At 35.0% G+C, this 72,089-nt stretch overlaps 1 protein-coding gene across 1 annotated transcript; it reads left to right on the top strand.

Annotated features, from left to right (window-relative positions):
* The first annotated feature begins 17,794 nt into the window (after nucleotides 1-17,794).
* Nucleotides 17,795-31,963, top strand: LOC141552749 (putative E3 ubiquitin-protein ligase TRIML1). Its single transcript, XM_074284756.1, has 2 exons — nucleotides 17,795-19,038; nucleotides 31,421-31,963. The coding sequence occupies exon 1, from the start codon at nucleotides 17,883-17,885 to the stop codon at nucleotides 18,945-18,947; it is 1,065 nt and encodes a 354-aa protein (XP_074140857.1). The 5' UTR covers nucleotides 17,795-17,882; the 3' UTR covers nucleotides 18,948-19,038; nucleotides 31,421-31,963.
* The last annotated feature ends 40,126 nt before the right edge of the window (nucleotides 31,964-72,089 follow it).

The raw sequence follows: 72,089 nt of genomic DNA, 5'->3' as shown, positions 1-72,089 counted from the left end.
GGAGAGATAATCTGAGAATTATTGGACTTCCTGAGAAATACGATTGAAAAAAAGAGTCTGAACACTATTTTCCAGGAGATATCTAAGAGAACTGCCCACATGTTATAGAAACAGAAGGTAAAATAAACATTGAAAAAATTCATCGATCACCTACTGAAAGGGACCCTAAAAAATCAAAACTTCAAGAAATATAGTGGCCAAATTCCAGAACTATCAGACAAAAGAAAAAATACTGCAAGCTGCTAGAAAAAAAATCAATTCAAATATAGAGGAGCCAAAATTAAGGATTATTCAGGATCTAACAGCATCCACATTAAAGGATCGAAGGTCCTAGAATATGATATTCCAAAAGGCTAAGGAACTTGGTATACAGTCAAAAATAACTTACCCAGCCAAAATGATCATCTTTTTCCAGGGAAGAAGATGGACATTCAACATAATAAGTGAATTTCATATATTTCTGATGAAAAAAACCAGAACTAAACAAAAAGTTTGATCTACAAATATAGAACTCAAGAGAAACCTAAAAAGGTAAAAAGAAATCTTGGGAACTATATTTCTGCTATAAAAATATATAAATAACACATGTATATTTTGTTTTAGAAACTAGAGATGGAAAGGAAATTGTACCCAGAAAAGGATAAAGTGGGGGTACTGCATCTCACAAAGAGACAAAGGAAACCTATTATATCTGAGAGAAAGAATGATGGGGGATGAACATAGTGTGTATCTAACTACCATCAGAATTGGCATAAAGAGAAAAATATTAAACATATTTGATTTATGGTGAATCTTCTCCCATCTCATTGAAAAGTGGGAGGGGAACAGTGAAAAGGGAGAGTACGCTAAGTGGAAGGGAATACAGAAATTGTGAGGAAAAGGGATAAGAAAGGGGAAGGAACTCTAAGTTGGGGGGAGGGATACTAAAAAGGGAGGGTTTTAAAAAGCAATGGTTCTCACAAGTTTAATACTGGGGAGGGGGATAAGGGGAAAGGAAAGGAGAAAAGCACAAGCAGGGGTTAACAAGAGGGCAAGTAATACAGAATTGGTCATTTTAACCATAAATGGGGTAAACTCCCCCATAAAGAGGAAGCAATTAGAAGACTGGATTAAAAGCCAGATTTCTACAATATGTTGTTTACAGGAAACACACTTGAAACAGGGTGATACATACAGAGTAAAGGTAAAAGGTTGGAGCAGAAACCACTATGCTTCAGGTAAAGGCAAAAAAGTAAGGGTCCTGATCTCAGATCAAGCAAAAGCAAAAATTGATCTAATTAAAAGAGATAAGGAAGAGCACTATATCTTGCTAAAGGGTAGCATAGATAATGAACCAATATCAATATTAAACATATAAGCACCAAGTGGTGTAGCATCTAAATTCTTAAAAGAGAAATAGAGCTGCAAGAAGAAATAGACAGCAAAACCATTGTAGTGGGAGATCTCAACCTACACTCTCAGAATTAGATAAATCAAACTGCAAAATAAACAAGAAAGAAGTCAAAGAGGTAAACAGAACACTAGAAAAGTTAGATATAATAGATCTTTGGAGAAAAGTAAATAGAGACAGAAAGGAGTACACTTTCTTCTCAGCAGTTCATGGAAGCTATCAAAAAATTGACCATATATTAGGACATAAAAGCTTCAAATTCAAATGCAGTAAGGCAGAAATAGTAAATGAATCCTTTTCATACCATGATGCAATGAACATTACATTCAATAAAAAGCCAGGGAAAATAGATCAAAAAATAATTGGAAACTAAATAATCTTATACTAAAGAATGATTGGGTGAAACAGCAAATCATAGACATAATTAATAACTTCACCTAAGAAAATGACAATAATGAGATATCATAACAAAATGTGTGGGATGCAGCCAAAGTGGTAATAAGGGAAAATTTTATATTTCTACAGGCCTACTTGCATAAAATAGATAAAGAGAAGGACAATGAATTGGGCTTGCAACTAAAAATGCTAGAAAAGGAACAAATTTAAAACCCCCAGTCAAATACTAAACTTGAAATTCTAAAAATAAAAGGAGAGATTAATAAACTTGAAATTTGAAAAACTATTTAATTAATTAATAAAGCTGAGAGTTGGTTGTATGAAAAAACCAACAAAATAGATAAGCCCTTAGTAAATCAGATTATAAAAAGGAAAAAGGAAAATCAAATTGTTAGTTTTAAAAAAGAAAAGGGAGAACTCACCACTAATGAGAGGAAATTAGAGCAATAATAAGGAATTACTTTTCCCAGCTTTATGCCAATAAATTCAATAACTTAAATGAAATGAAAGAATACCTTCAAAAATATAGCTTGACCAGATTAACAGAAGAAGAAGTAAATTGGTTAAACAGTCCCATCTTAGAAAAAGAAATAGAACATGCTATTAATCAACTCCCTAAAAAAAAAATCCCCAGGATCAGATGGATTTACATGTGAATTTTACCAAATATTTATAGAACAATTAACTCCAAAGCTATATAAACTATTTGAAAAAAATAGGGATTGAAGGAGTCCTACCAAATTCCTTTTATGACACAGGCATGGTACTGATACCTAAACCAGGTAGATTGAAAACAGAGAAAGAAAATTATAGACCAATGTCCCTAATGAATATTGATGCTAAAATCTTAAATAAGATATTAGCAAAAAGACTACAGAAAATCATCCCAGTATAATACACCATGACCAAGTAGGATTTATACTAGGAATGCAAGGCTGCTTCAATATTAGGAAAACTATTAGTATAACTGACCATATCAATAACCAAATTAACAAAAACCATATGGTCCTCTCAATAGATGCAAAAATAGCATTTGATAAAATTCAATATCCATTCCTATTAAAAAAAACACTTGAGAGTATAGGAATAAATGGACTTTGCCTTAAAATAGGAACATATATTTAAAACCATCAGTAAGCATCATATGTAATGGGGATAAATTGGAATTTTTCCCAATAAGATCAAAAACATTGCCCACTATCACCATTCCCTCTCTCGTTCTGTCTCTTTGTTTCTCTCTCCCTCTCTCTGTCTCTCTCTTTTTTTCTCTTTCTCTGAATAGAAATGGATGGTGTATTTTGCGGGGCAAGTAGTTAGACTGCAGGGATACCCTGGTTAATGGGTTAGAAAGTAGAAAGAAATCTCTTCTCCCTCACTTGTTGCTCTCTTGTAGAGATGCTGAGGTTCTGCTCTACAAATTTGATTTTTTCTAGGTCTATCTTTCAGGACTTTCCAGGCTGTTTTTTTTTTTTTAAAAAGACACCAGGAACATGACTAATTTTTAGGTCCCTCTAATTCAATTTCTGAAAACTCCACATTTTGCAAAAGGCTAAAAGAAAAAAAAAAAAAACAGCTCTTCTATGTGCTTAATATTCATACCTGTTGATTCTGTTGTCTGTCTCCTACTTTCTATGGTTATGACTTTCTATGGCCTGAAGAAAATCATTCCTTCCCTCTAAGAGGGTTATTTCCTTTAGGGAGATCAGGAAAGTCCTCATGTAAAAGACACTTGAACTGAATTTTAGTGTAACATGAAAATTCTAAGAGTCAGAGGTAAGGAAGGAGAACATTCCAGTCATGAAATATTATATATGCAAGGACTAATAAAAAAGGCCAAGATGGCTGGATTATAAAGAACATAAAGAAGAGTGATATGTGGACAGATAGATTGGAACCAGGTTGTGGCAAGCTTTAAGTGACAAAATTTATATAATCCCTCCAGAGATATTATGATATAATGAAAAGGGTTTTAGATTTGTAACATGAGGTCACAATTTCAAATCCTGTCTTTAGTATTGATTATCTGTAGACCATTTGGTTAGCTATTTAACCTTTTGTGATCTTTTCTTTTATCTATCAAATGAGACTGTTGGATTAGATAGCCTCTAAGGAACTATAAGTTCTCAATGTATAGTCTTAATGTACAATGGATAGATTATTAGCCTGAAATTAGGAAGACAGACCCAACTTCAAATTTAATCTTAGACATTTAGTAGCTCTATAAATCTGCGCAAACCCTTTCACTCTGTTTGCCTCAGTTTCCTCATATGTAAAATGAGTTGGAGAAGAAAATGGCAAACTAGTCCAGTATCTTTGCCAAGTTAACCTCAAATGGGATCACAGAGTCACACACAACTGAAACAATTGAACAGCAACAACAACAAAAAATCACTTAAGCCTGTTTGCCTGTTTCCTCAATTGTAAAGTGAGGATAACAATAGTACCTCCTTCCCAAGGTTGTTGTGAGGATCAGATGAAAAAAAAAAAAAAATCATTGTAGAGTGCTTACTTATCATAATGTATGGCAAATTGTAAGCACTATAAAAAAAATGCTAGTTATTAGTAATGTGTAATTGGTAATTGCACTTTGGGAAGAACTTTGGTAGTGGTGTGGAAGATGATTTGAAGTTGGGAGAGATCTGAAGTAGGAAAAAGAATCTAGAGAAAATCTTAATGATAATCCAAGAAGGACATGATGAATGCTTAAACAAGGATGATGATTATGGGGGGGGGGGGGGGGAAGAAGCTTTTAGAGTAAAAGAACATTAGAATAAACCGAGTCAGTTTCATTGAGGAAAGATACAAAGTGTACAGATGGACACAAGGAAGTTTGCAGGGATCCTAGATGGAGTGAGATGCCCTGTCAGAGACCTACAGGATATTCTATCCTTCACCCAAGAAATCTGTGGTGGCAGTCAATATAGGATTCTTCTTTAGGTCTATCCAGACAGCATTGGGAGAAAAAGTTAGGAGTCTTCTGAACCCGAGTACTAGAGCTAGCTCATACTGGTTACAAGGAGGAAAGGTGACGAATTAATATTCATTTCTTGCTGATAGGAAAAGGATCTTTGGGCCAACTCTGTTGTTCTTAGTAGTGGCTCAGTCTCCCTGTCAAGAATTTTTGAGCTGAAGCAAGGCTTCTATAGTTAGAAAGGAGGGGAGATTACTCTTGAAGTTATTTCAAAAGAAAAGGGATGAAATATTTTAACTTTTATCACCTTACACTTCACAAAAGAGCTTGTCAATATTCATCTTATGCTTTTATAGTGCATATAGCTTCATAGTAATTTGGATATATATATCATATCCTTATGCTATAAGCTTCAAAGGGATTCAGTCCATGCCTTACCTAAATTTCTCATGTTATTATGAATTTTTCAATGATTAGTAGACAATGGATATTTTATAAGTGTTTCCTATTGTAGGATTGAATACAGGTCTCTTATTCCTCATTTTTTTCCACATGATCTTATGTACTTAGCACAGGCACCTTTATACAAACAACCAGAATACCTGGTTCCTTTCCCAGTCTTCTACTAAAATCTGGAGGATTTGTGAACCACAATTTCATTTGGAATCAACACTGTGATATGGTTACAACAACAAGAACAACAACAAATTAATGTGACCTTAACCTATATTGAGAGGCATAGTATACAAACAGAAGTAAAAGTTCTGCTACATCATGCTCTGGTCTGACCATTTTTGTACCACATTAAGTGAAGACACTTTTAATTCAAGTCAATGCTCACAAGGAGAGAACGACTAAAATGCTGAAAGCCTTTTGGATCATGTCTGTAGATACAGATGGGTGGATCTTTATAACTAAATTATGTATTTATCAATAATTCTGAACTTAAATGCCCCCACCAAAAAAAAGCATTTTCATACACACAACAGAAGATAAAAATTAGATTCCACATGAAATCACAAATACTCATTACTTTTCATTTGACTTTTTTATAAAAAGTATGTATTATACACCAAAAAATAAGATATATGTTACTTTCAAAACTGATCCTCTTGTTTGGTCTTCCTTTTAAATTTCTCTTCCTTTCTAGGCATTTTCTTAAAAAAAAAAAAAAAAAAAAAAAAAAAAAGGGAAGAAAACCTGATTAATCTTTTTCATTAGTATTGCTATACACCTCCACCCCAATTAAAAACTTTGAAAAAAATAAGTGTTGTAATTATTAAGCATAGCTAAATAAAATGAATAAGTATAGTCCAAAATATATGTTTCTTTCTGTACCTTGAGTCCATCAATACTATCAGAAGAGGACACTTAAGTTGGTGATTGCATTGATCAGATTTACTTTTAAGGCTGTTTGTCAAATACAATTCAATAAATATTGTGTGCCAGGCAAAGTGCTACATAGTGGATATATAGTTGATAAAAAGAAAGACTGTTCCTGACCTTAAGAAGCTTACAATCTAAAGATGGGAGACAACATACATAAAAAGGCAAGGAATCAGTGTTTGGAGGGATGATATGGGACATCGGGGATATCTGGTTCCATGGAACTGAAATCAGACATGGCAGCAGATGGCAAAATGTAGGGAGCTGAGTTCAATTTCTGATCTCTATAAGGGAAGGTATTGGAAGAATTTTGGTACTCCATATTCCCTCTATTCAGAGGAGAGAGGGGTATGAGAAAGGTGGTGTCAATCAAAGCTTAAGTTATCAGCACAGTGGTCAGTTTAATAATCAAAAGCTTACATTCTCCAATTGATAAATGGTCAAAGGATATGAACAGACAGACAAAGAAATTGAAACTATTTGTAGCCATATGAAAAGATGCTCCAAGTCATTATTAATCAGAGAAATGCAAATTAAGACAACTCTGAGATATCACTACATGCCTGTCAGATTGGCTAGAATGACAGGGAAAGATAATGCTCAATGTTGAAGGGGACATGGGAAAACAGGGACACTGATACATTGTTGGTGGAATTGTGAATGCATCCAGACATTCTGGAGAGCGATTTGGAACTATGCTCAAAAAGTTATCAAACTGTGCATACCCTTTGATCCACCAATGTTACTACTGGGCTTATATTCCAAAGAGATTTTAAAGAAGGGAAAGGGACCTGTATATGCAAGAATGTTTGTGGCAGCCCTCTTTGTAGTGGCCAGAAACTGGATACTGAGTGGATGCCCATCAATTGGAGAATGGCTGAATAAATTGTGGTATGAATATTATGGAATATTATTGTTCTGTAAGAAATGACCTACAGGATGATTTCACAAAGGAGATCATTATATACTTCAACAATACTATATAATGATCAATTCTGATGGGCATGATCATCTTCACAATGAGATGAACCAAATCAGTTCCAATATAACAGTAAGGAATTGAACCAGCTGCACCCAGTGAAGGAACTCGGGAAGGTTACTATGAACCCCTACATAGAATTCTCAATCCCTCTCTTTTTGTTTGCCTGCATTTTTGATTTCCTTCACAAGCTAATTGTACACTATTTCAAAGTCTGATTCTTTTTGTATAGCAAAATAACTGTTTGGACATGTATACATATATTGTATTTAATTTATATTTTAACATATTTAACATGTATTGGTCAACCTACCATCTGGGGGAGGGGGTGGGGAGAAGGAGGGGAAAAATTGGAATAAAAGTTTGGCAACTGTTAATACTGTAAAATTACCCATGCATATATCTAGTAAATAAAAAGCTATAAAAAAAATCAAAAGCTTACCCTGGGAAGGACATTTTGTTCCCTAGAGTTGAAACCAGTCAGGGCAGCAGATGCAAAATAATTTTTCTTTATAATGTTGTTCTCAATAAAATTATTCTGGCTAGGTGAAAAAATGGATAATAATTCTGGACTTGAAATATGAAAGACCTGAGTACCAACTTGATCTCAGATACTTACTGGTAGTTTGAGCTAGGAAAAAACTCTCTTAGATTTGATTAAATCTCTCTTAACTTCTCATAGCTTCAGTTTTCTATGAAGATCAAATGACATGTAAGACATTTTGAAAAACAAAGCTTGTTTAAATGCTATTATCAATATTATGATATTATTATATACCACTTCACATTATACAGGATTATCTGAAATTATCTTTTGTAATTTTTAATGATACAATAATATTATTTATATTCATACATTGAAATTTGTTCAGTCATCTCCTAATAATCTAAGAGGCAATCTAAATTAAATCCTAGTTCTTGTGTCTCCCTCTCCTTCACCCCATTCTTTTCAATAAACTTTTCAGGACTGGGAAGTTTTATGGTTATTCCTCCCTAGTATTATCTTCTCCTTTCTAGTATTCTAGTATCCTCACTAGTATTATCTTCTCTCTTTTCTATCTTCTCTCACTAGTATTATCTTCCACCTTCCATCGCTTCTTGTTTTCCTGTTGAATTTGATTCACCAATCTGTTAGTTGTTTATGCCCAACCTTTCTTTCATGAGATTCATCTTATGCTCTCTATCCTTTCCCACCATGTTATATATTCTTCTAATAATGCATCCAAATTATTTGAAGTCATAGTCCAAATCCTTCCTTATTTCTACTATAATACATATTCTTTTTGTATTCCCTCCTTTTCTACTCTTCAAAACCTTAAAAGATAACCAATCTATCCTTAGGACTTCCATTTGGTTAGTCCCTCAATACTTTTTGAAACTTTTAAAGGACAAATTTACAAGTTTACAAATTTCTTCTCCTCATCAAAAATGTTAGCACTGAATCATTGTATGACTCCTTCCTACTATTTCTTTTGAACTTTTTCTTGCTTCTTCTGTTTGTAATTCAAAGTTTCTCCTTAGCTGTGGTCTTTATTGTGAAATGCTTGAAAGTCTCTAACAGATTATTTTTTTATTATATCATTTTTTTCCTTATAGAATATTCTATTCTAAGGTCTCTTCTCACTTATAGTAGAAACTTCCAGGTTTCATGTAATCCTGACTGAGGTAGCTTGGTATGTGAATGCTTTTATACTGCAAGTATATATACTTGCAGCAATTTTTCTTTTTCCTGAGAACTTTGGATTTTGGCTATGATGCTATCAGATAAATAATCTTGTAATCTATACATGTCCCTAGCCCATCCACTGAGAATCTGAAAAGTCATCTTTTGTTGGTAGTTTTTCCACAGGCCTCTTTCTCAATTTCCTTTGGATTTTTATTTGTCCTCGTATACAGCTCTGATGTGGAAGAATTCGCACTGATTATGGTTTTTCATTAGTTTCTTGATCATTATTTGATCTGGCAAGGACATTTTTCATGTAGCATTTATATGGTATATAAGATTTCCAAGATGTTTTACAAATATCATCTAATTTCATCCTTACAACAATCCTGTGAGTTAATAATTTTTATCTGAATGAATTTGAATAAATTACTTAAATTCCAAATTTCTTTTTCTTTGATCTGAGGAAATTAGACTAAGTGGCCTCTAAGATGTCTTTCAACTTTAAATCAAATTTGAAACTTTAAATATTTAATCTTTTTGTATCCCTAGTACTTACCATAATGCCTATCATATAACAGGCAATTAATAAATATTTATAGATTGAATGATTGATAAATCTAAAATCCTATACAGTAGAGATCAGCAAAAAACTGGATATATAACTAACTAATTAATTAAAGATCAGGCCAGATATTACTTATCCATTTGAAATCTTGGAGGCTCCATTGGATCCTCCATATTTCCACCATATGAATGATTCTTTCCTTGGCCTTAGAATTGAAAGCCATTCCTTGCTGAGATGGTAAATATGTAATATACTGAGCTGGAGCAATTTATCTAAAACTCAAACTAGCATAGCTTCAGCAACCTTCTAAAACTCAGATTTCTCTAGGACCACCTGTGTTCTTTCTCTTTAACGGCTCTTTTTAATGATTCCTTCAGCCTCTGAGCTTTAGGTGTATTGCCATCTGGATCAGTAGTCCTCCCACAAAATGAAAACCTAACTGTGCTATGATAAAGCAGGAAAGTTATCAATCCTTCTTTCCACTTCAACTTACTGGCTAAATAAATGTTGTTTAAAATGATCCCTGTTCCCTCTGCCTTAAATATCATCCTTTTCCACTACTAAATTCATTTTGTTGTCCAGTCATGTCTGAACTTTTGAGATCCTGCATGGGATTTTCCTGTGAAAGATATTGGAATATTGGAAAGGAATTGGAATTGGAATTGTTATTTCATTTTCCAGAGGTTAAGTGATTTAAAGTCCAAGACCACTTACCTAGTGAGTATCTGAGGTTGAATTTGAACTCAGGTTTTCTTGACTAAAGGCCCAGAACTATGCACTGAGCCACCTAGCTGCCTTAGCTAAATTCCTATGCATCCTTTAAAACTCCACAAAAATGGCATTTTAGTCAAGAAGTCTTCTCTGATTCTATTTCTGGAAGCAAAGACCATTCTGATGTAGCATTTTGTTTTGTGCCTCTTTAGTGTACTTGTCATACAATATTATATATTATAGCTAGTTGGGTTAGTATCTTAATTCCTAAACAAAACTGTAAGTTGCATAATAAAAGGGGTGGAATCTTTTGAAATTTGGTATCCCCACCAGTATTTAGCACCAATATTTCTGAATACAATAGACACATAGAAACATTTAATGAATTTTCATCATTTAGTTGGATTTTTTGCTTTGACTATTTTATTATTAAAAATAAAAAATCTTAAAAGACGGACCCATCAACCTATCAAACTGTTTCAGCTTTTTGTAATTGCTACATATTATTTTGGGTACCCCCAAGTTCTCTCCTGAGTTACTGCTTTCTGGCTAATTTATCCCTTCTATATAGAAAAATAAATTTAGGGATGGGAGTAGAAAGGATTGGAATCTTAGAAACCACTGGTTCTAAAGCTCATTTTACAAATGAGGAAAGTGAAATCTAGAGAGAGATAAATATTGTACCTAAGATCATGTAAGTAGTAGATGGCAAAAACAGGATTTGAACCTGTATCCCTTTGATTCTAAAGTTAAATTTCTTTCCAATGAATGATATTACCTGCCTTGATCTAATTTGTCTGTTTCTATCTTCACTTCAATGGCATTCTATTCACTCTGTTTTTGCTCTTATATTTTGAGTTAGAAGATTCCTTAAAGAAAGGGGTTCTTAATATGGTGTCCATGAACTTTAATTTTTTTTTATTTCAATAATTATATTTCATATAAATCTAGCTAGTTTATCTTATGTCTAAAAATACACATACATTATTCTGACAAAAGGTCCATAGGTTGCACTAACCTGTAAAAGAAGTCCATTATACACATTCCATCTCTGGGAGTTTTCTTTGGTTGTCCTCTATGCTTAAAATAATTCCCCTCCTCATTTATGCCCACTGGCTTTCTTAAAGTTCCTAAAGTCCCCTCTTCTACAAGAAATCCTCTTAATTCTAGTGCCATCCTTCCATTAGTTATTTCCTATTAATTTTGTATGAAGCTTGTTTGCATATATTTGTTAGCTTGTTGTCTCCTACATTAGATTGTGTGCTCCTCAAAAGCAAAGATTTTCTTTTCCTTGTCTTTTTATGCCCAATGCTTGGCACAGTGCCTGACACATAGCAGACTTAAATAAATGCTTATTGACTGTCACTCCCACAATATCACCTAATCAGTGAGTGATACTCCCATATCAGTTAACCAGTTGATTTCTAATTAAAATCATTAACAATCAATTAGGTTAACTTTAGCCAAGAGATTTCCTGAGAAAAATACAAACGTGCCATACTGAATCAAGAGCATTAGGTTGGTTTTAGCAAAGATATATTTCCTGAGAAAAATACAAACATGTCATATTGAATCAAGTGCATACTCTTCTTTCACTGCCTAGTCCCTAGGGAGAGTGGAATCAAACTTACAAAAGGAACTACAAATATTTCTCCCACTCAATTTTACTTTCACAGGTAGCACAAACAACAGACTAGTTGCTCCCTTTCTCTCAGAACGTGGTATTTTTGACTGCCAGTTTGATCCCTTGCAAATTTAGTTCAAGCCAGTTGCCCCTCAGGACAGGCTTTTTACTGGATTTAGTGACTGGACTTCTGGTGATTCATCTGACTTTTGAAAGCTCAAAAAGTTGAAAACGGAGCTGTTCCATCCCCAATGCTCATTCACTTAAGAGCAGGAAAGAAGAAAAATAATAGCAACAGAAAAAACAATAGTACCAAGAACTCAGGGCTACATGTTAGCTAAGATAGTGAAATAAGCCACTAGTGCTATTTTTCTCCCCATACAAAGTTTTGCCACTAAGAAAAGATAAGAGAGAAAGAGACAGGCTGACAGAGAAAACGGTAGAATTCCTGCAATGGAGCTTTTTTCATGTTCTGCAGTCAACTGAAAGGATTTTCTTCACTAAGCAATTAGTAGATAGGAATGTCACAGAACATCTGTATATTCTTTGAATTAGAAACAAGTTCCCTTCATTATACATCATCACAGTTTTGAAAGCAAGTTTACTGTGTATTAAAATGGGTTGGCACCATGAAAAGAAATTCAGGGACTGAACTCTTGTGAGCCAGCCTTCCATTATATTTTAACTCAGTTTTTCTTCTCCTTTTAAAAATTTAACAACATGGTTGTATTTTGTGTCCAAATTAAAATATGTAGTCATTGACTGGTTATGTTGTTTTACTGGAGTAAAGATTATAATATCTGTAGGCACTTTTCTGGGCACTCATGACATGAATATTCTGTCTGAAATGGTAGTTGGATGAGAAGTGACATTGGTAATATATGTCCTAGTAGTAAGGATGCCTACTGCAATAGGACACAAGTTTTCTATACATATCTACAATATCCATATTATGGAACTCAGAACTTTTTTATAATATATTCCATGCTTTGAAAACTAAAAGAATGTATTATATAGTTAAAATACAAAAATCATTTTTTAAAAGTTATATCAGTATATGCCCGAGCACAAAACCTGATTGCCCTTTTATGCATGGGAGATGACCAAAGTTGTCATTTTTGTCTTTGTCAATTGTATCTGACTCTTTGTGACCCAAATTGCGGGGTGTGTGTGTGTGTGTGTGTGTGTGTGTGTGTGTGTGTGTGTTTACAAAGATATTGAAGTGGTTTGCCATTTCCTTCTTCACCTCATTTTATAGATGAGGAAACTGGCAAATAGAGTTGACCGACTTCCCTAGGTTCATAGAGTAAATCAAGTGTCTAAAGATAAATATGAATTCAGGAAGATGGGTCTTCCTGACTCCAGGCCACACTTTCAGGAATGGAAAGTGAACTCTTTCCACTACACCATCTAGCTGTCTTGAGACAATTTATGCAGAGCAACAAAAACAGAAAATGGTCTATTTGAATGGAACCTAGTATGGGAAATTAAGCAAAATCAATAGGAAATAATCTATGTGATTCAGACCAGTTCCAATGATCTTGTGATGAAGAGAGCTAACTACACCCAGAGAGAGAATGGTAGGAACTGAGTGTGGTTCACAACATAGCATTTTCATTCTTTTTGTTTGCTTGCATTTTATTTTCTTTCTCATTTTTGTTGTTTGATTTGATTTTTCTTGTGCAGCAAGATAATTTTATAAATATATATGCATATATTGGATTTAACATATATTTCTACCATGTTTAACATATATTGGACTACTTGCTATCTAGGGGAGGGGCAGAGGGGGAAAATTGGAACACAAGGTTCTATAAGGGTTAATGTCAAAGAATTATCCATGTATATGTTTTTAAAAATCAAAAGCTTTAATAAAAAAGAAAGAAACATAGTCTATAGCTAAAAGGCCTGGAGAGACTCACATTAACTATGAAGTTACCAGATCCAAGAGAATGTTGTACACAGTAACAAGAAGATTATATGATAATTAACTGTACTGGACTTGACTCTTTTCAATAATAAGATGATTCAAGGTGATTCCAATGGACTCATGATGGAAATTGTCATCCACATCCAGAGAGAGAGCTTTGAAGACTGAATGTGAATCAAAGCATAATATTTTCACTATTTTTGTGTGTGCTTTTTGCTTGGTTTCTTTTTTCTTTTTTGTGTTTTTTTTTCCTTTGGATCTGAAGGTTTTTTGCTTAGTGAGACAAATATGGAAATATGGTAGGGAGAACTGCATTTGTTTAACCTATACCAGATTGCTTGCTGTCTTGGGGAGAAGAAAGGAGGGGGGCAGAAACAAAGCTGCTTGCATGTTTTCGCCCATTAGAAGATGAGCTCCTTCAGGACAGCAGCCATGTTTTTTCCTTTCTTTGTATCCTTAACATGTAGCATAGAAACTGACACATAGTAAGGCTTTAAAAATGCTTGTTGTCTAACTACTCTAAAATATTTTCAATTTATTTTGAAAGATAATTTGGAAATATGGATAGGAAATATCCATTTGATTCTCTATCAAAAAGACAAAAATGTCTACTCCTACTGATGACACATTTAAACCCCAGCATGGATTTATTATAAAAAATTATAAAAAAAATAAGAGCAAAATTAAACACACACACACACACACACACATACACAAAGCCTCAATACTCTAGCTCCCGGGATAAGCTACATGGCATATTGGTTAAAGCACTGGGACTAGGAAATACTCATCTTCCTGAGTTCAAATCTGGTTTCAGATATTTACTGTGTGGCCCTCAGAAAATCCTTTAACCCTTTTTGCCTCAGTTGCTTCATCTATAAAATGATCTGGAAAAGGAAACAGCAAATGATTCCAATATCTTTGCCAAGAAAACCTCAAATGTCATCATGAAGAGTCAGACGCAAGTGAAAAACAACTGAACAAAAACTGGCTCATAGACTTACTGGTCACCAATGTAGAGTTGCTTTATGAACAGGAGGCATAAGACTGTGAATTCAAGGGGAAAACTGCTGATCTTAGACATTGGCAGAGATGATATGAGAATCACTGCCAATAAATTTAGTGTCCTTGGATAAGTTGGAAATTGATGTCAGATTACTTCAAGGTTATGATAAGTATGTCTTCCTGTGACACCGGCAGGGAATGGTTGTTTGAATGGACCAGTCTCCCATGTTTCAAGCCTTTTTCAAACCTTTCTAATGCCTTTCAGTTTTATTTTAAATAAGTTGTTCATGTGAAAGAACTTTTTCAATGTCAATACATAAAAATCATGCTAAGGGATATAATGTCTTAATTATTCCTTGAATGATAACTTTGTACATGTAAAAAAGCATTGATTTACTCATGTAATTATAATTATATGATTGAGGAATTTAAATTTATAACACATGGTAAGCAATGTCAAAAATTTTAGTACAGGAAATTAAAGCATTCTGTAGTCATTTTGGGGTTAACTCATTATCCAAGTTAAAGACCAAAAAAACTATCTATATGTATTCTTTATTATCACAAAAATGTGCATATTTTGGCCTCACCTTTTAGAGGTTTATATTTTTGAAGTAAAGTTTAGTATAATTAAATTTTAAAATATATTTAGCTAAGTATTTGATGAATAAAACAAGGTTCTTTAAAACTGATGTTTACCTTTAAAATCCCTTAGTTGCCCACTCTGATGAAATGAGCTGTGCATGCACATGCCTCAGCTTTGGAAGGCATTCTTTCCTCACCTCTGTCTTGTAAACTCCCAACTGCTTTCCAAAGTTTATTTCTACCTCCCACAAATATTTTTTGATATCCCACCACTTTTTTCCTTCATTTGAAAATTTTGATTTATTTGATCATTTTATTTGATTATATTTGTTACATATATTTTGTCATATTGTATTTATCTTTGTACACTTTATATCCTCCTTTCCCCCCCAAAAATAGAATATAAATACCTCGAGAAAAGGCATTATTTCATTTTTGTGTCTCTGTCTTCATTACCTTCATCATTCATCATGAATTTAACAAAAGTTGTTGAATTTAATTAAATCTGGACTAAGTCCTTCATTTTATAGATGAGGAATGAAGAACTTATTTTGCCTAGGATCCCAAAAGTAGAGTTTCTTCTTTTAAAAAGTCATCATTATCATTATCTTCTTTTTTCCCCAATTGCCTGCCCATGATAATTGAAATTCTACAATTTCAAATACATTCCTTTTGATCTTTGAAATTTTTCAATTTTCAAGTGTCCTATATTCATAGGAGTAGAAATATCAATTGTACAGGAATGAATTTAGGTATCTGAGGAAGAAGGTCTTAAAAACAAAAGAAATGAGTAATTACTTCCTTTAAATCTAAATAAAGGCCAAAGATCTTTTCTCTTTAGAATGTTGCTGTATAACTGAGGGAGGTCAAGGAAAAGTTGGTGGACAAATTTCTGCTTGTAGCTCTGGCTCTAATCTCCTAGTGTAGGAAAGCATTTATGGCATCCTGAGGAATATTTCACTTTTATCACAAGGTGAGCAATGTATTTTCCCCCTCCTCTTCTCCCATGCTTGGCCAAGGAGAAGAATATTTATCACAGGGCAGCAATAAAAAAAGGCACCTCAGTCAGCAACGTTTCACTAAGCAGAAGGAGATGAGGCATGAGAAAAACCAGCAAGCAGGGAGACCAGTTAGGAGGTTGTTGCAGAAATCTAGGCAAGAGATGATGAGAGGCTGAACTAAAGTGGTGGTTGTATAAGTAGAAAGAAAGGACAGGGTACAAGAGCTACTATGAAAGTAGAAATGGCAAAATTTGGCAACTAATTGGATATGTATGGTGAAGGGGTAGTAAAGAATTGAGAATGATCTCCCTCAATTGGGGAGACTAGAAGGATGACTACCAAGATATTGGGAAGTTGAAAGATAGAAGAAAGGTTTTGGGGGAAAGCTAATGAGTACAGTTTGGGGCATGTTGAATTTAACATATCTCTAGGACATTCAGTTCAAAATGTCTTATGCCTAAAGCATGTATTGTATTTTTTGCTTTCTTGTCATTTGTCTTTCTCATCAAAAGGGAGTTCAGGATGAACAGGTATATGAGATGCTGAATGCCATAAATTGGTTGTCTTTTTACAAAACAAATGATTGAATTAAAAGCTAAAGTATCCCTTCCCATGATGTTTATATACCTTAAATGAATCTGTATGATTTTTAATAATGTTGGTTTTATATCAGAAACATGTCTCTATTTCAAAATTAGTAGCTACTTCAACCTTTTACTCAGCTCCAACCTAATCTAAATCATATAACATCATAGGGAAATATTACTATAATGTGTTCTTGGTATATTGGTGCTAAGTAATATTCAATATAGTTCTATTTTTGTGCTAAATTGGGAATAAATTAAACTTTGCTGAGACTACCAAAGTTATATTTTTCCTGAAATTCCTATTATACTCTCTCTCTTTCTTTCTTTCTTTCTTTCTTTCTTTCTTTCTTTCTTTCTTTCTTTCTTTCTTTCTTTCTTCCTTTCTTTCTTTATTTGTAATTGGTGGGAAGGGAATAGTACATAAAAACTATGTTGTATTTTTAATTTGCTTGATTATCTAGTAAATGTCATGTAATTTTTTTGTTAAAGAAAAGCGAAAAAGAGTAGCTTAATTTATTAGCTTGAAATGAATATTAAATCACTATTTTTTAGGTTTAGTATCCTTAGTTGTCACAGAAATATTTCTTCATATTGGCACTATTATTATTTAGTTGGTAGCCAATAAATATTAAGCATCATATGTCAGGCATTATGTAAACATTAGAAATACAAACATGAGGGAAAATAGTTTCTGCCCTCTAAGAGCTTACAGTCTAATGGGGAAGAAGGGGAAAGGAGAGAACACACAAAAAAAAAACTAAAAAAAGTTTTTAGAAATCCCAAATAATTGTTGCCATGGAATTCACACATAGATTTGAACACCACTGTGAATACTGTGGTCTTGCATTAGATTTAAATACAAATGTGAGAATTCACTGAAATAAATAAAAATACAAATAAATACCAATGTGAGAGATCACTGAAAGGAGATGAAGCACTATCAGGCCATTGGAGCATTTTGTTTCTCTTGTGAGCTCACACCTATCTGTCAGTGTAGGGGGAGGGGCCAGATAAGGGAAGTCCTATAAAAGGCCCCAGCAACCTAATCCTGTAGTCTTCTGCTGCCAGAGCTCAGAGGAGAGAAAGCTATAGTTACAGTTCCTGAGTCAAATTTCCTTGAAACAGAGGAATAAAAGGCCTAGGAACATGGCTTCCATGGAGTTTTCTGAAAACTTCAGCATGGATCTCACTTGTTCCATCTGCTTAAACTATTTTACTGACCCAGTGATTGTTGATTGTGGTCACACCTTCTGCAGAAAGTGTCTTTTCAGGTGGTTTGGGGAATCCAATACACCAGAAGTATGTCCAGAATGCAAGACAGTCATCTCAGTTGGAGACATTTTGTGCAATAAGAATCTACAGAATCTAGCTATCACTAGCAAGCTGCTTAGATTTCATCTACCACAGAACATCAGGGATCTGACCATCTGTGATACACATGAAAAAGAAGAGACCCTGTTCTGTGAAGATGACCAAAGGTTCTTGTGTTGGACTTGTTTTTTAACTACAGATCACAAAGAGCACAAAATCCTTTCTTTGGAAGATGCTGATGACCAGTGTGTGGAAAAGCTCCGAGCTATATGGAATATTTTAAGGAAAAGGAAGGAAAAATTTCAAAGTGATTTGAAATATGAGAAATTGAAAGAGCTACACTACAAGGCCGAGGGCCAGACTTTGGAAGAATCTGTTACATTTGAATATGAGAAAATGCACCAGTTGTTATTAGAGGAAGAACAGCTACATCTGCAAAGACTGGACAAGGAAACAAGCAACAACTTGACAAAGTTTCAGGAGAGTAAGGCCACACTTTCCCAACAGATCCACAATTGTCAAATGATGATCTTGGAAATGGAAGAGAATTTTGAGAGGCTGCCCAACCTCAAGCAGAAACCCCAGAGAACATGTAATACTTTAAGGACAAAAAAGGAACAACTTAAAATTGAATTGGAATGTGAGAAAGAGAAAGAAGCGCAATGTATTTTGGACTATGAGTCCATGAAACAGTTGGTTGTGTCTGAATATGAGAACAAGCACCAGTTCTTCTTGGAGAAAGAACAGCTACATCTGCAAATACTGGCCCAGGAATCAAGAGAAAATTTGGCAAAATTTGAGGAGAGCCAGTCCAGATTGTCCCAAAAGATCCAGAATCTACAAGTGCTGATGTCAGAAGTAGAGGACAATTTTGAGATACCTCTTATTGAATTTCTCTAAGAATTGGAAAATATACTGCAAAGGAATGAGGAACAACTCCTTCAAGATCCAACCTTGGAATGACAGAATGGTGATGACTTTCTAGAGGGAGGTAACTATAGATTCCAATATTCATCTTATCAGTGTTAATTTAGAGTAAGCAGTGGCAGTGGAGGTGGTGGGTGGTGTAGTATGACTAAAATCAAATGGGTTCATTACGAGTCAAACACAAATGAACCAACTCAACAAAGTAGAATATTAATTTCTGTAGTAACTTCATTACCACATTACTGGATTGTTGTAAAAATCCATTAAGATAATGTATCTAGAGTCCTTTGTAAATAATACTTACCATTTATATAGGCTTTAAGATTTGCAAAGTATACTTTTTCATTGAATCTTTACTGTACCCTGTGAAATAGGTATTCAGAATCTCAAATTGACAGTTTCTAAACCTTTCTGTAAATTCCATATGTCCTGCTAATTAATTGCCAGTTACATTGCTGCTGAGAGCCCTGTGTTCATAAGGAATTAGGGCTGGGCTTAAGCCTAATTGTGAAGGTAAAGTTTGCCATTGAAGTAATTTTCTCCTTTGCATTTTCCCCACTTTTCATAGTAGCACAGTCTCAGTATATAATCTGTCCACTCTATGAGTAAACTAGGTCCAACAGCCTTTACTATTTCTCTTGGCAAGGTGACAGATTCATAAAGCCGCATAACTAAAAACCTATGTGTCTTTTTTTTTTTTTCTTCATGGAATCTCTGAGGGAACCCTCAGGCCATGAAGTCACAGACCACAGAACCAAGCCAGAGGCCACAGATCAGAGCTAGGCCATGAAGAGGAGTAATATGTATTTTTATAACCTATTTTCATTTGACACAAAAAGGAATTAATATAAGTATAGGTTCCTAAAACTATGATGCCCTTAAGAAGGAATCCAAGGAGGATTTTTATCTCTTTGCCTAGAGAATGTCACCCAAAATCACATAAGTACATAACTAGGACCATTTCATCTAATTTTTGTAGATCAGCTAACAAGTTGTTCTTTGGCCAGCAGATTAGTACTGGATGGACCTTCTGTCTGAATAGGACATGAACAATCTAGCACTGCAAGAAGTTGTCATGAATTCTCCTAGCTCACTATTTTATTTTTAATCCAGAAAAGATTTTCTTATGTCTAATCCAGACTTCCCATTAACACACAATCTTTTTGTAATTCTGTGACATGTTTAACTCATATTTCTATGACAGCAGCTTAAGACCATTATCTTTTGTTGTACCCCAAGTGGAGTAGAATAGAAATCCATCAAAAATGTTTAACAACTAACAAATGCCACTAGGAGTGGGAGTTAAAAGGTTAGACAGGCAAGGACTCTGAGAAATCTAAGATTATTTGCCTTCAAGGAAATGACAACCTATTTTGAGAATACAATCCCTTGAACATTTGAGTTCCAGCATCACATCCAACATTTGTCAATAATGAACCAAAAAACCTTGTACAAACTATTTCACCTCCTTCATCTATGGTTTCTCATTAGACCAAGACTGGAGGTATAGCAAAGAAATCCTAAATCCTCAATTTAAAGCGGGCTCTCTGGACAGTGATCTCTTAATTTTCCATCACTTTACATTCCTTGGAAGAGACTTCATCATGACTTCATGCTGAATCTTTCTCTTCCTCCTTCATTCTCTCCTTTTTCTAGCTCACTGTTATTTGTTGTCTTATGCCATTAGAATATAAACTCCTTGAGATTGTCTTTCTTTTTAAAATATTTGCATCCACAGCACTTAATACAGTGCTATTTATTAAGCATCCTTTGATGCTTATAATCAAGGTAAGAGTCACAGCTCACAGATTGTTAGAATCTGAAAGAACTTCAAATGTGGTTAAAGAATATTCTTTTCAAGATCTTCATAAGTGGTTATAGTATTGTTCCATAATTCCCTTTTATTGTCCTGCCTCAGTTTCCCTAAATTGTTCTGCCTGTTGCCCTAAATTTTTCTGCCTCAGTTTCTTGAATTATTCTGCCTCAATCCCCTGGTTGCAACCACTCCTTTCTGCTCATTAAAACTGAGATAATTAGGGCTGTAGAAATCTGACATTCCAGATCAGACTCCAGATGTCCTATCTCCAGATACCTAATTGGCATTGTCTATATCTCTAAGTTACAGACTTCCTGGCTCTAGTTGGATACCTCCTAAGTTCCCCCAGTTAGTAAGAATTTATGGTCCTACCCCCAACTTGTCAGAACCAGATGGATGGTCCCTGTTTGGAGAGTCCCTCTCATCAGAGTTTGGACCCCCCACACACACCTTTATCTATCCAACCTTAGTCATATATCATTGAGAACTCACATTTGCTGCTGGATGCTTTGAGACATCAGTCCTGGGGGCAACATGCCCACAGCATAATCTCTCCCTCTCAAATATTAAATATCAAATATTAAAAACTCTCTGATCTCTATCTTGCCTCAGTTTCTCTGGCATTACAATATAACCCCTATTTAATATCTCCAGGGTTAACTGATAAGATAGCATCTTCTACAATTTTATTTTTTAAAATGTTTTCTTTACACCAAATGAAATCTGCCTCTAAATTTTCTATTAGTCTTCGAGATCAAGTATAACAATTTCAAAACCTTTTCTACATGACAGACCTTCAGATATTTTCCAATAGCTATCAAATTCCCAACATAGCTTCTCTTCCCTAGTCTATATAATGCCATTCCCTTCACTCAAACAATCAACCATTCTATGTCATTGTTTTCAGTGTTCTTATCACCATAGATATTTATTACATGCAAGGGCTAGAATTTTACTTCAGATCATTCTGACTTTCAAAATAGATGTTTTTTTTCCTATCTACTATGCCCTGTAACCTATATTCATATATAATGAAATACAAGTTTTAATGGGAGACAATGTGAAGTTGGGTTCAAAATATCAACTGCGCAATTATAGGATAGATGAAATGTCTACATAACAGTTCGTGTGAAAAGATCTGGGGATCTTCGTCAATAATAAGACTACTATGAATCAACTGTCTTAACATGTCAACCAAAAACCTATAACAACTCATCTCCTTTCTCCATGACTTTGTGACTTTGTACTGGCTGTATTTGGAAAGCATTTCATTCTTACATCTGCCTTTGAAAAATCTCTAAGTTTCCTATGAAGCTCAGATCAAGTACTCTCTTCTCCACAAACCTTTCAGGTCCCTTCTGCTGTTACTGGTGTTTTCCTTCTAAGATTGCATTCTATCTTCTTTCTGTATAGTTTGTTTGTATATAGTTGTTGCTACTTTGTTCTCATGAAAATGGGAGCTCCTTAAGAACATGGTTCATTTTAGAGTTTCTTTTTATCCCTAAACCTTAGCACAGTTCTTGGAAAAAGTAAGCACTTAATAAATGCTTATTGACTAGTTAACAAACTGTTTCTCTTCTGCATAATGGTATAATGGAAAGGATCCAGAAGACCTGGGTTTAAATCCTGGCTCTCATACTTACTAACTGCGAGGCCTGAGGAAAGCTTCATTACTTATTTAAAGTCTCACTATCTCTGTGTCTTTCTATAAAGTGATCTGGTAGAACTAGATGATCCATAAAAATATGGACTGACATACTATGAGAACATGATAGGGGAACAGGAGCACCATGTGTGAAGAGTTGGAAAAGAATTTAGAGGAAGTCTTATTTTGTATTTTATAGAAGAGGAAACTGAGTCGCAGAAGCAGTAAATCAATTGTCCAAGGTTATATGTGTAAGAAGAAAAGTCATAGTGATGCGGGTTGTGTTCCCTTTAAAACTAGTCCTTTCAGATTGATTTATTCCTTTCTGATTTCCAACCCTTCATAGCTGAAGAAGCTAGGATTTTTGATTCATAAATTCTAGTCAAAAGTATCTTTTTGAATTCCAAAAGGAGATATCCAGGCTCTCTCAACCCACACTTGATCGGAGAACTTGGGCTGTCCCAGCCCCCATGCTAATGATTTGCTCAGGTTTCCCAACCCCCACCTAACAAATTCTAGCCCTTGCTGAAACCCAGAAAGGAACCAATATGGGACTCCACCCAAAGGCCCCTTTAGCTAAATCTCTCATTACTCCAGCCAAGCTGGAGTCCTCTCTTTGCAGAGGTTCCAAACATACTAGCACCATGCCTAACATCCCAAGAAGACTCTGCCCACTGGAATCCTATTTCCAGTGCCCTTTTTACCTCTACCTTCACCTTTTCTAACTAGACTTTAACTTTATTTCCAAATCCCATAATAAACCTCTTTTTATCAATCTAGGTTTTCAGGTCTGTAAATTTCTTTACAGGGGACTCTGCACCGCCATTAGAACTCATTTAAGTCTGTATCCTTGCACCAAATCCAAAGGGGTTGCAGCGGAGCTCCATTTGACTTCCTGTACCCCAAACCTGCCACTAGACCTCAATTATCCCTAGTGTCATTTAGTTACCCCTTATAGATCTCATCAATAGCTTCAAATTTAAATCTTCTGAAGACAAATCCAGTATTCTTCCCCTAGACCATGTTGCCTCCTATTGGAGGAAGATAAAAAAGGTATTCATTGCTCTGGATAGGCCCCAAGTCAAGTGTTCAGCCCCTTAGATTTTGATGACTTATGTATTTCAGGGACTTACTGCATTTTAGAACTGGAGTAACTTTTAGTTTTTAACATAATAATAGTATGAGGTTGCTTTGGGTCTTCACTCTAGGTGCTAACCACAGAGGTTCCTAGGTGAATGTGGAAGAATTATATTCATTCTTCCAGCAGACCAGATGGGTTTGTTGGCATTCATCAAGGGTCACTGCATTTGGAAGACACTGGGAGCGGAGGGTGCTTGCTGGAGGCGTAATCATACCAAGTAGAACAGATTGCTCATGTTTCTCTCTCATCTTGATGTGAATGATTTGGACTCTGAAAAGCAAACATGCCGCAATAGAATTTGTGGGGTTTTGGTTCTCATTTTTAAAACAACTCCCTCTCCCCACCCCCACAACTAAAGCAAAGATTCTGCCTATGTAGAAATTCTCAACAATGTCTCATAGTTGGCACTGAGCATTTTAACTTCATGGCTTTGATTGGGATGGATGACAAGAAATTCTTATAATGATTTCCTAAATGCCAAAGATGAAATTGGTTTTGTAAAATGCTAGAGCAGATGGAGAAACCATTAAATAAATTTCCAAAACAGCCTTTTTTTCAAAGCAGTTTCATTTCATGCCCTGGGAACATGAAATCAACCAGCCTTTATAAGGACCACCCTATGGCTCTGATTCCACTGGCAAGAAGAAATTGAGAATTAAAATCAAGAAATGGAGATTTGAGATCATCTGAGGATAATCTGATCAATCTGGAAAGGCAATCTGGACAATGCAATTACAAACCCTTTCAAAAGCAGTCTATACATCATTAAGGGCATCCTTGATGAAAATATGAAAAGGGAATAGGCAATCAGGCTTTTGGAGATGATTGTTTCTGGCAGAACATATCTATAAAGTAACACAATTAACTGAAAAGTACAGAGAATATAACACCATATTCTGTCTAATATCTACTAAAAGCATTTATTCAGTAAGAACAGAAAACTACCTCAAAATGTCTCCCACACACATATTAAAACAACATAATACTTCATGACATGTGTCTGGGGGTTAACTATTCAACAATCCAGGAAGTACTAATATCAAGTGAGATATAATACAAAAGATTTCTTTATCCATGAGATTTGCCAGTCTCATGAAAGACACCTTGGCATAAAATGACCTAAGATTAAGATACCAAGGCCCACAGCAAGACAAAAGGTCTTGTAGAAAAGATCATTCCCATCATCCTTATCAGAAAACTAAGATTATATACGCATGTATGCACACACACATACACACATACACAAAACTAAGTGGATTTATACATACATATATATATGTGAAATATATATTTTATATATACATATATGTACTTATATAGATCTATATTACCCAGCTATGTGTGTACTATCTATAAATAGCTGTGTGTACTATTTTTGTCCACTGATTCTAGTACTTTGCTTAGGCATTTCAGGTGAATAATGAGCTAAGATCAAAATTGAATAAAGTTTATCACATTTTGGAAGCTATAATACATTTAATGATTCCAAATACAAAAGTTCACCTTTTTATCATGAACATTCTTCTAGAAAAGCAAAATGTCTATGAAACAATAGAATCTATGATTTTTGGAATAATCAAAATGACAAATAACATGGAATCATGACCTCCCAAAAGACAATTATATGTGGACTCTGTATCTACTTCCATCACTCCAGGAACTCTATATACTCATTGGGAAGTTACAAGATAACTCAGTTATGTCAGGCCTATATCTACAGTGGCCATAGCTTTATTGTCACATTTGTCCACCCTAACCCCCTAAGTAAGTTGATAGCTTATCTTATCTCAGTCTTCTTTGATTATAACAAACCCCTACCTTATTATACATTCTTCATCCCATTCTGAACTCTTGGATATTGTTATTTAAAATCTATTTTCTTTTCCTCACTTCTTGCTCCCTTATTCCCATCCACCTCAACCTAACTTCACCCCACTGTCACATTCCAGAGCTATTTATTTTTTCCTCACTGTGCTCTTTGGAATACCTGCTTTTCAGGTAATCAGTCTGCTTCCATCTTAAACCTTTTCCTTTGTCACTCTTTCTTTACTCACTGAGATCTTTTTCCAGGAGTATGCTGATAAATGTTTAACTACCAACTTTGGTGGAAATAGATGTAGAACACATTTTTAAGTTTAACTTATCTTCACTAGCTATGACTATGTCTTCTTTATTTCCATCTAAACTTTAGAAGACTATAATTAGTTCTTCCATTTCCTTTTCTCTCACTCTCTTCTTAACTCTGTATCATTAACATTTTTTCCACTGCTTTCTCAAGTCTACATAATATCAAAACAATAAAATCAAGCTCTAGTTCGTTGTATTTCCTTATTTCAAAAAAAGTAAAAAAGGAAGAGATACAAAGAGAAGTTCCATTCAAAATGACTGTCAATAGCATAAAATATCTACCAAAGGAAAGTCAGGAATTATATGAGCAAAACTACAAAACACTTTCCACACAAATAGTCAGATTTAAATAACTGGAAAAATATTAAGTGCTCTTAGATAGGCCAAGAGAATATAATAAAGATGACAATACTCCCTAAACTAATCTATTTATTTAGTGATTTACCAATCAGACTCCCAAGAAACTATTTTAATGACCTAAAAAAATAACAAAATTCATATGGAAGAACAAAAGGTCAAGAATTTCAAGGGAATTAATGAAAAAAAAAAATCAAATGAAAGTAGTCTAGCTGTACTTGATGTAAAACTATATTATAAAGTAGCAGTCACCAAAACCATTTGATATTGGCTAAGAAATAGATTAGTTGATCAGTGGAATAGGTTAGGTTCATAGGACAAAATAGTTAATAACTATAGCAATATAGTATTTGACAAACCCAAAGATCCCAACTTTTGGGATAAGAATTCACTATTTGACAAAAACTGCTGGGAAAAACAGAAATTAGTATGACAGACATTAGGCATGGACAACCCACATTTAACACTGTACACCAAGATAAGATCAAAATGGGTCCATGATTTAGGCATAAAGAACGAGATTATAAATTAGAGGGACATAGGATAGTTTACCTCTCAGAAAAAGTAAAGATTTTCACTGAAAATTTAAAAATCAGCTCTAAAGACTAGTCTGAACTGGTTCAGCTACCCTTTCCAGCACTGATTTCACTTACTCATTGCTTAAGGTAAAGGAGTTGGAATAATTCTTATTCTCTATAACCACTTCAAGCTCTTGTTTACCACCATTACTCAGCAACATTTCCATTTTTGAGGATAACTCAATCCATATTTATCATTCAATAAAGTTTCTAGTAGCTATTACTAAATTCTAAGACATACTATCCTTTTTTTCTCAAGGAATTCAATTTCCAGCTCACCATCTTTCTTTCCTCTACTAAAACCTCCTAACCTTTAGTTCCTCAAATTACTTATTTCCCATTTCCTATGACTGACTCCTCTACCCTCACTTGATCAATGTATCTTCATTAGCCATCACCCTCTTTCTCTTCTTTCTTTCCATCTAAACTTGAGAAAACCATCTATAACTAGTTCCTCCATTTCCTTTTCTCTCACTGTCTTCTTAACTCTATATAGTCTGATTTTCAACTTCATCATTGAACCAAAACTCTTTTCCAAAGTTATAATTATCTCCTAATTTTCAAATATAAATATGAACTTTTCTTTTTTTTTTTTTTTGAAGGTGAGAAGCTTTATTAGCTTTTAATCTACTTTTTTGGTTTTTAGAATAGTAACACATTTCATACATAGTTGTTTCTTCCTTTCCACAGAAGAAAAACTTATTAATACAGAACTGTATATCTTACTTATAACAGAATGTTTTTATTTTTATTTTATTTTTTTATTATAGCTTTTTATTTACAAGATATATGCATGGGTAATTTTACAACACTGACAATTGCCAAGCCTTTTGTTCCATTTTCTCCCTTCCTTCCCCCCACCCCCCTCCCCCAGATGGCAGGTTGACCAATACATGTTACATATGTTAAAGTATAAATTAAATACAATATATGTATACATGTCCAAACAGTTATTTTGCTGTACAAAAAGAATTGGACTTTGAAATAGTGTACCATTAGCCTGTGAAGGAAATCAAAAATGCAGGTGGACAAAAATAGAGGGATTGGGAATTCTATGTAGTGGTTCATAGTCATCTCCCAGAGTTCTTTTGCTGGGCATAACTGATTCAGTTCATTACTGCTCTATTGGAACTGATTTGGTTCATCTCATTGTTGAAGAGGGCCATGTCCATCAGAATTGATCGCCATGTCCATCAGAATTGATCATCATATAGTACTGTTGTTGAAGGTGTATAATAATCTCCTGGTCCCACTCATTTCACTCAGCATCAGTTCATGTAAGTCTCTCCAGGCCTTTGTGAAATCATCCTGTTGGTCATCCTGTTGGTCATTTCTTACAGATTCCATAATATCTATATATCACAATTTATTCAGCCATTCTCCAATTGATGGGCATCCACTCAGTATCCAGTTTCTGGCCACTACAAAGAGGGCTGCCACAAACATTCTTGCACATACAGGTCCCTTTCCCTTCTTTAAGATCTCTTTGGGATATAAACCCAGTAGTCACATTGCTGGATCAAAGGGTATGCACAGTCTGATAACTTTTTGAGCATAGTTCCAAATTGCTCTCTAGAATGGCTGGATGTATTCACAATCCCACCAACAATGTATCAGTGTCCCTGTTTTCCCACATCCCCTCCAACATTGCACATTTATCTTTCCCTGTCATTCTAGCCAATCTGACAGGTGTGTAGTGATATCTCAGAGTTGTCTTAATTTGTATTTCTCTGATTAATAATGATTTGGAGAATCTTTTCATATGGATAGAAATAGTTTCAATTTCTTCATCTGAGAATTGTCTGTTCATATCCTTTGACCATTTATCAATTGGAGAATGGCTTGATTTCTCATAAATTATAGTCAATTCTCTACATATTTGGAAATGAAGCCTTTATCGGAACCTTTGATTGTAAAAATGTTTTCCCAATTTGTTTCCCTTCTAATCTCATCTACATTAGTTTTATTTGTACAAAAACTTTTAAATTTGACATAATCAAAGTTTTCTATTTTATGATCAATAATGATCTCTGGTTCTTCTTTGAATATAAATTCATTCTTCTTCCACAGGTCTGAGAGGTAAACTATCTTATGTTCCTCTAATTTATTTATAATCTCATTCTCTATGCCTAGATCATGAACTCATTTTGACCTGATTTTGGTGTGTGGTGTTAAGTGTGGGTCAATGCTTAGTTTCTGCCATCAAATATAATGAATTTTTCCTATCCTCATCTAAGGCTCACAATCTCAAGATTAATTTTGACTCCTCACTCTCTTAGACACTAAGTTCTGTAGCTTAAACATTCATAACACCTTTTAAAAATGTCTCCTCTCCTCTCATACTGGCACAACCTTAATATAGGCCCTTACCTTACTCTTAAATTATTGTATTAACTCTTGTTGCCTTCCCTTCCACAAGTTTCTCCCCACTCTGATCCATTCTCTACTCAATTGCCAAATTGTTGTTCTTAAAGTTTCCTAACTTCCTATTCATGTTACCTCTATTTGATAAACTGTACTATCTCCTGATTACCTCTACAATCAAATATATAATCCTTTATTTGACTTTTAAAATTCCTCATAACAACTTGGTCTCTTCGTATAATTTCAGTCTATTTATACCTTAAATTCACTCCATGTATTCTGTAATACAGTGACACTGGCCTTTTTGCTATTCCTCATATACAACACTCCATCTCCTGACAGTATGTATTTTCATCTTTATCCCCAAAGTCTGGAACTTTCTCATTTATCTCCTGGCTTCCTTCAAATCCTACTTGAATTTCATCTTCAACAAGAAGCTTTTCCAAATTTCCTTAGTGCCCTTAATGCTATCTTATAGTTACAAAAGTTGTTTGCATGTGGTCCCTGAGCCCACTGAATAATAAAGGATTTGAGCTAAGTCATGAAGTGATGAAGGAGACCAAAGAAATTTAAGAGTCAGAAGTGAAGTAAGAAAACATTCCAGGTATAAAGATCAATCAGTACAAAGATATAACATCAAGAGGAGGAGGCAACAGTCCAGGTGAGAAGTGATGAAGACCTGGTCTCTGGTGATAGCAGCATGTGAACAGGAGAGACAATGTATACAGTGGTTTCCAGAAGTCTTAGGATAGTTTTAAGCTATTGAAGGTTAAAAGTATTTCAAAAGTAGAAAAGATAGAAATAGCAAGAGATTATATGTGGAGGGTAATATCAAAGTAAAGAGTCAAAGATAAAACCTAGATTGTGAGATTGGGTAACTAGAAGAATGATGGTATCCTTGACAATCATAGGAAAGTTTGGAAGAGAGAGGCATTGGGGGAAAAATAATATTTGGTTCAATGTTGAACACATTAGGTTGAGATGTTTATGGGACATCCAATATGACATGTCTAATGGACAGTTGGAGATGTGAGGCTAGATTAGAGTGATTAGAATTAGATAAATCAATCTGGAAGTTATCAGCATAGTAATGATAAACGAGTCTAAAAGCATTCATAAAGTTACTAAGTGAGATGGTAGAGAAGGAAAAGAAGAGGTATAGGAACAGAAATTTCAGAATATCTATGATTAGTAGATATGATGAAGAACCAGCAAAGAAGACTGAGGAAGAACAGTAGGACATCTAGGATTGCATCCTCAGAAAAGAAAAGGTTAAAAGAGTAGAGGTGTCAAAGGCTGCTGAAAGTGAGGAAGGATGAGAACTGAGAAAAGGCCATTGGATTTGACGATCAAGAGACCATTGGTATCTTCTGAATGGCACTGATGAAAAGAGAGCTAAGAAGAGAATGAGAGGAGAACAAGATAGCAGACATGGATAAGCAAATTTCTCTGAAAAAGATCATGTAGTTTTAGTATATGGTACAAACTCAGTAAAATAGCAGTCAGAAAAAAAATTGTAATCTCAAACTAAATTTGAACTGAAATAGTATCTAGAACTAGGGGCAATGATAATTTCACTATACTTTACCCTGGTCAGATATATTTGGAATACTATGTTCAAATTTAGGTATTATAGATAAGGAAGAAGATTGACAATGGAGTAGAGAACAGTAAGCCAGGAGAGTAAGAGGTGTTAAGACCACATTAGACAAAAATTGACTGAAGGAACTAGAAATCCTTACCTTGGAGAAGAGATGGCTTAAAAAGGCATTAAATCCAAGTATTTTAAAGACGGTTGCATCCAAGCATTAGAATTGTTTTGCTTGAATTCCAATAGACTTGTGATGGAAAAGCCATCTCCATTTAAAGAAAGAACTATAGAGACTGAATATGGATCAAAGCATAATATTTTCACTTTTTGTTGTGGTGGTGATTATTTGTTTGCTTGGTTTTTTTTCTTATGTCTTTTTTTCTCTTTTGATCTGATTTTTCTTGCAGAAGGACAAATAGGGAAATATGTTTAAAAGAATTGTATGTGCTTAACATATATTGAATTGCTTGCAGTCTAGAGAGGAGGAATGGAAGGAAAACAATTTGGGACACAAGGTTTTACAAAGATAAAAACCATTTTTGTATTTGGAAAGACAGACTATTTTTTTAAAGAAAAAGAATTGCTTTGCTTGACAGAGAAATGATTAATGATATCAGAAGCAATAGTGAGGTCAAAAAAAAGGATTTAGACTGAGAAAAAGCTACTAGACTTGGCACCCCAGAGGGCAACAATAGAGCAAAGGATGGGCAGTTGGCAAGAAGAATCATATTTTAACCTCTCTAAGGGAAAACTTCCTAATCATTAGAAATGTTCAAAGATTGAATGGGTTGCTTAAGAAGATAATGCTTTCTTTTCCCTTTTTCAAGGAAAAACTGGATGACCACCTGCTATGGATATTGTCAAGAGGATTCTTTCTCAAGTCTAGACTGGACCAGAGTTTTCTTCTAATGCCAAGATTTAATGATTTCAGCTATCAGTAACAGCAAGTATACAAATAGGATATTATTGGTCATCAAAAAGATATTTAGGTAGCAAAAATGAAAGTCAGATGGTTCTAGTGTTATTACATTGTGCCTCAAAAATCTTAAAAGATCAAGAGGAAGGTACTATTGCCATTTTGGATAGACACTTTATTGAAAGTTTATGGGACAAAAAAAATGACTAGAAATCAATATTGGCACAGCAGGATTATTGTTAGCATCAATGGGAGAAATCATCCCACTAAGTGACATCAGGAATCCATTCATGTTAGAAGGAAAAAATCTAGGAAAAGCCTCATTTGAAAGCTTCATCATCACATAAAACATTGGCTAACATTTTTTTCTAATACCTCATATTCTCCCTGATCTTATCTTTTTCATCTTCTCCCAGTGTTCTTCCTTTGTTTTTACAATGGAGACTTATTTTCTTCTCCCTCCTCATTTTTGCATGCTGATGCATAAATTCTATTTAGACTGATTATTCTATTCTTCCCTTATTAATAAGTCCAAATAAATGAAGATAAGTAAAAATATAATATTCAGTTGTTGTTCTGTTCACTTTGCCACAGCTGGGTTTTGTTTTTAGGTGGTATAGTTCTGGTTTGTGAACAATGATAATCAATGGAAAACCAACTAGACCTGGAAGGTAAGGATTCAAGGCCAAAGCTGGGGAAAAAAATGTCAGAATCAATATGGTGTCAGGCAAAGAGCACTGGGCTAGAAATCAGAAGGCCTTGGGTCATTGTCACAGCTCTGCCACTCAATAGTTAGTGACCTTGGGTTCTTCCTTTTGAGAATTCAATTTCTTTCCCCCCCCCAAAAAAAAAAAAAAAAAAAAAAAAAAAAAAAAAAAAGAATGAGTGAGACTGGCTGATTTCCAAATGCTTTAAAACTCAAGGATCTGTGCCACTGAATGAGAAAGTTTGAATTGACCTTAAAGGTCTTCTAGACAATCAAATATGCACCTGAACATGAACTCTCTCGGTGAAATCCCCTGAAAGTGTCTATTGAACATCCATTTGAAGACTTCTAGTCATGAAAAGTGCACTACCCCTTTATGATGGCTACTTCTAAATAGCTTTAATTATTAGGAAAATTTTCTTATAATTAATCAAAATCTGTCTCTACAGCTTCCAACCATCCTTTTTTTTTTTTTTTTTTTTTTAATTTTGTCCTTTGGGGCCAAGCAGAATAAATTTATTGCTTCTTCCATATGACAGCCTTTTGGATTTTTTTTCAAATCCAACAAATTAACAATTAACTAGTTACTGCACGATTGATATATTAGAAAATTATGCAAACAAAGAGATATCTGAAGTCCAAGGAGACAAAATATTTCCCACTAGAGACCAGGGAAGATTTCTTAGAGGTGATATTTGAATTGGGCTTTAAATAATGGGTAACTATTCAAAAAGCAAAGAAGATAGGAAGAAATTTAATATCTATGGTATACCATGGCCATGGAGAGAGCAAAGCAATCAAACTAGCACTGGATTTTGAAGGATGTCATGAGAAGGAATTGAAATTTGACTCAAGATACAATGGGGACTCATTGTAGACTTTGAGCTTTCTTAAAAATGTGAAGATTATGGCTATTTCCCACACAGTGCCAAATCTTTTTCTAGGTTAAATATTAGATTAATATTTAATAAATATTAAATGTTTTCTAAGATAAATATTCCATCATATTCTATGATCTTCATGCTCAACTTTTATTTCCCAAATAAAATATTTATCTGATCTACAAGGCAGACAGGTGGTATAGTATATAGAATGTTGGGCATGGAGTCAGGAAGTTAACTTCCCATCCCAACTAACTGGATTATTTTAGTATATCACTTAAATCTCTTCCAACCTCAGTTTCCTTATTTTAAAATGGAAATAATAGCACCACCTCACAGGCCACCTTAAGGGAGAGTGCGTTTTCTAGGCTATATTTAATATTTACTTTCAGAGGATTTCACTAAGAAATCAAATGAGATAATATACAAAATGCTTTGATTATTATTTTATTATTATTACCAATAACAGTAAGTCCTTATGGTGTTTTTTCTCTTTTCTTTCAGGCTAATTGGGTGATAATATTTTCCTTCACATTGCTCATCTTTAAATTAACTTTATTCTCTAAACTTGGCACTGGCCTACTGGCAACTGAATTTACTTGAATTTTTAATGTTCTCTTTCCTTCTGCACTCTGATCACTGGGATACCAAAAGTTAAAATAACATAAGCAACTTTGATCCCCCTTTAACCTCAAATTCATCTTGCATAGTTGAACTAGAATTCTGGACGTTTTTAGCCCTAAGATTGGGTCTGTAATGCCTCCATCAAAACTAAACAATTCCCATTTTCCATTAAACTACATTTAAGTCTAAAAGGGATTATAGAAACTAACCCTCTCATTTTACAAAAGAGGAATTTGGAATCCAAAGGAAGATGTTATTTGCACCAGGTTACTCAGGAAATCTGTAATAAAACCAGGATGAGTACTTAGATCTGAGATGCCCATGCTAGATCTCTTAGTCTTGCAACCATAGATAGTACTGATCCAAAGTTCTGAAATTCTGGAGGTGGTTGGTGGGAGAGGGGAGAAAGGGAAGGGAGGACTGGGAAAAAGGTGGCGGTAAGGAGGGGGAAGGAGAAGGGAAGGTGGTGAGAAAAGGGGAGGGGTGGGGAAGGGGTAGAGAATTATTAGTCAGCATTTTAGAATTTAGCTCAATGAACTTAAGAGTTTGGATAAAGATTCTCAATATCAGGAAAATTATTTTACTTCTAAGTATGATAGGTTTCTATTCCCCCAAAGCCATAAGTCAATGCCTAGTAGTAAGTCAGATATTAACTCTTTCAGGCTCCTAAGGTGGCATTAAGTAAATTATTGCTCCATTGCCCCAGGATACTATTAGAGTTAATGAAAGGAAAACCCCAGTGGAATCCTCAGAGTATTTCCATCATTTGATCTAAATTATAAAGAAAAAAAGCTTCTCACTAAACTTCCATAAGTTTCAATATCATCATGGAGAATCTAATATAAAAAAAGGAGGCAAGACATGATGTGGAAAGAATGATTGTGTCATCTTCAATTTAGGAATCATTAGCTTCTATTGAGGCTTAGCTCATGTATTACTTCCTAAGAAGTCTTTCTTGCTTACCCTACTCTTCAGCGCTATCTCCCTCCATTCTCAAATTATCATGTAGACATTCATCTCTTAGTATGAGATATTTCTCCTTCCTCGTCTCACATAAAATATAACTTCTTTAAGGATAGCAATTTTTTTTATTTGTTTTGTGCTCAGTGCTGATATATAGCAGGAACTTAAATACTTATCAAGTGAATGAATGAAAATGAAGTAAGTTAAGATATTTTGGGAGTTCTGAATCCCCTTTTGGGGAGCTCCCAAATCCTGGAAAAAGCATACCTTTCCCAGACAAGCCCTTCCCAAGTTAAGGGATTTCATTCAATCAGAGATTTTGGTCAAATCACCCTCAATTGAAACTGAGATCTTTTTGGGATGGCATGGATCCCCTTCAGGGAGTTCCCAGATTCTGGGAAAAGCCTTCAAACTCCCAGTTAAATGAATTTATTCAATTAGAGATCTAAGCCCTGGGCACTGACAACATTGAAGGAATCTCATTCAATTTTGAATGCAATCCCAAGCCTCAGACAGCTAATAAAAGACAACTCTGAACTCCAAATCTTTGTAGAAGTCTGAAACCGGGTTATGCTTGCTAAGGAAGCTCTTTTCTTGGCAAAGGTGCCTGCCAAGACTTTTACCCACTGTGAAGATATTCTCTTCTCAGTATTAACCTTTGTTATCTTCCTGACAAGACCTTTTGCCATTAAGGAGTTTGTCTTCCTAGCAAAGCTGACTTCTCATTGCCAAACTCCTAATGAGGAGTTTTGCCAGCTAAGAAAACTTCCTTCTTAGTGAACAATAAAATTTCACTTTCTGCCACTCAGATTTTCTGGTTTTCGAATCTTTCGAATTGGACCTGTGCTGACCAGAGGGGATTCTCCACCCCAATTCTCAAACCTCTTCACTACCACTAGCCTCATCATTTGCACCTCATCAAAAGCATGCATTTTTCTTTGGTGGAATTATATGTGTTCATATTCTCCTGAACTAGGTTGATTTAGAAAGACAAGAGTTCCTATTTTACATATGTATATATCTGACCAAAAAAAATTTGATACATTGTAGAGACCAAAGGAGCTCAAAAACTGCCTTCCATCTAGGGCAAGAGTTTTTCACAGTTTTTTGTTTGTTTTGTTTTACTCATATCCTCCCCCTTTGACAGTTTTGTGAAGCCTATGCATCTCTTCTCAGAATACTATTTAAATGCATAAATATAATCTTATAATGACAAAGGAAACTAATTATTAAAAACAAAGATTTGCTTTTTTTCCCCTCTTAAGTTCACAGGACAGATTCTTTTGAAATATACTTTGTCCTAACTGTTGCCTTTTACTTCAAGACTCAAGTCAAGTATCAACTTCTCCATGAAACTTTTCCCAGGAGCTTTAGTACCTTCCTTTCCCCAACTCTCCCCCTTTGTACTTTTCCCTTCCCCCTTCTTGTATAGTCTCAGAAACAGAGAGAGAATTCAAAAGGACTGACAGACATTTTTGAACTTCTGATAACCATTAATGGATTCTATCACTTTGTTAAGCAATCATTTTTGTTCATTACTTTTCATAAATTTAAACTTGTACTGTATATATATATGTGTGTGTGTGTGTGTGTGTGCGCACGCGCATATATATAGTATATATAAGGATGGAGAAAGAAAAAGAGATAAGCAAAGATTGAGGGAGCCAGAAAGAGACAGAGGGAGGAGAGATGGAGCAATTGAGAGTCAGAGACAGAGACATGAAGAGGCAGAGAGAGAAAGAAGAGAGAAAGATACAGAAAACTAGCAAGAGAGAGAGAGAAAACATAGAGATTTTTTTTTGAACATAGAGATTTAGAGAAACGGAGAAGAAAAAGAAAAAAGATTGAGAGAGAATAGAGAGACAGAGAGACAGAGAATGAGACAGAAAGAAAGAGAAGAGATAGATTGTGAGACAGACATAGAGACAGTGAGAAATAGTTGGAGAGGGAAAGGGAGAAAGCGAGAGGGAGAGAGAGCAGAACATGTTTGTTTATTAGAGACTTATGGGAGCCACTTGTTAGTAGTTGCTGGGAATCTAATTCTGACCAGCAGAATAGATCCCTTCATGTGAGAGGATGATGATGATACAAGGAGACTGAGAGGCAGTTGCATTGTCTGACTTCTCTCCTGTGTCCTCCTGCCTCCCATTTATTTCATTCCCAATTCACAAGCAACATCTGCATTAGTAAAGGCTGATTTGCAATTCCTTCAAGTGTGTTATGATCTCAGCTGTGGGGGCTTTTAGAGAACTGACCTGCCCCTTAATGATGCAATCCCCTTTAATCCTTTACCAGCTTTACGGGTTCACACTTAGGCGTGGTCCTTAACAAGAGACAATGTTACATCATTATGGATAGAGTACTGGAGACGAGAAGACCTTAGTTCAAATTCTACCTCAGATACTTACTAATATGTAGCCAACAGCAGGTCATTAATTTCCCTGAATCTCAGTTTCCTCAATTGCAAAATACAGATAATTATACCTATAGTGTGCTTGCTTTACAAAATTTTTGTTATAGTTGCTATTGTTTTGAGGTGATAAATGTAAAGTTCTTTGCATACTTTAAAGAGTAAAAGCTAAGTATAATTACTCTTTCACTGAACCACTATTTATGAAGCTGCTGATATCTAAAAGAATATTGTTCTGTGTTTTGGAGTAGATACAAATGTAAATTAGTCATGATCTTTGCCTTCTTAATAGCTTGTAATATAGCAGCCTATTGGCATGCATAAAAACCATCTAATATTTTATAATTACACAATAACATAAAACAGAATAAAAAGGAATTTGGATGCTTAGACAGAGCCTGCCATATAGAAGGTACTTAATACGTGCTTAATGACTGACTGATAAAAGACATATAAAGTACACAAGGTAAGTATTGTACAAGGAAAGGATTCTTAAGGACTACACTCATATTTCTTGAGAATCCTAAGAAAACAAGTGTTCTGCTAGCATGAAGACGTAGCGTAGAGATTTAATATCTACTTTCCAATTTGATGATCCAATGCCTGTAGAGCCCCATAGACTCTTTGTAAATATAGGTAATGCTCTTTTATATAAATGAGAATGAAGCCTTCTATTTCATCAGTAATGTGAATTCCTAGAAGAGGAAATTCTCTTTACATATGGAAGTCAACATCTTCCCCTCTTTTTTCCCTGACTTTCTTCAAAACTCAGATTGGATCTTACCTTTTACAAGAGGTATTTTCTGATTCCTGACTGCCTTTCTCCCCCAGCAGAGATTACTTACATTAATAATAATTATTATTACTATTATTATATAACTAGGATTACTTTATAATATTCAGTGTAAATACAAAGTAATCTCTGATAATATACATATATGTATCTCTATATAGGTTTTTTTTCTATATTGTCTTCTCTATTAGAATGCAAGCTCCTTCAGGGCAGAGAATACTTTTTGCCTTTTTTTTCCCAATAATCTCTGCAATTAGCGCAGTGCTCAAGATATAGTAAGGCCTTAATAAATACAATTGACTGACTGAAGGCCTTAGGAAGTTGCTTAACTCACTGAGAAGTTAAATGGTTAAGTGAGTTATTCAAAATGAAACAGCCAGTGTGTATCAAGTAATATCAATAGATATTGGCTCCAAGTCTAGTTGTATGTATTTCATGTTTTCTCCTGGATACAGCACTAGGTCAGGAAGACCTGAGTTCAAATTAGACCTTTGATACTATCTGGGTGACTTTGGGCAAGTCACTTGATTCTGTTTTCCTCAGTTTTCTCATTTATAAAATGAAGCAGAAAAGGAAATGACAAATCACTCTAGTATCTTTGCCAAGAAAATCCCAAGTGGGGTCACAAAAAGTTGAATATGACTGAATTGAACCACATCAAAAACATAAATTTTATTTTTTTAGTTAATTAAAGCTTTTTATTTTCAAAACATATGCATGGATAATTTTTCAACATTAATCCTTGTAAAATCTTGTGTTACAATTACTTTCCCCAACCCTCTCCCCTAGATGGCAAATAATTCACTATAAGTTAAACATGGTAAAAAAAAAAAAAAAAATATATATATATATATATATATATATATATATATATATGTATGTTAAATCCAGCATATGCATACATATTTATATAATTATTTTGCTGCACAAGAAAAATCAAATCAAAAAGGGAAAAAAATGAGAAAGAAAATAAAATGTAAACAACAAAAACAGTGAAAATGCTATGTTGTGATCCACATGCAGTTCCCACAGTCCTCTCTCGGGGAGGAACTAGCTTGGATCATCTCATTGTTGGAAAGAGCCATGTCCATCAGAATTGATCTAATCACATTATATTGTTGCAGTATACAATGATCTCCTGGTTCTGCTCATTTCACTCAGCATCAGTTCATGTAAGTCTCTCCAGGCCTCTCTGAAATCATCCTGCTGATCATTTCTTATAGAACATTAATAATAGCCCATAACATTCATAATTAATTCAGCCATTCTCCCACTGATGAGCATCCACTCAGTTTCCAGTTTCTTGCCACTACAAAAAAAGGCTGCCACTAAATATAAAAGTAGTGACAACTCAATCTTTCCCATTTCCAATTGTTTTGGAGGGTCCCTTAGGCTAGAGACTGCATCTTCTATTTTAGTCTTTACCCATTCCCCAAGATCCATTTCACATCTCACCACTTCCATGAAGCTTTGCCCAATTCCCTCAGCTAGAAATGATCTTTCCCTCTCTGTTTATTCTTGAATTATGTACTGACAAATACCGTCTGTATGGGTTTGTTTGTCTTTTTACCATTTGCAGTTTTGCTGTTTTCCACATGGTGAGAACAGATGAAGTCCTCACTGCTAATCAGAAAAAAAAAAAAAAAAAAAAAAAAAGGGCTTTGTTGTATCTTCAACTTGGAGTTATGGTGACAATCAAAATGGAGCCGAACTGTGTCTCAGGGAACAGCCAAGTCTGAATTCTCACTAAAGGAGACTGTATGTGGGATATTCATTTAAGTCTGTGATTTCAGTCTAATTGGTCTCAATAATAATGCTCATAGCAATTAATGATTATGGGTTTGGCTCTCAATAGCATGTTGATCAAAGTAAATGGAACAGATTGGCTTCCTCTGCTGTGCTCTACATTTATCCCCACTTCCATTCCTCCCACTCCCCATCCCACCCCCAGTTCTCCACTCCAATTTCCAATCCTCCTTGTTAGGGAACACTGTCTACAAAGAGAAATTATTTTGCTTCAGAAAAGTATTTTCAGCAAAAAAAAAAAAAAAAAAAAAAAAAAAAAAAAAAAAAAATTTGAACTTAAAAAAACATTTCTAATTGGAAAGAAATTTAATTTCTTAAGGCAAAATAGTATTTTTAAAAAGCATAAGCATGTGAAAGTATAGATTTTAAGTAGTGATTTCAACAGACAGGTTCTGTTTTTTGCTTTGTTTGGATTTGATCTTTCCAACCCTGTATAGCTCAACACTTCATATTTATCAATCAATTCCCAAACATTTATTGAGTGCCCAAGTACTAGACACTGGAAGATACAAAAGTAGACAAGAAAGAATCTTTGCCTACAGAAACTCTCTTTCATCCAAAAGAGGACTATATCTCTTTGAAGGGAAAATTAAGATTCATCTTCCTAGGTTCAAATCTGGCCTGAGATACACTTAATTAGTTGCGTGATCCTGAGCAGGTTACTTAATACTACTTACCTCAGTTTCCTCATGTATAAGTAAAGAAAGAAATGGCAAACCATTCCAGTATCTTGGCAAAGAAAACCCCAAAAGGATTCACAAAGAGTTGGACACAACTGAAAAACAACTAAAAAGCAAAAAATTATATAAGATAAAATTTATATAAAGCCTATTATGTGTTAGATCTAGTACTAAGAAAGCTCTTTACAATGACAATCTCATTTGATCTTCAAAATAACTGGGGATAGAGGTGATATTATTATCCCCATTTTACAGATAAAGAAACTGAGATTAGAGGTTAAGTGTTTTCCCAGAATCACACAGCTAAGAGGAGGAGGAAAGGTGGTATGGTGGATAGAGTGCTGGATCTGAAATCAGAAACTCATCTCATTGAGTTTAATTCTGGCTTCACTGAATTTATTATGAGACAGCTAGGTGGCATAGTAGATTGAGTGCTCGATCTGGAATCAGAAAGACTTATGTGTACTAGCTTAATCACTTTACCCTGATAATGAGATGGAGAAGGAAACAGCAAACAACTTCAATATCTTTAAAAAGAATGCCCAAATGAAGTTAAGAAGAATTGGACAAGAATTGGAAAATAGTAGTTGTGATAATAATAATAATAACAAAAACAACAACATATAGAGCTTATTATGTGGCAAGCATTTAAATTATGATCTCTTTTCATTCTCATGATAATCCTATGAAACAGATATTATTTTCCCCTTTTTAGAGATGAGAAACTGAGGCAAGAAGAGGTTAAGTGACTTATCCAAGATCACATAGCTAATAAGCATCTGAAGTCAAATTCAAGTCTTCTGATTCCAAAACAAGCATTCTTTATCTATTGTGCCACCTAGCTGCCTTATAATAAGTTCAATAATTTCAAGATGATTTGGCTAGAATAGAGAATAATCATCTTGGCCACAGCCACCAAAACTCTCTTTATCTAAGATAGGTAGAGCTTTTCCCAATTGAAGAACTACCTCCAAATGCTAGTGCCTTCATTTGGAAGGTTACTTTTCATTTCTTTTGCATTTTTGTATATATTTATATGTAATATTTTTTGTATATAATTTTGTATATTTTGTATATATTTGTATAATGTTCTATATAATTATACGTAATATGTATGATCTGTCTCCTATCACATAGCCATGCATTCTAGGGGTACTCTAAAGGGTTTGAGTCAATGGCTCAAATCCTCACCATTTGTGACACCTTCAGTCACACTGTTTGCTGCCAGTGACTAATACATCCTAATCCCCCTTAAATTCCTACCATCAATTACCTGTTTCAAAGAGAGATAGTTAACTTAAAGATGTAGCAAGAAAAAAAGATAAAAATACCCCTTCCTATACAACACATGTTCCCTATGAGGGGCCAATAATTCCCTCTTCCTTCCCAGATTCAGCAGAAAGTGGGCTGACTTAGCACAATTTCTAAATAATACTGAATCCACCAAATTCACATCCAGAAGCAGCATGACTATCAGATAAGTCTTTGACTCAGCTATAATTGGGCAGGTTCCTGTAGGTTACTCCTTGTTCTTTAAAATATCAACTCTGAACTGATTACAAAATCCAGATGCTGAAGTGTCTAGATATCCAGAGATTCAAACTCTTTCAAAACTCATAGATCAATCTCCAATCTCTCTATCTAAAATGGAAAAAATAAGCACAGAGAACAAAAGCAAAACAAAACAAATCTCAGGCCACTATCCCTTCATTACAAAAGTCAATCCCTGCCCCTAAGTGTTATGGACCAGAACTCTGAAGTTGAAACAAAGGAGTCTTACAAGGTACTAAGTCAGTGGAATTGATAGAAACAATAGTTATCTAATTAATATCTAATATCTAAGCATGGTGCTTAACAGTTCTCTAGTTCAGTACATATACTTAGTACTTAATATAGTTCTACAAGATTCACACCTATGATAAGAGACAAACTCAGCCAGAATCAGAACTAGGGAGGACAGAAAAGTGGTGGCAGGCTCTCCTCCATGGCTTCTTCACTGAAACCAAGACTTGGAAGGCCTCCAGAAAACTAGCTGAGCCCCAAGTGAAGGAGATAGGACTTTAAAGGAGACAATAAAGGTTTTGGACTTTAACCCTGGATACACTTGTGGTGATTACTGAACTGAAACAAAGGCTGCCTCCAGAGACACCAAGAAAACCTCAACAGAGAATATTATATTTAGAGAGAATATTATACCTAGGGTGTAACATGCACTCCTTGCAGTTACTATTACCAGTCTGTCCTAGGCCCAACAGAGTACCTTTGACCACTGACCTTTGCAGTGTCAACTCTACCCAGCTCGCCTCCTCTGAGGCCTTCAAAGGTCTCTGGCCACGATCTCTTGAATCTATAGCTTAATAACCAGTAGCGCACTCAAGAACAGCCACGTGTAATCTTAAAAGCCTTTATTATACATACTCACATAATGCCCTGACTGATGCCCTGACTTGTTGGTTCCTGAGTAAACACCTGGTTAGAAGACCCACATGTTCACTACCAAAATCCTTACCTCTTTTGGCTACCCATCTTGGCTTGGCCACCCAGGCTAGGGAGCCAGGGTAAAGAGCACCAGGTTAAAGAGAGCAACTGCTGCCTGCAGTGAGCTTATAAAGGGCTTGTGAGGTCACACAGACAGCCAATCAGCGAGAGAGTCACCCATTACAAAGATATCTCAGTATGGCCAAGATCCCACCTACAAGGCAGTCCTAATATCCACAGAGATTTCTTCCGGGCCTCAATCTCCCATTGCACCATTGTCCGCCCATGTTTTGCGGGAACCGCATCCTTACACTAAGGAGATTACATTTTTGGGGGAGAAGATAAACTTCTTCCTTGATTATTTTTGATGTCACTTGAGAGTTTCAGTTTTCTAATTTGTTTCGTTTCTCCAATTTAATTTTCTTAACTTTGGAAACCCAAAATGCCCATCAATTTCTCATATTTTTCTTCCCTTTTTCTTTTTAATAATTTGGTTACTACATCCTTTTCTAACCTGTCGTATTTGGCTAATTTTTAATATCTCATTTCATAAAAGTATATTAACCCCTGCCCAGATCTCCTTACCCAGAATGGATAATTCCTGAATTCTTTGCTAATTCTTCTGATAAAGCTGTACTAGGAGTGAAACTTTCAATTGTAATATATGTTCCTCCTCTTCCTGCCAATAATCTTTCTAGAGTCATTCTATTTTCCCATGTCATTCTGATAGTATCTAACTGTTCTGTTATGCCCTTCACTGCTTCTCTAGTGTAACTTATCCAATAATATTTACTCAACAGAATAAGAATGCTCCAAATCCAGAACTGCATTTCTAACCTTGAATTCATCACTTACTATCCTTGATTTAATTCTTCCTGATTTAGTCTTTCTTACTCATGAAATGCCAAGGTAAAAGGAATAGCCAATTGGATCCACACACTTCCTGGGCAGAGCAAGTTTGAGAGTATTGTCTCCACAACACCTCCCCAAGGTTTGCTTAGGATATGCTCATTCCCTGAGAAATTGCCAAAGCTACCCTCAATACATGTCACTACAATCCCCTGATTTTAGAATTTTCCATCCTGCCATGAGAGGAAAGCTGATTAATTTCCAGAGCTAAGGGGCTAGTGTAGTATGCTTTATTCCCTCATAAATGGGAAAGGTAAAATAAAGCACAATTCTCCTCAGGAATTTTGGGAACAGGAGGAATTCACTCTCATGTTTTTCCATACCCAAAAGAAATGGCACTATCTGGGCATGGGGCAACCTGTTAGCACAGACCATAGAAATTCCTTTTTGTTCATACGTTTTGCAGAGTATTTTGCCAATTCTATCCAGGAATTGGTGTCTATTATTTGCCTTAAATCCTTAACTTGATTCCAAATCTTCCTAAGAGTTCCATACCTATTACATGTATAACCAGTTTACTCTTTGATATGCATTTTCTAAATGTCTTACTGTTGCAGCAAACTAAACATTCCAAATTGGATTGGCAGTTCCATAATTTTTTTTCTCTATTTGAATACAAATAATTATCACACCTACTTATATATGACTAGTCAAGCCTCTATAATTCTATAATTTGACAAGCATCAAAGTGAATTGTTTGTGGGATATCTTTCCCAGTAATATTAACCCAAATCTTAACCTGATGTTTCCATCCTAAGTCCCAAATACTTTTATAGCAGGGGGAGGGGGGAGTAGCATTAATAACCTCCCCACTTCACAGAATTGGTGGAATCCTTATAGAGAACCTATTCAGAGACTGGGTAATTTGGGGTCCATTCACCAGTTCCAGTTCCTTCCCTGCCAAATGGGGCCCAAAGTCCTTTGGGTTGTGAGGCGATGATCTCATCTTCTGAAACTACCTGCTAAGAATGAGTTGGGTCATCCCACAGGTTCCCATTTGGAGGGGCTTCAGCTGATTTAAGATACAGTGGGTTGAGTCAGACTTCTGAAGCTGGTCAATGTATGTATCTAGTGCTAGTCATTTGAAGCTGAATTCTTCAAAGTCTAGAGGAAAACAAACTTAGAGAATTAAAGAGAAAGTACAAAGAGCAGAATCCTCATTCTTGGGAGGTATGCTTATGTTTTCCCTGAAGATTCTGCATAGCTAGTTAATTATCATCTCTTTTAATAAGGATTACATTATAACCCAAAAGAAATTTTGAGAAAAAGGGAATCCCATCAGAATAACAGAAGTATTCATGAAATATTTCAATAACAGGTCTCATTTACCTGTCAAAAGCAGGATACTGAGATAAAGAGATTAACTTAAACTTCTACATGAGGTATATGTGAAAAGCCTCTCTACCAGCATTTTTTAAAAAAGATATTCCCCCTTTTGCCAAGGTCTGTTGTAGGATGGACTGGGAAAGGCCAATATAGATTGGCCAGCAGCTTTTCAATATAAATTATTCAAAAGAAAGCAGTATACAACACTATACAAACAAATGTTATTTCCACATTAGTACCAAACTTAAATAAGTGACTTTCCCATTGTTGCAAAATATTCCATGTTTACATCCCTCTAAGAAAACCTGAGTACACTAAAATCCTCTTCTCTAAATCATCCGAAAAATAATTTAGCTTCAGTTTCAATAATCAATAAAATAACTTTCCATAAACAGTTGTATCAATTATTTTTACATTTATATGAGGTTCTTGAAGGATTTGCTTTCATAGACATATACATCTAGCAACAGATAAATGACTAAACTATTTACCTAATTATAAGATATAATAACTACATATTTTCAGATCAAAAACAGCAAGCTATTACATACTTGAATTGTGCTTATGGCTTTTATTGACCACTTACTCTGATTATAGAAATTTGCTATAAGAGGAAAAAGCAGGGGACTGATTATAATGGCTAACAATCCCACCTGATAGCCAACTCAGGAATCTGAATAACTTAATGATATTTCTCTCAAACGGTGGGTTACTAGCTTAATTCAGATAATCATTCCCAAATTCAAAACTCAAAACAGTATCGGTTATAACCCCAAGAGATTTCATCTTGATAGCAAATTTCACTAATCAGAGGTTTTAGATCTTAATCCCATGTGCCTGCAGAGCAGCACAGCCAAAGATAGATGCTTGGACAGTCGGGTTGAAATCCTGCTCTAAGTACTTAAGAAAGCACATTTGCTATCATATTCATTAAACAAGGAGCCAATAATGCACTTAATATTGTTAGACACTATGCTGAATGGATTTTGAAATAATTATTTTCAGAGAATTTGCAAGTTGGGGATAGGAGAAGGGAGGGAAAGAACTGCAGTGAGTGGGTTTGTTTTCTAACTTTTAGAGAGTGGCTACACCCAGTGACAGAAAAGTGGACTAAGTCTTCACCTGTCCAAGTCAACAGATCATGCAAATAGCTAGTATACAGTTTTCAATCCTAAATTTCAAATTAACTGCCAAAAATCTCAATCAAAAACTTTCAGAAGCCAAAAGGGGAGGAAAAAGCCAAGCTTTTTCCAAACCTAGCAAGTCCACAAACCACCAGAATGGATCCAAGAGCATCAGCACAGTCTATCTCCATGGTCCCAGCATTTGGGGAGGTGGTCCAGTCTAAAATCCAAGTTATGTCAAACTCCTAAGGCCTACCCTCTGTAAAGGTTTTCAACAATTTCACCTTGCCATGCCCTGTCAGGAATCCCAGTTATGGCTCTGAGATTAAATTTCCCCACAAAATCTACTTATGGACCATTTCATGACTACTGCCTTCCTTTGGGTTAGTCTGTCAATATTTTAGCTTGTGAGCTTCTGGATGTTCCATTCAAACTATCAGTTGCTTTTGTAAATCAATTTTTCTTGTCCCTTGTTTTTAAAACTACCTTTTTTAAACTTTTAAGATTCACAATATAGGTAATATCTAAATAACTTTGGACCAAATTTCATAAAACTTGTGTATATGTCCAGCAGAGCTGACAAAATTTTAACTCTCTAGGTGTTACCAGAGAATTTTGTTTTAATAACCATTTTTTACTTAAAATCAAATCAAAGACTTCAACTTTTAGTAGCAATACTATATGAATGCACACATATTTCTAAAATCTTATTCCCAAATAATTGAAAGTAATTCTAGGGCAGCTAGGTGGCGCAGTGGGTAGAGCACCAGCATTCAAGTCAAGAGGACCTGAGTTCAAATCTTGTCTCAGACACTTAACACTTCCTAGCTATGTGACCTTGGGCAAGTCACTTAACCCCAATTACCTCAGGGGAAAAAAAAAAAAAAAAGTAACTATCTTATACCACTTAAATTTAAGCACATGGGGGCAGCTAGGTGGCTCAGTGGAGAGAGCACAGTCCTGAAGGATCTGAGTTTAAATTTGGTCTCAAGACACTTAACACTTCCTAGCTATGTGACCCTGGGAAAGTCACTTAACCCCAATTGTCTTAGCAAAAAAAAAAAAACACACAATAATTTAGGTCACAATTTTGGGAGAAAATTCTTCCACTTCAAAACTCCATTTTCCTAGAATGCCCAAAATTTTTGAAATGGCAGCAAACTGTTTGAGAATTCTGATGGAGACACAAGCCCCTGGAAGCAAAATGGCAGTGGCTCCTATCTCCCTCCCTAAATTTTGTACTTTTCCCTATATGGATCACAGTATTGGGAAAGGCGATTTGAAGTGTAAAATGGATTTCCCTAGATTTCCCCAAGCCACACCCTTTTGTAGAATCTAGAGTCCCCTGAGAAGAGTTTGGGGACTCTGGTAAGTTGGGGAACATAGGGACCCATCTAGAGAAAAACTGAAGCTAACTCCAGAGCATGGAGTTTAGGGGAACCTATCGTGCTTTGGAGATGCTACACTGGACATAAGTCCAACACTTGGCAGCCTTGGTCATTCCCAAAGTCCTTTATGAAGAGAAGCTTGAAAACTTAAGAAAAATTCAGGTTAGTTTGCATCAAGATGCACAAAACAAGCACCTTTAAATCCCCAAATGGCATTTCTTTTACTTTGTAATTCAGCTGATTGAGAAAAACACAGAAGACAAAACACAGATTCACAATTATACACAAACTGCTTTTAAATCACTTTTCTTTCTGTCTAGTACAGAGTAATTCCTCTCCTGTTTCCTGGAGGAGAACCCTACTTCTTTACTAGAGTTTATTCTAAATTTCCCTTGTGCAGATCCTTCCTGTCCCCCAGCCTGGAGATCTCCACACTACAGTGATCTCAGATCATTAATATTTACTCAACTCTAGATTTCCTGACAATCCCCTCTCTTACAGACTATATGAGAGGTTCCAGGAGTTCCCACTCTTTGGCACCATTAAAGTCCCCATCTTACTAATCTGTTTGACCTCAGACCCAGGAAAATGGCCCCAGCAACCAAAGGCAGTACTAGGTAGTCCACCCTCTTATCTTTGGTCTGTGCACAGAGTTTGCCTGGCTGCTACAGAACCTACTCTAATTCCCATCCTGGTTCCTGGATTCATCAGTGACCTTACTTACCAATAAAGTCTTGGGATCTTGAACAGTCTATGAGAGGGGAAAGTCCAAGCTGAGCCACAAGGCCATTGAAATCAATAGGACATAACTCCTTGTGCTTTGCCAGGAACTCATAATGTCTGGGTCCCGGACAGAGCCCCAATTTGTAAGAAACAAAATATCTTACTAAGAACTCCACTAACTCATTGATGAATGCAAGAAAGATTTATTACATTCTTGCAAGAATAAGTGTCTAGGTGAATAGAGACACCTTTGAAACTCCAAAAACAGCATTTTATTTCTTATCCTGAAGCACAAGTTCCTCACTACTTCCCCATTAATTGAATGTTAACAGAAGTTACTCGACATGAATTTCCACCTCTCATTACTTAACTAGTCCCTGCTCCCAAGAAGCTTTACATTCTGAAAGGGGGGAGATAACAGAGGAGGGCTAAGGGCAAAGAATAAAAGATTATTTTCGAATTTCAGGCTGCCACCCCGATTGCAAAAGTTAGTCTCTGCCCCCAAGGAGCTTACATTCTTTTGGAGAAGATAAACTTCACCCTTGATTATTACTTGATGTCCTTGTGAGTTTGTTTTCTAATTTAAATTTCATTTCTCCAATTTAATTTTCATAACTGTGAAAACTCAAAATGCCCACCCATTTCTTACACATTGTGTCTGATAGACAAATTTGTTTGGGAGTATGTTTGGATAATCAAATCTTTTTTTAATTGGTACCTGGAGCCCATAAACAATATCTAAGAGAGTGGTTTTGTGGATATGCAGAGTTCTTAATTATTAGACACTAGGATTGGTGAAGGTCAGCCAGAATTCTATGTGACAAATGAGTCATTGGCTTGGGGGAAAAAAAGTGTTAACAGTAAAAAAAAAAAAAAAAAAAAAAAGACCATGGACATCAGGGAAGTGTTATAGCAGTAGCAATATTAGTTTGTTTTTATGCAATTCTTTAAAGTTTGCAAAATACACTCTTTAGATTATTTGATTTAATCTTTACAACAACACCTAGGAGATAGGTTATTACAATTCTCACTTTACAGATGGGGAAACTAAGTCTTGGAAAAGTTAAATTACCTACCAGCATCAAATAGCAAGGAAGTATCTGGGATGGGATTAGAATCCAAGTCTTTCTGACTTGACTTCTGCACATTTTCCTCTAATTTCATGTCAAAATGAATAAAGTCAAGACAAACCATGGTTCTTAAGTATAGAGGCAAATGCCCCACATACCTCAGTAGCTTGAGTGAACAAAAGCCTATGAGTATCATTCAGTGAAGTGGGCTGGGCCTACTATTCTCTTATTAAGGTACCCCTTAAGATCCTAATTATGACTCCCAAAAAGTAGCTTCCCACTGATCAATTCAATAAATATTTATTTAGTGCTTACTATATGCCAGACACTGTGTTAAATACTAATGTGGCAAAAAGAGACAAAAGATAGGCCCTGAGCTCTCAAGGAGCTTACAATCTAACATGCAAACAAATATAAAGCAAGCTATATACAGGATAAAGAGAAAATACTTAACATAGAAAAGGTACTAGAATTAAAAGGGGCTGAGGAAGATTTCTTGTAGGAGGTAGGATTTTATTTGGGATTTAAAAGAAACAGAAAGGTAAGTAAGTGGAGCAGAGAAGGAAGTGTATTCCAGGCAAGGAAGACCTCCAGAGAGAATACTGGAGGCAAGGGATAGAAAGGCTTAATTGTGAAACAAGTGGGAAACCAGTACATTTATCTTACTATGTGCCTGGAACTGTACTTAATGTTGGGATATAGAAAAATCTAAATGCCTGAGCTCTGTGATAATGATGGAGTGAATCCTGAAATTGTCCTCCTTCGCTTTTGGGGTGAACTTTAAAACTCTCCTCTGACAGAGACCCACCCTTCAGGGCAGTTAAGAGGTTTCATTAAGTTTGGCCCAGGACCACTCCCTACTTAGCTGGAACTTAATGGTCTCATTCAGCTGGAGATCTGAAGCTGATATAATAAGTGGTCTCATCTAGACCTGGGGGCAGTGACAACATTGAAGGAATCTCATTCAATAGAAACCCCAGTCTCAGATTTCTCATAAAAAGACAATTTTAAACTCCAAATCCTTGCAGAAGTCTGAAGTAGGAATTATGCTTTGCCAAGGGACCTCTCCTCTTGACAGCTGCCTACCAGGACTCTTGCCCACTGTGAAGACATTCTCTTCTCCGTGATAACCTTTTGTTATTTCTCTGCCGGGACCTCTTGCTACATCCAGCAAAGCTGGCTTCTCAGTGCCAATAAACTTCCCTTTTACCATTCAGACTTTTTCAGTTTTATAAATTCTTTCATGTTAGATCTGTGCCGACCAGAGGGGATTCCCACAACTCTCTGCACTGCCACTAACCACATCAAATAAGATATTTTTAAATTTTTTTTCTCCTTTATTTATTCCAACTTTGTTCTAGATCTCCCAGTTTATTAAAAATTTAACCACTTAATAAAAGTTGCTATATTTCTTTTTTAATCCCAGGTACTTAGCTATCCAAATCAGACTGTTTGTCTATTTATGTATGGATACATGAAATTGAGACAATTATCTAGAAAATTCAAACCCTAGTTTGATTTTTGACATGGTCATTAGGTTAAAAAATGCATTTGGAGACCTGAATTACCTAGATAATTCTCTAAATTATTTACTTTATTTTGTGCCTATAGTCATACAGAGTAGAATCCTATGTGAACTCAGTTAATATTAATGGTAGATATGATTTATTGAAAGTTTTTAAGTTTGATATGTCCACCAATCCTTGTTTTTGTCCAGATAAGAATCATGACTATTGATGATATCTTTCGTGGATGCTACTACTCTTCAGATGACTCCAAAAATCTAGATCTCTATTCTTGATCTCTCTGAAATCTAATAGCAAATATTTATTAAATAGTTACTATATGCAAGAATTTATGATAAGTGCTAGAGATAAAAAGGCAAAAGGAAAAAAGTACCAGTCCTAAAAGAATTCACTGGGAAGAGAAAGGGGTCTGGGGTTATGGGGTAGAGTGGAGTAGGAAGGGAATAATAGAGAATACAGTGAATATTCAGAAAAATCCACTCAATAGGGAGTAACCGAGGCAAAGGAAAGATCCAGACAAAGTTCTTCCCGGAATATTTAAGGTGGAAGAATATGATAACAATTGATCAGGGTGAGATGACCTAGAGGGGAAATCTAAAAATGCTAAACAAAGGGATTAGGAGTAACTGAAGATGATAAGGAAACTGGATGGCAGAGATAAACAGTATAATCCAGACTGAGTGGATGCCCATCAGTTGGAGAATGCCTGAATAAGTTATGTTATAAGAATGTAATGGAATATTATTGTTCTATAAGAAACAATCAGCATGATTTCAGAAAGGCCTGGAGAGACTTACATAAACTGATGCTAAGAAAGACTTATATGAATTGATGCTAAGTGAAGTGAGTAGAACCAAGAGAACATTGTGCATAGCAACAAAATCAATTCTGATGGACGTAATTCTTTTAAAAAATGAGATATTCAAGCCAATTACAATTTACTTGTAATGGAGAGAGCCATCTGCATCCAGAAATAAGACTATGGGGACTGAATATGGATCACAGCATAATGTTTTCACTATTTTTGTTGTTTGCTTGCTTTTTGTTTTCTTTCTCATTTTTTTTTCTTTTTGACCTGATTTTTCTTGTGTAGCATGTTAATTGTGGAAATATATATAGAAGAATTGCATATTTAACATAAATTGGATTATTTACCATCTAGGGGAGGAGGTGGGGGGAAAGGGATGGAGAAAACAATTTGGAACGCAGGGTTTTGTAAGAGTGAATATGAAAATTATCTATGCATACAGTTAAAAAATAAAAAGCTAAAAAACAATGCCTGTATTTCAAGCTTGGAAAACTGTTGCCTATGATAATTCTTGGGGCCAGGAGATGGCAGTAGTTTGGAGATTGGGTAGTAATTAAGTTCAACTGGAATGTAAAAAGAACAAATAAGCATCAGTGAAATAAAACTGGGAAGTTGGAGCCAAAATGTGGAGATCTTTTAATGACATAATTTATTTTGTTTTGTTTTGCTTTCAATCATAAAAGCAATGGAAAATCAGTGAAAAAAATTTTGAGCAGAGAAGTAGCAAGTTTAGTCCAATACCCAGATTGCTTTGGCAGCTGTGTGAAGGATGTGTTGGAAGGGAGAATTTAGAGTTAGGAAAGCCCATTAGGAGAATTATTTCTGATCATCAGATCTTCAAATGTTAACTGGCTATCTCTACCTAAATTCCCCTATCGAAACTTACAAACTTAATATGTCTAAGTTTTTTATCCTTTCACCTAAAGCAACTGCTCCTTCGGACTTTCTTATTTCTATCTGAGGAATTTATGTATTTATGGAGTCTACAATGGGCAAAATCTTGGCCTCATATTTGACAATTTTCTTTTCCTTACTTTTCAAATTCAGTCAGTCAGCAAGTCTTCTTCATTCCACATCTGAAGTATGTCTTGGGACTGTCTCTTTCCACTAATATCACCTTAGTCAGGTTTTCATTACTATTTATCTGGACTATTAACATTTTATTACTACTGGTCTAGACTATTGTAATAAGTTTCCTGTTTCTTCTCTCTATTCTAATCTGTGCTTCATGCATATAGGAGATTAATCTTTTTGATGCACAGATCTATCCATGTCGCTGCTTTGCTCAAAAATCTATAGTAGCTCCCTATTGCTTTCCAAGTGAAGTTTTAAATTCTTCACTTGTTTAAAATTCATGGCATTCTACTACCTTACCCTACTCTGGTTTTCTAATCTTAATTCACACTATTTCCATTTGAACAAATTTGTTGCCCCCAGGTATACCATGAAGTTGTCCACCCCCATGCCTTGATTCATTTTAATTCCCATTCCTAGAATGTTCTCTTTTTCTTTCTTTCTTGAACTGTTTAATTCCTACATATTCTTTAAAACTTAACTCAAATGCAACCTCTTCTTGGAAGTAATTAAGGCAGTTTAGGAGTACAATGGAGGGCTGGACTTAAAGCTGAGAAAACCTGAGTTCAAATCTAGCCTTAAACACTTATGAAGAGTTTACAATCCTGGGCAAGTGATTTAATCTTTGTATGTTTGTTTCCTCATCTTTAAAATTGACGAATTAATAGCACCAATCTTCCAGAGTTGTGGTTAAAATAAAAGGAGAAAATATTTGGAAAGAAAGTGCTTTGCAAACCTTAAAGAGCTACATAAATGCTAGCTATCATTATTAATAACTACTCTTCACATCTCACATAGTGTTTTGTTTATTCCTCCCTAATGCACTAAAGTTTCATTATTCTTTATGGTTATTTATGTTTGTCATTTTTGAATTGTAAGCCTTAAAGTCCAAAAAAAAAAAATATATATATATATATATATATGTATATATATATATATATGTTAGTTATTATTATTACAAGTTCAGAGGAGAGGTGGAAATTTAATCTTACCTAGAGGCAAGAGTATCTTGGATAGCAAGATGCTTTTGGAAGCAGAAAACTGAGTTGAAGCCCCACTTGTGCCACATAGTGGCTAGATGACCACAGACAAGTCATTTAACCTTTGAGAGCTTAAACTGTGGTTCACAATTCCAAAAGGGGTCTCATAACTGAAGATGAAGGTTGTGAAATTGTGGTTTATCATCAGTAAATGTTTGATATTTATTTTGCATACCTGTGTACTCAGGGTCACATAAAAATTTCTCAAGCAAAAAGGGGTCACAATTGAAAATAATTTAAGAAGCCCTGCTTTAGGCAAACCTTTAAGAATGTAAGTTGCAGAAAAAGTAACAACAACCTTCATTGATAAAGGGGGTTGTTGCTTCATCTATCAATTTTCTTTACCAATAAAATCACCATGCCTATCTATGTCTTTTCTAACTTTGTATTCCACCACACAGTACCTTGGATAGCACTCTGCGTATGTGAAGGACTAGTAAATATTGATTGAGAATTGATGGAGAACATCCCAGGCATGGGAACAGCCAGTATAAAAACAGTATTTAAAAAAAAAAAATAGAAGAGTTAGGAGTCCTTGTACAAGAAGAAATTTTAATAATATCAGAATTTGATTTCCAAAAGAATATAAAATGGATTACTCTCAGGTCTGGATTAGTCCTACCATCTGCTGCTTTCACTCCTACTCATATACTACTGAACAAAGCAGCTTGAAACCATGCTGACTGGGTCCACTACAAGTTTGTTTTATATAATTTCAACTGGACCTTCACTCCAACAAACAATTCTTTTATATATCCCTAATAAATTTGTTATTTCACTCATTACAGCTTTCCAAAACTTTTTCACTCTCCTTAAACCTCTCAAAGCTCCCTCTCTATTTCCATTTTCAGCTGATAACATTGCCTAGTATTTCACTGGAAAAAAAATTTGAGGCTATTTCTCCTTCCTTCTCAAATCACATCTTCCAAATATCTTCTATCACTATCTCCACCTTCACTCATCTCACATAAAGAGGTATTCCTTTCCTTAACAACAACAACAAAAAAATACCTGAATAATATAATCCTATTCCATCCTGTTTTGTCCAGTAGACTACCTATCTCTCTCTCTCACTCTATCATTTATCTTTACTCTATCCTGTATACTGACAGCTTCCTACTAAGTAAATATACCCATATCTCTCCCATACTTAGAAAAAAAAAAACCTTCACACCATCCATTCATCACCACATCTCTCACCTTTTATATGGATAAACTTTTTGAGAAGGTTGTAATATTCTCTCTAAAATATAATATTCTCCTGTTGGGGTTTTCTTGGGGTTCTCTGGGAGAAGCCTTCATTTCAGCCAGGGGTAAAGTCCAAATCCTTTATTGTCTCTTTCAAAGTCTTGTCTCCTTTCCTGGGGCCTGGTTAGCTTTCTTAGAGGCCTGTCTCTCTCCTTGGTTCCCAGAGCTTGAGCTCCTGCCGCCAGTCCTTTGTCTTTGCTTCTTCTGCCAGCTTCCTGAGGTCCTCCTGAATGTGTCTTGGTTTCTGTGGGGAGGCAGGAGGACCACTACCAAGATCTCTGTTTTCCAGTTCTGATTCTGGCTGAGTTTGTTCAAGCTTATATCCTCTCTAATCAAAGGTATCAATCTTGTAGAACTATAGTAAGTACTAAGTACATGTACTGAACTAGAGAACTATTAAGCACCATGCTAAATTAGATAACTATTGTCTATCAATTTCACTGACTTAGTACCTTGTAAGAATCCTTTGTTTCAAGTTCAGAGTTCTGGCCCATAATAGAAGGCCATCTGAAACAGGTATTTTTACTCCTTTTTTTATTCTTTTTTTTTTTAACTTTTACTTCTTTTCTTTTACTCGCTCAATTATAACACTTGAAGCATTTGCGAAGCAGCCTTCTCAGATGTTCCTTGTGGATTGGGAATGAAATAAACTGGAGGCAAAAGGGAAGAGGAGAGAGGCCAGAGAAAACAACTGCTTCTCAGTCTCCTTGTATCATTGTCATCATTCTCTCACATTAAGAGAACCATTCCACAAGTCTGAATTAGACTTCCAACTGCCACTAGCATGATACGGGTGGCTCCCGTATCACAACACTAACATTTCTCACATATCCCATCTTCTCTCTTCTGACACTGATCACTCTAATGCAAACCCTCATACCCAGACTATTGAAATAACCTGCTTGGTAAAATAGTAGTGAAATCGTAATAAGTCCTGGAGAACCAATTAAAAGCTATTGGAAATAATAACTTTAGAAAAGTTGCAGGATACAAACAAAATGAGCCTGTATAAACAATTAGCATTTCCATACATTGCCAACAAATTCTAGCAGGAAGTGATATCAGAAAGAGAAATTAAATTTTTAAAAATTGTAAAAAATATAATATATTTGGGAATCTATATGAAAAGACAAACATCAAAACTATATGAAACAATTAAAAAGTACTTTTCACACAAATAAGAACAGAACTAAACAATTGGAAAAAATATCGATTGCTCATGAATAAGATGAGCAAATTAATAAAAATAACAGTTCTACCTAAATTGATTTATTTATTCAGCATCCTACCTACCAAAAATTATTTTATAGAGCGACCAAAAATAATTACAAAATTCATCTAAAAGAACAAAAAGTCAAGATGATTAAGAAAAACAATGAAAAAAATGTGAAGATGATACAGCCATACTAGATCTCAAATAATATTATAAAAAATGGTTGTCAAAATAATCTGATACTGGCTAAGAAGTAGAAAAGTGAAGTTATGGACTAGATTAGATATATAATACATTATACTAAATGATTATATCAATAAAATCAAAGTTCCAAGCTTTTGGAATAAAGATTTATTATTTGACAAAAACTAGGGAAAGCAGTATAGTAAAAACTACATATAAATCAATATAAGGTCAAAATAAGCATATGATTTACATCTGAAAGGTGATAAGATAAGCAACTTAAGAGAGCATGGAATCATTTCTCAAATCTGTGGATAAGAGAAAAATTTAGGAGCAGACAAGATATAACAAATGTTATGAAATATAAAATGGACAATTTTATTATTAATTTTATAATTATAACTTTTTTTTGACAGTACATATGCATAAGTAATTTTTTTTACAACATTGTCCCTTGTACTCCCTTCTGTTCCAAATTTTTCCCCTCCTCCTCTCCACCCCCTCCCCTGTATGGCAGGCATTCCCATACATATTAAATATCTTATAGTATATCCTAGGTACAATATATATGTGCAGAACCGAAGTTTTTTGTTGTTGATGCAAAGGAAGAATTGTATTCGGAAGGTAAAAATAATCTGGGAAGAAAAACAACAACAAAAAAAATGCTCACAGTTTACACTCATTTCCCAGTGTTCCTTTTCTGGGTGTAGCTGATTCTGTCCATCATTGATCAATTGGAATTGGATTAGCTCTTCTCTATGTTGAAGCTATCCACTTCCATCAGAATACATCCTCATACAGTATCATTGTTGAAGTGTATAATGATCCCCTAGTTCTGCTCGTTTCACTCAGCATCAGTTGATGTAAGTCTCTCCAAGCCTCTCTGTATTCCGCCTGTTGATCATTTCTTACAGAACAATAATACTCCATAACATTCATATACCATAATTTATCCAACCATTCTCCAATTGATGGACATCCATTGATTTTCCAGTTTCTAGCCACTATGAAAAGGGCTGCCACAAACATTTTGACACATACAGGTCCCTTTCCCTTCTTTAGTATTTCCTTGGGATATAAGCCCAGGAGTAGCACTGCTGGGTCAAAGGGTATGAAAATTTGATAACTTTTTGGGCATAATTCCAGATTGCTCTCCAGAATCAACCATTCTGGATTCTTGCACAACTCCACCAGCAATGCATCAGTGTCCCAGTTTTCCCACAGCCCCTCCAACATTCATCTTTATTTGTTCCTGTCATCTTAGCCAATCTGACAGGTGTGTAATGATATTTCAGAGTTGTCTTAATTTGCATTTCTCTGATCAGTAGTGATTTAGAACACTTTCATATGAGTGGAAATAGTTTCAAATTCATCATCTGAAAATTGTCTGTTCATATCCTTTGACCATTTATCAATTGGAGAATGGTTTGGTTTCTTATAAATTAAAGTCAATTCTCTGTATATTTTGGAGATGAGGCCTTTATCAGAACCTTTAACTGTAAAAATGTTTTTCCCAATTTGTTACTTCCCTTCTAATCTTGTTTGCATAAGTTTTGCTTGTGCAGAAACTTTTTAATGTGGTGTAATCAAAATTTTCTATTTTCTGATTAATAATGGTCTCTAGTTCAATATAGTACCTTGTTTCACTCTTGATCTTACAAGGAAAGGTTCCAGTTTATCGCCATAAAATGGAAAATTTTGATTATATAAAGCTAAAAAGATTTTACATAAACAAAACCAAAGCAGACAAAATTAAAAGGAAAGAGAAAATTATATGAAAAATTTTCCAACAAATATTTCTGATAAAGGCATAATTTCTCAAATATATACAGAACTAGTCAACTTCATAAGAATACAAGTCATTTCCCAACTGATAAATGGTCAAAAAATATAAATAGACAACTTTTGGCTAAAGAAATCAAAGCTAGCTATGTCATATGAAAAAAATGTTTTAAATCACTATTGATTAGAGAACTGAACATTAAAACAACTCTTAGTTATCACCACACACACCTTTCAGATAGCTAATATGACAAAATAAGGACAATGAAAAATGTAGGAGAGGATATAGAAAAACAGACACTAAAACACTGTTGAGAGAGTTGTGAGCTAATCCAATCAATCTGGAGAGGAATTTGAAACCATACCCAAAGGATTACAAAACTGTACACTTTGTATTACAAAACTGCTAGATCTATATTCCAAAGAATTTTTTTTTAAATGGGAAAGATCCTACTTGTACAAAAATATTTATAGCAGCACTTTTTGTGATGGCTAAGGATTGGAAATTGAAGGGATGCTCATCAATTGGGGAAAGACTGAATAAACTATAATATGTGGTTTTGATGGAATATTATTGTGCTATAAGAAATGACTAATAGGATAGTTTTGGAAGAATCTGGAAAGACTTATATAAACTGATGAAAAGGGAAGAAGGCAGAACCAGGAGAACATTGTACACAATAACAGTAATATTGTACATTGAAGAATTGTGAATGACTTAGCTATTTTCAGTAATACAGTGATCCAAGACAATCCAAAAGACTCATGAGGAAACATGCTATCTGCTTCTCAAGAAAGAACTGATATTGTCTGAAAACAGAATGAAGCATAATATTTTCAACTTTCCTTCCTTCCTTTCTCTTTTTCTTTTTCCATTCTTTTTTCCTCTGTCTCTCTCCCATTCTCTTTTTTTTTCTTTCTTTCTTCTAGTCTTTTAGTATAAAATGACTAATGTAAATGTTTTATATGGTTGCATATGTTTTACCCATGTCAGGTTGCTTACCATCTCAGGGAGTAAAGAACTGAGGGAGGGAGGAAAGGATAAAATTTGGAACTCAAAATTAAAAGAAAAATTAAAATTTGTTTAAACATGTAATCAGAAAAATAAAATATTTTAAAAAGGAAAAAGAAACAACCTCTTTTCTTTGTTAATCTTCCTGATAGCAGTCTCTCCCCTTATCTCTCCCCAATTCTTTCTCCATTCATCTGTGAAAGTGATCTTCTTAACATACAGGTTTGACCCTGTCTCACAGAATCCACCTACACTCAAACTCTACTAGATCCCTATGACCTCTGGAAGAAAGAAAGAAGGAAGAAAGGAAAGAAAGAAGGAAGATAGATAGGCAGACAGACAAAAAGAAAGGTTAAGAAAGTAGGTATTACCTTATAAGTTTATTTAGAAGCAGGTGCTTTGAAGATTTAGAACTATGATCAGTTGTTATTACTATCTAAATGAATAAGAAACAAAACAAAATCAGCCTCAAGACTACTCAGGCATTATCTCATTATTCAAAGGAATCTCTTTGTTTAAAATCACATTTATAGTTTGAACTAATAAGAGAAAAAAACACAAATATTGACCCTCGGGCTGTCCATTTTTGGGGAGGTAGGGGGAAGGAATGTTCTCTCCTCTCCCCTGGAAGACTTCTTCCCAGTCTGATTCAGAGCAGAAAAAGCCTCCATTGTCTACTGCAGAGTTCATCACTAGATTATAACGTGGGCAAGGAAGTCCTAGTTCATCTGCTCACTCCCTGCTGCAAGAACTTTCTTCAGTAAGAGACTTGCCAAGATAGAAATACCAGGATGTATCCAACACTCTGTACAATATTTGGAAATGGGACAGTGTTTCTTGGCAAATTTATTTGTTTCACACTAGATGCCATTCTCTTCTCAGATTTTGTTTTCTCTTTTTGATACTGAAAAGCCATGGTCCATTTGAATCTGTATCTGTGCTTTGTGTTCCAATAGAATTGTTCCACCTGCACATATCAAGTCAAATCAATAAACATTTGTTAAGCATGTATGCTCTAGGCACTGTGCTAAGGTCCGGACATGATCAAATTTCTATCTCCCAGGCCTGAATATCCTCCTGAGGGAAAAAAAAAAATTGTCAGATCCTTCTCAATTCTTCAACCTTTCTACTTAGACTAGCCTAATTTTGTACATGTCTCCTTGAGTTTCTTTCTGATCCTCTCTTTTTCCTTCCTCCCTTCCTCTTTCTCTCTTTTCTCTTTGACTTTATATCTCTCTCCTTTCCTATTCTTCTCCTTTCCTTTTTTTTTTTTTGACTTGTTCTTCTCTTCAATCACAATCACCTTGGGTAAATTTTTTTAATTGGTTAGAAAAATTCCATAATTCATAAAGAGATCCAGAGACATTGTGACTGAAAACATTCTGGTTCAAAGCAGCATAAAAAAAAACTTAAGTATTTTGTCTAGCCTCCTACCTGCTTCAGGAATACCTTCCATAATGTAATAATAGCTCAAATTTTCATAACATTTTAAAATTTACAAAGCATTTTCCTCACATAAAAAGTGTTCAATTATCATCCTCATTTGATAGATAGAGGCTCAGAGATATTAATGACTTATTTCGGGTAACTCAGTTTATGATTGCTGGAGTTGGGACTCCTACTACAAAAAGAGGCATGCTTGAGTTGACTTAGACAATCTCTGCTTTTTTGATTTGTTCATTTGCTAGATTAAGAAAGTGATTGGAGAAAATGTTTAATTATGTAGATTAAATGCAAAAGTGTGACATGCGTGCATTTGGAGGATTTCTGTTTGTTAAACATTTACCAGCACATTTCTTTTCCCTAAACTCAGATACCCTGGTACCAAGAACAAAATTCTTTCCATTCTACCATGCTGCTCCAAAATGTGAGCACCTAGTTTTCATTTGGATATCCACACTGACAGGTGCTTACTAATTCAAATTTACCAATTCAAATAGTAAACCATAACATTGCCGGACAGGTCTGTTATTTGCTGTATGGCTGTTGCTAGAGTCCAATCTTAAGAATAGGGACCTTTTACTAATCAGGTAGGGAGCTCCAAATAGGAACTTTTGTCAGTTTTATCATATCCTAATGTTCATTTTTTTTTTTTTGAGCTCAAGGTGAGTTCTTCAGCATAAGCTATGAGCCTGAAAGGATTCAGGTACCAATGCCCCCATTCTTACAAATACATAGCTATTACAATGATGGGCATAAAGAACAAAGACCAAGAACCAAACATTAGATGCCACAGTTACAATATACCTCCCAATTTCAATTTTCTTCTTCCTTATTCTTGTTCTAATAACTCTCACACATTCTTCCTCAATAATGGGTGGCTCAATTCAAAATATACCAGCTCATTTCCTACTGATTCCCTTAAAGACTCATAGAAGTCCCAATGACATTAGTCCCCAATTATTTCACATATGGGATAGCATAAATTTTCTTATTCAACAGGCATGAGTGACCCATTTTCCATTCTAAGGTGACATTAGATTGTTAGAAAGCTAGTCTCTTATTTTTGCAAAATGGCCCTCCCTATACTGTCCACCCATTTGTGGCTCTCTGGAGTCACAAAAAACAAGTCTAATCATTCTTATGCATAACAGTTCTTCTAATGTTTTAAGTCAATAAGCCAACCAATCCTCTAATCAAAATTAAGAATTTATCTACTATAGCATGCACAGTAACCACACACCAATACTGTCTCAGCAGACAGACTGACCCACATTGAGAGTAACTGATGGGCCTCAAAATCATTGGTAAGTTAGTATTTAACTTAAGTGTATGAAGTTATCCCCTCAAGCAGAGGCAGATGAGAACAATTTGTTTTAAGGATCATGAAGGTGACTGAATCAGATAATGTAGAGTGCTTAGAGCTTGGTAAGCCAATGAAACACCAAGGTCATACACTGTACTGCATCCCAGGTCATTATCAGTTGTCCTGACTTTTCTCTTGCTACTGGACTTTAATGACTCTGGAAGAAAGAGTGAGGCTGATGGCTTACTGCAACTCTGTCTCATTGAAATCCAGTTCACACGCAAATTAAGACATCATCTTGTGATATCAATGGTCCTCTTCAAAAATGAAAGACAGACAGAGACAGCATGACAACTTATGTTCAGCATCATAGTAGGCACTGGATATACTAAAACAAAAGCATATCAGCCCTTGCCCTCAATGAACTTGCATTTATTTTGGAGAGAAAACATTTACATAACTAGGTTTGTATAGAGAATATATAAGAAAAATGCATTTTCACTGTTAGGTGGTACATTGAACTGAGTGATTTGGAGTCAGGAAGACCTTTTCTTTCTTCATTCTTTGGAAGATTACCCTTTTTTTCTGGCAATAAAAACATAGTTTCTAGAGTTACCTGAGCAAAATTGAGAATAGCCTGCATTTTAGGTTTTTATTTTTTTTTCTTTCTTAAGTATATTTGACAATTTTTTTAAGATCAACTATGACCTTTGCTGTGTTAGGTATGGACTTGGAGTCAGAAAGACCTATCTTCTTGAGTTCAAATTTGAAATCAGATACTTACTAGTTAAATAACCTTTGACAAGTCATTTAAACCTGTTTGCTCAGTTTCCTCACCTGTAAAATGAGCTAAAAAGGGATAGCAAACTACTCCAATATTTCTGTCAACAAAACACCAAACAAGATCATAAAAAATTACACATAACTTAAAAATTACCAAATAATAAATAACAAATGGTCTTTTCATATCATCTAGGACAGCTCCTATCAAAATAGCATTTTATCTCTGCCTGTGATTAACAAAGGTAGAATCAATTAGTCTAGAATATCATGGACAGAGATGATGTAATTCTACATATCACTTAACATTTTACACAACTTATCATTAAAGTGGTTAGAAGTTTCATTTTCCTCTTGAAAAATTTTCTTGAAATTTGCTCCAGTTTTGGGGTCAGAAAAAAACATGCCTCCATTCACCTCATTAAAGACTCCCTAGCTTGCAATAGTCTGGTGTAATTGGGTGGGATATTAGGGTTCCAATGTGGGTTTTGTAAAGATAAATTAGAGAGATCCACTGGTCCAGCAGGAACAAAGATGGCTGAAGTATGTCTATTTGCAGTCTATATAATGGAAATTCTTTCATCCTGGGAGATTGAGGCTTTAATTAAATCAATTATGACTTTCCCAGATATGACTATAACCTCTGAAACTGAGTTATAACAGCTACAAGTCTTCCTTAAATTTAGGAGTATATCTACTTCATATGAAGAGATAAGAGGGACCAAAAAAATTAATGTACTATATTTCCAGAGTGAGGTAGCATCATGTATAGATACTTTTTAGAGAAAAAAAAAAATACCCTCAGATAGCCTCTCATGCTCAAAAGAAATTTAATCTTTTATCATGATAGAAGCAGAATAGGATGGAAAACAAGAAAATGTGGAAGAAGAAATTAAAGAGGTACAAAGCCAAACAGGATAAACAGAAGCAGGTCCTTTAAGGAGTGGTAGATGTGACCTTTTAGACAAAATAGTCCAACAAAGCCAATAATTTATTAGGTAGGAATTTGGTTGTTCAATACTAATCTTAATTTTCTGAGTATTCAATGATCAAAATTTAGGCCAGAATAATTTATCCCCTGAATCCCTTGTAGTTTTAGACCAAGTTTTATACAATTTAATAGCACTTTTTTTTTTTTTTTTTTTTTTTGTCATTCCACTATTCCCTTAAAGCAGGATTGGGGAATATTTCCACAGGCTATATAAGGCCTGAAAAATCATTTGCCAAGACACCCTCAAGGGATGATTAGCTGAAAACTAGGTACAACAGCTTCCCACTACTTGAATTCAATAAGCTGATAAGTTTGTATGGCCCACAAATGATGTTAGAAATATCCAAATGAACTTTGGCAGAAAAAAAGTTTCCTCACTCCTGACTTAAAGGGACTTCCCAATACTTATTTTCAGCTCATAAGAATTGAGATCAAAATCAAGGAAAAGTCCATCCTCAGGTATTTTAGCAAATTCTTCTGAAAGATCATCTTGGGAGCCTGGGTCCCTTCTAGACCCCCTGGATGGCTTGCCAAAAGTGTTGCAAATAAACTTGATTAGAAACTGAGGACCAATATTTGAATTTGATTTATTAGGAAATCATGCATATATATAATGAATTTGATCCAATATCCTTCTATAAGCACAAGGACATCCATTGGTGATTTTTATAGTCAATAATGAGGAAAAAATCAAATTTACATAATTGTGAACTAGTATGTTTTTTCTTATTGACTAAAGCATGACAAAACCAAAGGGTATAGCCACAAGTTGTATGGGATATTTTATGGCATTTTCCAGAAAATATTGCAAAATGTACTAATTTTCCTAAAATCTTATGAATAAAACTTTTTTTTAGGAATACAGAATCTGAAGTCACAAAATGCCATTCACAGATAAAGTTGGTTTGGTTCTTTCCTAGGTACTTCCTGCTATACAATCCCAATTCCTGCTTTTCTTTTCTGCCTGCTTTTGCATATTGTCTCCCCTTTTAGATTGTAAAGTCCTTAGGGCAGAGATTGTCTTTTGCTTTTTTTTTTTTTTTTAATCAATTGTAATATCCCTAGAGCTTAGCATGATGCTTATCACATAGTAGGTGTTTAATAAAATTTTTTATGGGATTAAGTATACCTCCTAGGGCAGTTTTGAGGATAAAATATGTAAAATATTTTGCAAACTTTAGAACACTAAATAAATTCTAGCTATCATCATCACCATCATCTTCATCATCTCATTATTGTTATCATCATCATTCAGAAGAATCTTTTCTTCTCCAGAATATTTGCTTTTTGTTTGCTCAACAATCAATCAATAATCAAGAAGTATTTATTATCTATTATATCTCACTTAATGTTTTCAGTCCTTCATCATTCTACACTCTTACCATCAAATGTGAATTCCATACTATTTGGCGGTGTTAAACAATATTATTTGAATCCATCCATTGAAAATCATTTTTTTAGCTGCATCTCTTTATCTTACCAAGGCAAGATAGACCCTTAGTGGGTCTGATTCTACTACTGATAAGCACAGAAGATTTGACCTACTTCATTTCTGTCCTGGGCAATTTTATTCTCTTTGGGCAGATTGGTATCTTCCTCACATGGAGGAGGCGGCTCATGTTAGTGCTAAAGTCAGTGCTGTGTGGAATGGGTGCTAGGTCCCCCTTCCCAAAATTAACTAATCAGAGACATCTTCAGGTACAGAGTCCCTGTAGGGAGAGGCTCAAGCACACCTGAGAGGCATTTCAGCTCCCTACATGTGCCCAATCTGATAAACCGGAAACAGTAAATCTGGTTAAATAGCAAAAGACCAAGCCTTTTCACTGGATAGACTAAAAGGAAGTAGCCATCATTGACCAACGGTCACCAATGTTGTCTGCTTCCTGTGGGTCATGTCACTTCCTGTAGCTGACCTTTAGAGACCCCTAGGGCTAGAGATCATATGACTTTCTGCAAACTGGGCCCAAGACCATCATCTTCCAGCTCTGTAGACTTCTGAGAACAGTGATCACATGATTCAGGCCTAAGGTCTGATCTACTCTATCTCCTAGACTTTTTGAGAAAGTATCATCTGGTCCCACTCAGTGCTGGCAGCCAACTAGCTTTTTTCTCCAAGATCTCTTGAACTCCATCAGTCTTAGCCTTTCCAATAGCAGGAACCATCAACATACACCCCCATGCCAAACAAAATAAATCTTAAATATATACAACACACAGCCAAAGTTAAGCCATGTCACTTTTCCTCCAACTATCATCTCTTCTTCTTCCCAAAAAGGAAGCTTGGACTCCCCTCAAGGAAACACCTTTGCCTTGACCTTTGGTATTTTCCTTTATCTTGCCCAAAACTAAGACTGACTGCCTACCTTCCAATGCTCTCAGCTGTAGACCACATAGTCCTCCCTCTTCTCCTTTCCAGTTTCCCTTTATATAATGTCTCCTTTATTAGAAGAATGCTCCTTGGTGGAAGAGACTGTCTTATTGCTTGTTTTTGTATTCCCAGTCTTTAGCACAGAGCTTGGCTCATAAAAATTACTTTTAAAAGCTCTATGTACCCACTTGAACAAGATGGAGTGAGATCTCTCAAGACAGCTGTGAAAATCGAATAAGGCTTCATCTACCCCAGAGGTAGAGTAGGCCTGAAGGTCCTTGGGCATTGACTCAAGAACACACTTAAGTCCTCTTCTTACTATCCTCCCATGACATCATTTTCTTCCTACTTCCGTCAAATATGGGCAGTTATGTACTTATTGGCCAAAGTTCCATTTCCTGGGTAGTTCCCTCATTTAGAATGTAAGGCCCTCAGCCAATGAGGATGAGGATTAGTGGTGGGAGGGGTATTTGCATTTGAAATGTAAAAACCTGTCCCAAAGGTGCCCTACTTCTGGGGAGAACATATAATAAACTTTTGTTTTGCTCGTGGAGATATCTCCAGCTTTTTTTTTTTTTTTTTTCTTTTTTTAATTAAATAGTGATCACTCACTGTTCTGAGCCACACACACACTGTTACCATGCTGCCTCATAATAATAAGTCAGGCCTTCTTTAATGTTTTCCACTCATGACTCCTTTTCATCCAAGAATTTTTTACACAACCCTGTCTCAGATCTGAGCCAAAGTGTTTCTGGCAGTGTTTGAGCATGCAGTGCACAAAGCATGCATGTTGTATGTTTACAACCATGGCTGCAGTAAAGTTGCACAATGCAACACCGGCGAATGCTGTCCAAAACAGCTCGAATTCATCACATGTTTGATTTTGAATTAATTTTTGGTCATTGTGTTCAGAAACTTTCTACCATTGCCAAACTTTTCATGACCCCCATATTCATGGGCACAACCCCATATGGGGTCACAACTCATAGTTTAAGAAACTTTGCAAAAATAAATCTCATTATTATGGTCATACAAGAGGAGAACATCAAGAGAATGGACAGACAAAGAAAGAATACTGATGACAATTTAGACTAAAAGGTTATCAATCAACTAATTGACCAATAATTAATAAGTTACTGGAAAGGAGCTTATAATCTAATAGTGGAGACAATAAATAGACTTTGGTGTGTGTGTGTGTGTGTGTGTGTGTGTGTGTACGTGTACTATATCATATATATGTATACTTATGGTAAATATAAAGACTCCAAAAATATAAAACAGATAAATACATGATCAGCAAAAATTTGATGTCAAAAATGATAGCAGAACAGCATTTTTAAGGAAGAGAAAGATTCTCCGAGTCAAAGGTGATTAGAAAGTATTTTCTAGGTATAAGAGATAATGTTATTTGATATATTTAAATTAATTTATTTGGATAAAAATACAAGTAAATATGATTGGTTATAATGATGTAAATGTGGTTGATTATGGGGTGTTAACATTAAGTTTTTATAAAGCATTTTTTTCATAAAGTAATAAGATTTTGCAGGGGGTTATTGTAAGTAAAGAAATTAATGGCTGATTCATTTTTAAAGCTATTAAGCTTGAGTTGAAGATAAAACATCCAGGTGGGAAGTCATTGAAATCATTAAATTTGAAATGACATCATCTAATTCTCAATGAAACATGAATCCGTTTTCTAAAAATAACCATCCAACTTTTACTTAAAGACTTTCAGTTCTCCTAAGGAAGTCCATTCCACTTTTTAAAAACAGATCTTAGTTTTGAGGGAACTTGTCTTAATATTAAATGAGTCTCTTTAGCATAATGTTTAATATACATCAGACATTTAATAAATGATTATTTAGTGCTTGATTGATTTATGTTCTTGTATCTTTAAAATGTTGGTCCCAGTTCCATTCTCAAATCAGTTAGAACAAATCTGTCCTCTCTTCCATAGGACATCCCTTCAAATATTTGAAAAGTTGTTATATTCCTTCTTAAGCCTATGCTTCTTCTATAGGATAAACATTCCTATTTCCTTCCCAGGAGCCCATATTGCATAATTCAATTATAATTCATTTCCAAAATAAATTATAAAAGTTAGTTATGATAAATACTAACAATTTAAAAAGATTGAACAATCATTTTCCCCCTATTCTACTATGTTAAGGAGATGCTTATTTTATTAAATTCAGAATAAAATCAGGGGAGGAGAAACAATCAACTATTGATTATGTCTTTTGATAAAATGGCAGAGATGTCTAGTTTATCCAAATAAAAGATAGATGCCTTCATACTTATCCAAAACATCCCTGACTTTCATATCCAATTTTGATACACTGGTAATTTGAGTATTTTGGACTCAAATTATAGTGGGAAAAAATTATAGGTTTTATAGCTGGACTGTACCTTGGAATCCATTAAGTCCAACCTCCTCATTTTAAAGATAAAGAAACTAAATCTAAGTCTAAGGGAGGTTAATTGATTTGCCAAGGTCACACAGATAGTAAATATCTGAGCCAGGTTTTGGACTAAGATCTGCCTGACTACAAGTTACACACTCTGCTCACTGTAGCAGGAAACTGCCTCACAAACAATAATGTAGTTTTGACCAATTTTATTTTGCACAATTGCCCATTACCAGAGTAATGTTTGGAGTTTGGAGTTTAATTGTGTTTGTGCTTGTGTGTGTGTGTGTGTGTGTGTGTGTGTGTGTGTGTGTGTGTGTGTGTGTGAATGCTCACATATTTAAGAGTGAGGAACATCACAATTGAAATCCAAAGTAATACAATGTCTACCTCATCAAGGAAAAAAAAACAAAACATTTATCCATTGTGCTTTTGAGTATGCTTCAGAGAACAATTGTTTATTTTATTAAGGCCATCTGCCTTGATCCATGATGATACCAAATGAAAGTACATTGCAGCAGCTCTGACAATGCTGGCATTTAGGGACTACTCCAATACCCACCTTACCAGCACTGTTCTATCAGTCAATAAGAATTAATCGAGGCTACCATGCATCCAGCCCCCTTGGGGAAAGGGGAGGAGCAGTACTCAGTCTTTGTTATTCCCAACCTCACCTGATGATTGCAAGGAAACCATTTTGCAGATTTTGAAATGTGATAGAAATACAGCATTTTTCTTCTTATTATGCAATTATTGTTAGGTAGAATTTGGGGAATGGAAAGCCTAGAAAAATCAACATATTTTCAAAATGAAAACAGTTTTCATTCACCAATGGCCTAACCTCAAGATTCAACTATTTCTCTCATTATACAAAGCTAAATTTTAGCTTTACAAAGCTAAAATTAACTCAGAGGCTGACATTGGAGATAATGCTTTCTTTGTTATGGAAAATCTTGAAACAGTATGTGTTTTACTTTTCCTTTTGTTTTAATTTCTTTTATTTTTCAATTAGCAACTAGCATTTTTTAAAGCTTTATATGCCCCATCAATTTAAAATAATAATTAAAAAAACTCTTTTAACTAAATATGTATACTTAAAAAATAAAATTACCAAATTGGCAGTATCCAAAATTTTATGGCTCATTCTACAGTTTGAATTCACCCACTCTCTTTTGGGTTTCAATCTCTTTTTCAGCACAGTATCTGGTACATATTAATAATAGCAATTTTTGTAATAGAAGGAATAATCAGAGTGGTAATAGTGGTCTGATGGTGGTAGAAGTAGTAAGTCCAGTAATGAGATTTTTGGCACTAAATCTAGATTGTGCTGGAATCTGCATCGCTAAAGAAAAAAAGAGAGTTTGCAAATTGATTATAATGAATTGGGTTTTGCAGAGAACAAAAAATTTGTCTTCATGGATTATTATCAATTCCTTGACATAGTGGTTGATTAGTACATTTGATCAGAGTTAAGTCTTCCAAAGTTGGTTTTCTTTACAATGATGTTACTGTAAAAATTATTCTCTTAGTTCTGCTCACTTCCCTCTGTCTTAATTTGTACAAACCTTCCCAAGTTTCTCAAAAATCATGCCTTTCATCCTTATTTTGTGACACAATAGTATTCCACAGCATTCATTTAACTTAAGTTGTTCAGCCATTCCCCAATTGAAAGGTATTCACTTAGTTTCTAGTTCTTTGTTGTTATAAAGTTTTGCTACTGATCTTTAGCCAGGGACACAATCCCCCTTTGGTAAAGAATTCAGTAGGATTTTCTTTGACTTCAGTCAGCCAAAGGGCAAAGAAAAACTGAACAAACACCTTCTAAACAAATCCTAAACAGTTATTCCTTCCTGCACTGATAGTGAAAAGCTAAACTCCCATAAGTCACTCACCTATTCATACTTTTTGACACAGACATACTACTCTCAGGTCTATCCCTTAAAGATATCAAAGAAGGATGAAAAGGCAAAAGACTTATATGATCCTAATATTTTGAAAAAAAGCTTTGAATTATTTTGAAAACTTTGTATTTCAGTAACATTTGTTTCTTTTGTATTTCTAAGGGGTTTTTTTGTTTGTTTGTTTTGTGTGTGTGTGTGTGTGTGTGTGTGTGTGTGTGTGTGTGTGTGGTTTTTTGTTTTTCCTGAGGTAATTGGGGTTAAGTGACTTGCCCAGAGTCACACAGCTAAGAAGTGTTAAGTGTCTGAGGCCAGATTTCAACTCAGGTCCCCTGACTTCAGGGCTGGTGCTCTATCCACTGTGCAATTTAGCTGCCCCTATTTCTAAGTTTTTTAATCTGTTTAAGTAAAGACATGTAAAGACTTCACTAGACTGCTAAAAGATACGTTGGCCCAAAAAACCTTAAGATCCTCTGTGTAATGCTGGAGAAACTGAGGCAAGATAGAGATTAGAGAGTTTTTAATATTTTATTAATTGGAAAGTTTAATTGACTGGACAGGACTCTTGTCTCAAAAGTATCCAGTAATGAATGGGGGAATGACAAACCTTTTATAGCTTTCAGACAAAGAAAAGAACAAAAGCAGGAAAAGTTCTTACAGAGCCTGTTTGGTTCTTTTTTGTCAGGATGGGGAAAGCAATAAACTCTTACTGAAAACCAGAGTCAGAAAACAGAAGTAAGAATATCAATTGAAGTATCTGGGATGATCTTATCTCTTAGAGGGACAGTGTTAAAAATTCTTTGAAGGCAGAGGGAGCTAGGAGCCAGGATATCTGATCTGCTCCTAATCTCCCATTGACAATTTATAACCTTAGAGCAAATGGTCCTCAGTCTTAATGAACCAGGGGGGTTTTACAATTTAAGGGGACTGAGGCAGAACAATTAAGGAAACTGAGATAGAACAATTCAGGGAAACTCAGTCAGGACAATAAGGGAAACTAGTGCAGGGAAACTGAGGTAGAACAGCTCAAAGAGACATATATGTATTTATACACTACACACACACACACACACACACACACACACACACACACACACACACACATTTACACCAGAATTGAGTTCCTTGCCATGGTTAAGTGACAAAGAAATGCCAGAGAGACAAGAAACAGCTCTCCTCATAAATTCCAAGTCTTTCTGTTCAATGCTTCCTACCTCCCTTATCAATTAAAACCCTGCATTTCACAATGATTAGCCTTTTTAAGGAAATAGATTTTCATCTAGGAGGGAGAACCTTACATGTAACAAAAACCAGGATCCTCTGATCCATGATAGCCCTCATTCTTTATTAGGGCCAACCCTTTAAGCAGAAGTTGGAATCTCACACATTCCTGTCTGTTTCTTTTGGGCTTTCTGTTTTTATTGAATTTAAAATATTGACATTTTCCTCTGAACCCCAAAGAGAAGAGACTACTAAAAAAAATTCAGATCTTTACAAAATACACTTCATTATAATCAGTTTGCAAACTCTCTTTTTTTTCTTTTAGGGATGTGGATTCCAGAGCAGTCTAGATTTAAGTATCTGCTTATCGGACTTACTACTTTTACCACCATGAGACC

Source organism: Sminthopsis crassicaudata, chromosome 1 (assembly GCF_048593235.1).
Source record: "Sminthopsis crassicaudata isolate SCR6 chromosome 1, ASM4859323v1, whole genome shotgun sequence".
NCBI classification, from domain to species: Eukaryota; Metazoa; Chordata; class Mammalia; order Dasyuromorphia; family Dasyuridae; genus Sminthopsis; species Sminthopsis crassicaudata.
The sequence above is the reverse complement of the archived record's forward strand: the minus strand, read 5'-3'. Positions and strand labels throughout refer to the sequence as shown.

Excerpts from the sequence above, each read along its gene's own strand:
- LOC141552749 (XM_074284756.1), top strand. The coding sequence starts at position 17,883 with ATGGCTTCCATGGAGTTTTCTGAAAACTTCAGCATGGATCTCACTTGT.